General features: G+C 46.2%; 3 protein-coding genes across 16 annotated transcripts in view; 1 reads left to right on the top strand and 2 right to left on the bottom strand.

Moving 5' to 3' along the window:
• Positions 1 to 1504, bottom strand: part of LOC311587016 (uncharacterized protein C16orf96 homolog) — a 28399-nt gene extending 26895 nt beyond the window's left edge. For 4 of the 5 annotated variants that reach the window (XM_084763410.1, XM_084763411.1, XM_084763409.1 and 1 more), the window contains exon 1: positions 948 to 1504. In XM_084763410.1, the coding sequence (XP_084619536.1) occupies positions 948 to 1349 (402 nt within the window). In that variant the 5' untranslated portion in view covers positions 1350 to 1504. The remainder of the gene's footprint in view (positions 1 to 947) is intronic. The other variant, XM_084763413.1, reaches the window with a different exon arrangement.
• Positions 1505 to 18540: 17036 nt separating this feature from the next.
• Positions 18541 to 39503, top strand: CDIP1 (cell death inducing p53 target 1). 8 transcript variants are annotated; one of them, XM_084763426.1, is made up of 6 exons: positions 18541 to 18702; positions 36084 to 36148; positions 36653 to 36748; positions 36999 to 37154; positions 37795 to 38068; positions 38169 to 39503. In XM_084763426.1, the coding sequence occupies exons 3-6, from the start codon at positions 36664 to 36666 to the stop codon at positions 38278 to 38280; spliced, it is 627 nt and encodes a 208-aa protein (XP_084619552.1). In that variant the 5' UTR covers positions 18541 to 18702; positions 36084 to 36148; positions 36653 to 36663; the 3' UTR covers positions 38281 to 39503. The 8 variants fall into 8 exon arrangements, with proteins under 8 accessions (XP_084619552.1, XP_084619547.1, XP_084619550.1 ...); XM_084763421.1 differs by having other exon boundaries at positions 36650 to 36748; XM_084763424.1 differs by lacking the exon at positions 18541 to 18702 and adding an exon at positions 18850 to 19049.
• Positions 39504 to 40617: 1114 nt separating this feature from the next.
• On the bottom strand, positions 40618 to 67740 carry HMOX2 (heme oxygenase 2). Of its 3 annotated transcripts, XM_084763417.1 has the most exons (7): positions 67628 to 67740; positions 62050 to 62127; positions 44784 to 44905; positions 42713 to 42830; positions 41674 to 42165; positions 40975 to 41101; positions 40618 to 40887 (listed from the first exon to the last, which is right to left on the bottom strand). In XM_084763417.1, exons 3-7 carry the CDS (start codon positions 44867 to 44869, stop codon positions 40760 to 40762), a joined length of 951 nt encoding a protein of 316 aa, XP_084619543.1. In that variant the 5' UTR covers positions 44870 to 44905; positions 62050 to 62127; positions 67628 to 67740; the 3' UTR covers positions 40618 to 40759. The 3 variants fall into 3 exon arrangements, with proteins under 3 accessions (XP_084619543.1, XP_084619544.1, XP_084619545.1); XM_084763418.1 differs by lacking the exon at positions 62050 to 62127 and having other exon boundaries at positions 67628 to 67734; XM_084763419.1 differs by lacking the exons at positions 62050 to 62127; positions 67628 to 67740 and adding an exon at positions 54954 to 55090.
• Positions 67741 to 69964: the final 2224 nt, after the last annotated feature.

Here is a 69964-nt window from a genome sequence, read left to right as displayed (position 1 = left end):
ATCCATACCCAGGAGTGGGACTTCTGAGCCACAAACGTGGTGACCATCTCACTTCTTGAGGACCCATTCCTTGCCACAGTGGGTGAGTGTTCCAGTTTTTACATCCTGTCACCAATCCTCCTCTACTGGAGACGGAACCTAGGACCACGTTTGCTAGGAGAGTGAGAGTCTTTTTATTTATTTATTTGTTTGTTTGTTTGTTTATTTGTTTATTTATTTATTGAGACAGGGTTTCTCTGTGTAGGCTTGGCTGTCCTGGACTCACTTTGTAGACCAGATCTGCCTGCCTCTGCCTCCCAGAGTGCTGGGATTATAGGCGTGTGCCACCATGCTCAGCCAGTGAGAGTCTCTAGATTCAGCTTCCCAAATGCTGGAAAATACAGGTGTGTGCCACCATGCCTGCATGTTTTCCTTTCATTTTTGTTTGTTTTATTTAATTGGGGGGGGTGAGTTCTGAGACAGGGTTTATCTGTGTGGTCTTTTATATGGGTTCAAGGAATCTGGATTCGTGCCCACGTTCATACTGCAGGCACTTTGCCCACTGAGCCATTTCCCCAGTCCACATTAGCCAATTTAAATAAACAATTCAGCATACTGGCTCCATGGATGAAGGTCCACACCCATCACTTTGATGGAGTTTCAAACATCTTCGCCACTCCAAAAGGAAAGCCCAAGTTACCTTGCCCTGTGCCCCTCCCATGTCTCCCGGGAACTGCCAGTCTGCCTTCTGGGCATGTGCTTTTGCCTGTTCTGGGTATTTTGCAACGACAGAATACTATATCATGTTGCCTGTTGTGTCTGGCTTCTTTCCTCAGGACACACAGCTTGGAACCTGGCTTCTGTCTGACAAAGCTTTGTCTACTCTCTCTCAGTAAGTGGGAAGAGAAGGGACACGGTGTCTAGGAGGAGAGGTGGGGTCTAGAGAGCTTCTCCAGGAGGGGGTTTACCTTTGCTATGGCTTCCTCGTTGCCCTCAACCCTCTTCTGGAGCCTGATCATGTTCCACATTTCCTCGGCGGGCCGGTTGGCCCCATGGCTGGCCTCTAGCAGCTGTGAGGTCGAAGGCATCGTGCTCTCTATCTTGTTGATGCGTTCTACCACATGGTCGAAGATGTTGCCGAGCCTCTTCATAGGGTTGACGATGGGCTGGGCATCTCCTTCTCTGGGCACATGCATCACCTGTGAAGTTTGAAGGAAGTCCTCTTCCCCTGAGAGGACTTTCTTCAGCTCGGAGATTTGGATGTGGTCCAGGATGCCCTGGAGCAGGAGATGAAGGGCCTTGAAATTCACCACCCCACACCGTGGGATAGCTATGTCGACCAGCTCCGTGTACGTGACCGAGAAGCTCATTCTGCCAGGGCTGGGCCGATGTGGCGAGGTTTCTGGGAGTCCTTAAGGACAAGTATTGGCCTTCAGTTATTTGAACTGCTACACCAAAAGGCCCTGAGAGGCTCAGGGCAGCAAGTTACAACGGTCAGCAAGGAATGGCCTCTGTCCTCGTCAGAGCTCAGATCAGAGTTTCTGGTTGCTAGGACGCTAGAGAACATAGTTGAGTGGGCATGCTTCCGAGAGCCCAGTGTGGGGTGGGTGCTCACAGGTGAGCCTCAGCTAGAGTAGCTGCTCAATTAATATTTGATAAATGCCTCAGCAGTGAATGGCAGCCTTTCATTCAAGCCCTCTGATTACATAAGGCTTATGACTCTTAAGTGGCACATAGAGAGATGATGGAGAGGCAGCTCACTCTTTGGAAATCTCTGGAATCGGACAGAATACAGTTTTCTTGGAGTCAGAAAGTTCCAGGTTTTAAGAAAAGAGGATGAGAAAAGAGCCTCAAGATTTAAACTGCTTTCTGGATGTGGTCAAAGGCACCTCTACCGCACCCCACCAGTGCCACACCCAGGCACTTATTCCTGAAGAGAGAGAAGTCAAGGAGGTAAGCAGGTCAAGGTATGCTCTAGTGTTCAAGTGTTGTATGTCCCAGTAGCCCAAGTGCTAATGCCTCTTGAGTGTTGGGATTATATGCATGTTACATGGTGGGGTTCATTGCCTCCCAAACCCCCAGGGAGATGACACACATCTTTAATTCCAGTACTCAAGAAGATCTCTGAGTTCAATGCCAGCCTGGTCTCTAGAATGAGTAAGTACCAAGTACACAAAGAAACTCTGCCTCAAACAACAAAAAAAACAAACAACAGAAAAAAATGGGCTTCATATATCCTTTTTGGGGGGAGGGTTTGGTTTTTTCAAGACAGGGCTTCTCTGTATAGGCTTGACTGTCCTGGACTCCCTTTGTAAACCAGGCTGGCCTTGAACTCACAGCGATCCACCTGCCTCTGCTTCCCGAGTGCTGGGATTAAAGGCGTGCGCCACCACACCCTGATCTTCATATATTTTTCTAAGATGTGTATTAGGGTTCTCCAGAGAGAAAACAGACAACAGAATGCAACGATGGAGACACATGAGGGGTTTACAAGCACGGCCTTTTGTGGTTATGGAGATTAAGTCTATGGGAAACTGCCTACAAGCTAGAGACCTCAGATGCCGTAGTGTGACTGAGGCCAAGTCCCAAAGACTTCATAACTAAGGAAGCCCATGTTCTTTGGACTCAGTCCAAGGTCAAAGGTCTTCTGAGACCTTGGATAGAGAAAGCATAGATATAAATCTCAGTGTCCAAAAGCAGGGAGGAAGAATGTAGCCAAGCTCTTAGACACAAATGAACAATTTGTCCCACCTTTTAAAAAACTTTCGTGTGTGTGTGTGTGTGTGTGTGTGTGTGTGTGTGTGTGTGTCCAGGAAATGGCTTACTTTTTGATTGTGGTTATCTGACTGGTCAGCAAAGCCCCCAGAATCTGCCCATCTCTGCCCCCTGGTGCTGGAGTTAGACTTATGCCAACACACCTAACTTTCTGTAATGGATGCTAGGGGTCTGAACTCAGATCCACACTGGTGCACAGCAAACACCTTGCCCACTGAGCTAGTCCTCAAACCTCACTATCACACACCTTCTACTGAATGCCTCTACTGTCCCTGCTATGCTATGAGATGTAAACATTCAAGTGCTGCCATGACACTGGGTTACACGAGGCCCTTGACTTCCTTTGACACAAATGGCTCACACAAGGGGAAAGGCTTCTGTTTGGCTAGCTCCTCCATCACTCACACCAGCTATGCTCAGACTTGCCTATCTCATATTTGGGGTTCTCTTCCCACCAGCCCTGGGAAATATTTAAACAACCCAACACATCTTTCTGTGGGAAGCTGGGGGTACATTATGCCCTAGTCTCCACAAAGCCTGCTTCCCACATGCCTGCTGGTTCCCTTTGCAACTTAGTACACCTACATGTCCTCACATGGGCTACGAGTAACGTGGCTAATAAACTGTCAGCCATCCTCATCCCATGTCATCAGTATTGGATTTTTGGCCATTTAGCGCTATGGAGAGTGGGTGTTCATCCCCTGACAGGGGACAAAAAGAGGTGACCAAACAGCCACAGGCTAGGTTCTGCCTTGATGCAATGAGACGGTACACCTAAATTTGCCAGCTACAGGTGGTTCCAATTGATGCTGGTGGAGAGGACTGAGTTTGGTACCTAGAGATGTTCCTCTGGCCCAAGCCACCTGTTACAATGGAAATTTAAGGGAGCATTCTCCAACTGGGCAAGGGAAGGCAATGGGGCTTGCAACTGGTTTGTAACGTAGTGGGAAAGGTATGCCTGGGGCCATATAAATTAGGAGGTGTTTACACCGTGGCTCTTTGTCTCTTTTTTGGAATTCTCAGCATCTGAACCATTTCTGTATATGGTGATATCTTATTTTCATTTTATTTTGTGTGCATTCCTGCTTTGCCTGCATGTTTATCTGTGTGAGGGTGTCAGATATTGGAGTTACAGACAGTTGTAAGCTGTCATGTGTGTGCTGGGAACTGAACCCAGGCCCCCTGGAAGAGCAGTCAGTGCACTTAACTGTTAAGCTATCTCTCCAGCCCCTCTGGTGATATCTTAATTTTAAGACTCTGTGTGCTTTGTCCTTACACAGCTCCAAGGATGGACTTGAAATAGGGGCAGCCAAGGAATGTAAAAAAAAAAAGACAAACACAAACAGACACAGAAATGCTGGTCCAGGTGGTCTGCGCTCTCAGATGGAGGGTCTCGGCACTCTGGAAGCTCTGGGTGTTTATTATAGGGAGCTGAACAGAAAGATGGGGTGACAGCACACAGCTGAACCAGGTGGCAAGGTGACTGCACACAGATCAAGAGGTGGGTTTATGCTGTTCAGCTGACTCAGTGAAGCAGGGTTAGCTAATCCTTAGCCAGTTTCTGGAGAGGAGCATAATATACCAAAGGCCATAAATACCCTTGGAGAGAAAGTTATAATGGCTGTTTCCACACATGTGGGCCAGAAGAGAAGGCTCTGCCGTCCCTCTGGGTCCTGATACCGCTTTGTCCATGTCCACAGCACAGCATTCGCTCAGGGCTTCCTCCATGCTCCACACCCCGCCCCCCTTTCTTATTTCTTAGATGTTCAGGATGGGTCTGCATGCTCAGCCCAGGGGCAGTTCAATGCTCAACACCAGACTACAAGGCTAAGAAGGAAGATTTTAACAGTCACTATGCCATCAGAAAGAAAAGTAACGCTTTAACAAGTTTAACGATTGGAGCCTTGAAGCTTGACAAAGTTTGTCAAGGATCCTTTCCACAATATTTGCAGGAGAAACCAATCTGATGACAAACCTTTTGCGTTTCCAGGATGTACCCACATAAATGGTCATACCGAAGGCTCCAGCTACCCAGAAGATGGGTTCCAATTAATTCCCAATTATTCTGTTGAAATTGCAGGGCTATAGCACCCAGAATAAGCAAACCGAGCTAATTGGGAGAAGTTATTCCCCCCCTAAACAGAAGGACTCATTAACATAAATAGGTGTGGAAGGACACGACCAAGCCACGAGACCAAAAAGCATCCCTCCAGTAGGTTTCTCACCTGACTGTCTTACATTCAAGGATACAGTTACCAGACATGCCTTTTCTCTTCATCTGACTGTTCCCAGTGTGTGCAGAGTGTGAGGAGGATGCTGCAGCCACCAAGGTCACCGTCCCCTGGGCGGTTGCCACCCCCCAGCTCCTTGGCAAAACCACACATGCAGCACTTGGAGACCAGGCTCAGGTGGATCACACTGCAGCTTGAGGCCCACACACCTGCCTGAGGCTGCATACATCTGCTCTCTGAGCACTGCTCCCTGCCCCCATGAAAGCAGTTAAACTGAAAGCAAAAAACCCAACCAACCAACCAACCAACAAACAAATAAAAACAGTAACATGCTCAGGTCCCAAGCTGTGTATCTACCCCTTAATCCTTCTCATATTTTTAAATTTAGTTTTAGTTTCAAGTAGCCAAATTCACCACTCCCTTCCCTTGAAACCAAGGGCTTGCCCTTGAATTCACCACAGCCCAAGAATTCACTTGAGTTTCCCCCCCACGCCCTCCGCCACCAAGAAATCTCGTCGTTCAACATATGAACATTCAACTCCCTCTTGATGGATTTTTCTTTCCTCAAAACTCTCTTTCAAAATATTAACGTATAATTGCCTGTCTCTAGTTTCTACCTGTCCAACAGTTTACAGTGGATGCTTACCACTGTGCACACACTTCCTTCATTTGTTCCTATGTCTTAACTTTTGTTTGTTCCTTCTTTTACTTGTATGGGCTCTCTGAGGAGGGCTCCGACTTTCTCACCACGATGAACTGTACCTTCCAATGTGAGCCAAACCAACCCAAAGCCCTTTACATTGAAAATAGATTCTTTTCTCATACAATAAATTCTGATTACAGTTTCCCCTCCCTCCACTGCTCCCAGTTGCTTCCCCCTTTCCCTCCCCTCCATATCCACTTCTTTTCTGTCTTTCATTAGAAAAGAAGTTTAAGAGATAAGAATCAGGCCAGGTGGTGGTGGTGCACTCCTTTAATCCCAGAACTTGGGAGGCAGAGGCAGGTGGATCGTGTGAGTTCGAGGCCAGCCTGGTCTACAAAGCGAGTCCAGGACAGCCAAGGCTACACAGAGAAACCCTGTCTCGAAAAACTAAAAAAAATAAAAATAAAAATAAATAATAAATTTTAAAAAAAAATCAAGGGCTGGAGAGATGGTTCAGTGGTTAAGAACACCGCCTGCTCTTTCAAAGGTCCTGAGTTCAATTCCCAGCAACCACATGGTGGCTCACAACCATCTATAATGTAATCTGGTGCCCTCCTCTGGCCTGCAGGTGTACATCCAGGCAGAACACTGTATACATAATAAATAAATAACAAAGTAACCTTGAATTTGCATCAATATATCAAATTTTATACCAATATGTCAAAATAACCCTATTTAAATATATCAATATCTTTAAGTTGAAGAGTAGATACAATAACCTATCTTTTGTCTTATAGAAGATATTTCTATATTGTACAAAGGGGGTGTGGTGGCAGCATGGCCTGGTGCTTTGTATTTGGTTGCTAATTTTTTTCTCCCCTGAGGTCGGCTTGCTGTCTATAATGAACAGACTCTCATGTACCCCAAAATGATGTTTATAATCCTTGCCTCCAAGTTATCCCTGTTTGGTTGGTAGACCAGGCTGGCCTCAAATTCATTAAAGGCATGAGCCACCACTGCCCAGCTTGTTGGAGGTTTTCAAGCCAAAGATGCATAAACACATTTGTTGGGTGGAGAAGGCAGAGAGTTTGGGGACAGCTGGGTTTACAAAGAATGAGTGAGTTCTAGGACTTTGAGGGCTACACAGAGAAACCCCCCTATATGCCCCTCACCACATATATGTTACACACACACACATACTGTGGTTTGCTGGCCAGCCAGACTAACCACTTTGGTGAGCTAGGAGAAAAGGTTCACTGTGGTTCGGCCCACGGCCATAGCTTCAGTGCTGTGGGCTTGCAGTGAGGGCGGAACACCACAGGGGGGGTGTAGCAGGGGAGCTGCCCACCTTATGGTGGCCAGGAACAGAGACCAGTAACGGGCCCAGGAACAAGATACAGCCTTCAAAACACCCAGATGACTTAATTCCTCACAGGCCTTACCTACTAGAGTTTCTATGGCCTCCCAATAGTGCCATCAGCTGATAACCAACCCTTACATAAGGCCCCTGGGGGGCTGGAGAGATGGCTCACGGGCTAAGAGCACGTCCAGCTTGTCTTAGTTAGGGTTGCTATTGCTATGATGAAACACAATGCCAAAACCAATGTGAAGAGAGAAGGTTTATTTGGCTTACACTTTCATATCACTGTCTATCAGGACAGTGACTCAAACAGGGAGGGATCTGGAGGCGGGAGCTGGTACAAGCCCTTGGAGGAAAGCTGCTTACTGGCTCGCATCTCATTACTTGCTCAGCCTGTCTTCTTATAGGAGACAGGACCACCAGTCCTGAGTGTTAACACCTACTTTGAGCTGGGCCCTTCCACATCAATCACCAGTTAAGAAAATGTCCTGCAGACTTGCGTACAGTCTAATCGTATTTATGAAGGCATTTTCTCAATTGAGATTCTCTCCTCTCAGATGATTCTAGCTTGTGACAAATTGACACAAAAAACTAGCCTAGATATTTAAACGATAACTTCAAAGTGTCACTGACCATTTAGGGAAATGCTACTGATTAACTGAGTTCTATTTATTAAAGTATATATAATATGGAGATAATATGGAAAGTAAATGTTGACAAGGCTGTGGAGGAAATGGAATCCACATGCTCTTCTAGTGAGAATCAAAAGGCTGCATCCACCCAGCCCCTGCTTTAACTCATTGTGTGGAACATACAAAGAAAAAAGTCAAAGAGGAGGCAGGGACTGCTTGGGAAGTAGAAAGAGTGCTATAGTCTAATAAATAGCCACACAAACCACTCGGGCCCCAATCCCAGAGAGCGACTGATGATTTATAGGCTGCATACCCCAAGACTCATCATGGCCAGGGACACAGAATGGACTTGGGAGCCAAACTGTGAGGCCTGGCCTCAAACACTTTAAAATATTTACTGAAATATTTAAGTAAATGTAAATATTTACATTTAAAATAAGATATTTCAGTCTCTATAAAATATCCAGTCTCTTACAACCTAATAAAGGCTTTCTAAAAATCCAGTCTCACCAGGCAATGGTGGCACACTCCTTAGTCCCAGTACTCGAGAGGCAGAAGCAGGTGAGTTCAAGGCCAGCCTGGTCTACAGAGTGAGTTCCAGGACAGTCATGACTACACAGAGAAACCCTGTCTCGAAAAATCACAAATAAATAAATAGTCTCTGTAAAACTCCAAACTCTCTTTATGAAGTTTGAAGTCTCTCAACTGTAGGCTCCTATAAAGTAAATACTTTCGTACTCCAAGAGGGAAAAACCAGGGCACAGTAATGATCTGAACAAAGCAAAAGCAGCTTCATCAGTGTAAATGACTCAGTATCCAATGTCTAGGACTTTCTCACAATCTTCTGGGCTCTTCCAAAGGGCTTGGGTCCCTTCTCTGGCTCCGCCCCTGCAGCACAGGCAGCTTGTCTCCAGGCTTAGGCTGGTTTCCACTTCAGGCTGCTGCTGTCCTTGGCAGTCGTCCCATGGTCCTGGCATCTCCAAAATGCTGAGCTCTCCTGCTACCACTGGGCTGCACTTTCACCAATAGCCTCTCCTGGGCTCTCTTAGGGTGCCAGTCTCAACTTGTTTTCATAATCCCTTCGATTCTGGGGCTTCAGCTGCTACCGAGGCTACACCTTTACCAGTGACCTCTCTGGGCTTATTACAGTGCCGAATCTCCTCAGCTGCTCCTCATGACCCCTTCATGTCTTTAAAACCAAGTACCGGCCGGGCGTGGTGGCGCACGTCTTTAATCCTAGCACTCGGAACGCAGAGGCAGGCGGATTGCTGTGAGTTTGAGGCCAGCCTGGTCTACAAAGCGAGTCTAGGACAGTCAAGGCTACACAGAGAGACCCTGTCTCAAAAAACCAAAACAAACAAACAAACAAACAAGTACCACCTTGGGAGGCTCTTTCAGAAACCCAAGTGTTGCTGCCAGAATTAGCATAACCTAGGTCACCTCTGGAACATAGCTTCTGTGTGCTGGTCGTGAGGAAACACTTCGTAGACCTCACCTCGGTGATGCTGGCCTCTTCTTAATCACTGCTAATTTTTTAGCTCCAGCTAAGCAGATTCAATTGCCCCGGTAAAGGTTTCACATCAGTGGTGCTGGTCTCTTGTTAATTATTTTGATTCTTCAGCTCCAGCTAACCAGAACCACACTCTTAATTCAAAATATCAAGTGGCCAGGAGACTCTTTGTCTCCTTTGGCACGTCACCAGCCAGGAGTCCCTCGTCTGCATAGCTCTCAGCATTACCCTCTAAGTTCTCACAACAGCTCACCAAGCTTTCAGCAGTGAGTGCTTTTCTAGCCTGATGTTCCAAACATCCTTCCACACGTGGTCAGGTCTGTCTTAGCAAGAACCCCCTCTGCTCTTGCAGAGAATCTGGGCTTGGTTCCCAGCACCCACATAGTGGCAAACAGCTATCTGTTACTCTGGCTCCAGAGGAGCCACTGCATTTTACTGGCTTCCATGGGTATGACATGCATGTGGTGCACAGATGTATAGGCAGTCAGAACATCCTTATACATACAAATAAGTCTCTTTTTTTTAATATCGGTTTTTTTTTTTCTGAGATTGAGTTTCTCTGTGTAGCACTGGCTGTTCTGGAACTCATTCTGTAGACCAGGCTGGTCTCTAACTCACAGAGATCTGCCTGTCTTCCGAGTGCTGGGATCAAAGCTGTGTGCCACCATCCACAACTAACTATAAAAATAAATCTTTTTGTTTTGTTTTTCGAAACAGGGTTTCTCTGTGTAGCCTTGGCTTGGCTGTCTTGGACTTGCTTTGTAGACCAGGCTGGCCTTGAACTTACAGCAATCTACCTGCCTCTGCCTCCCAAGTGCTGGGATTACAAGTGTGTGCCACCACATCTGGCTTAAAAATAAATCTTAAAACAAACAAAAATCCATATGGCCTCTGGGCCATATCAGACATTTTATGTGAAAGACTTCTTTAAGCATTGCACTTTCAAGCTTTATCAGTGCTATAGCCTGTACCAGACTTCATTTCTTTTTATGGATGAATATATTCCATATGTGACTAGCCCATGCTTTACTAATTTATCATTTGTATTGTGTTAAAGAAAACAGCTAGCAGCAGTTGCCTGTAAAACAGATTTTATTCAGGAACTATTGTAAGAGGGGAACAATGAAACAGGTTCAGTTCTGAATTCAACAAGGAAAAACAAGGATTTATATCCAATGTGTGTGTGTGTGGGGTTGTTGGTTGACAGAACATTACAGAGAGGGCAGGGCAATTCTAGGGTAAGAAAGATTCTTGCTGAAGGCAGACAGGGTGACCTAAGATAAGCTTGGGGGAGAGGATGAGGGTTCTATTAGACACTGAGGATGGAAATTTACCTGGCTAGAAGATTCCTGCTTAAACAGGATTGCTTCAAGAGAGCTGTAGATGTCCAAAAGTCAAGGTCAAGTTGGAAGAGGATCCAGAGACGACGGACCAAGTTTGCCAAAGAGTCTGTCAGTTTATTCTATTATATGTAGGCATTCACCCCACGAACATCGTGCACATGACTCTTTGTGGGACTCAGGGTTCTTGAGCGTGTGGTTAGTCTTTTTGTTTGCTGGTTTGTTTGTCTGAGACAGCGTCTCATTGTGCAATGGAGGCTGGCCAAGAATGTATGCATATGACCAACTCTCAGAGACTGCTCTGCTTCTGCCTCCTGAGTGTTGGGCTTACAAACATGCCCCACACCCTACTGTGGTAATCTTTTAAGGAACATTTGCCTTTCCATTTGCACAGGCACTACAAAAATCTTTTGTTGTTGTTGTTGTTGTTTTTCAAGATAGGGTTTTTCTGTGTAGCCCTGGCTGTCCTAGACTCACTTTGTAGACCAGGCTGGCCTCGAACTCACAGCAATCCCCCAGCCTCTGCCTCCTGAGTGCTGGGAATAAAGGTGTGCACCACCACACTCGGCTCAAATCTCTTATTTTAAAAGTGTGTGTGTGTGTGTGTTTTCAGGACAGGGTTTCTTTGTGTAGCCCTGGCTGTTTTGGAACTCACTCTTTAGACCAGTCTGGTCTCAAACTTAAAGATTCCCCTGCCCCTCCCAAGTGCTGGGGTAAAGGTACGTGGCATCACCACCCAGCTATTCCTTCATTCTTTTTTTTTTGTTTTTTGTTTTTTCCGAGATAGTCAGTACTCTTAACCTCTGAGCCATCTCTCCAGCCTGACTCTGTGTCTTGCACCCTAGTTACTAGCCCAATTAAGCCAGTTATGCTCACAATGGTCCTAAGAAGTTAGTATTATGTAAACAATGCTTCACAATGGTCTAATGATCTAAGACTTGAACCCCATTCACAGTACTACATTGTAGCCCAGGCTAGCTTACAGTTCTATCTGGTTTTCTGACAGGGTCTCTCATACGCCTGCATCTTGCCAAGTAGGCTGGGCTGGTGGGCCAGAGAGCCATCTCTACCTCCTCATTGCTGGGATTATAAGCATGGGCCACCACACCAGACTTTTTCTGGGGACTGAACTCAAACTCAGATGCTTGTAAGGCAATACTTTACTAATGGAGCTATCCTCCTAGCTGTTTTAGTGTGTGTGTTCATGTGTTTGTATGAACATGTGTGTGAATGTATGTGAAGGCCAGAGGTCAATATTCAGTGTCATTCCTCAGAAGCTATCCACATGGCTTTTTGAGACAGGGTCTATCATTGGTCAGGGGCTTGCAGGTTAGGCAAGGCTGGGGCCAACAAGTCCCAGGGATCCTCCTATACTTGGGATTAAAAGTACATAGCACCTCATCCCATTGGTATTTGTATGAGTTCTCATGCTTGTACAAGAAGCACTTTACTGACTAAATTATTTCCCCAGTGCCTTATTTGTTTTTGTTTTTGTTTTCTGAGACAGAGTTTCTCTGTGTAGCCTTGGCTGTCCTGGACTTGCTTTGTAGACCAGGCTGGCCTGCTTCTGCCTCCTTAGTGCTGGGATTAAAGGCATGTGCCACCAGTGCCCGGCCTTTATTTGTTTTAATTTATTTATGTATACAGTGCTCTGCCTGCATGTACACCTGCACGCCAGAAGAGGGCGCCAAATCACATTATAGACGGTTGTGAGCCACCATATAGTTTCTGGGAATTGAACTCAGGACCTCTGGAAGAGCAGTCAGTGCTCTTAACCTCTGAGCCATCTTTCCAGGCCCCCTTTATTTGTATTTTTTTTAAAGATTTATTTATTTTATTTATTGCATATGAGTACTTTATCTGCAGAAGAGGGTATCAGATTACATTATAGATGGTTGTGAGCCACCATATGGTTGCTGGGAATTGAACTCAGGACCTCTGGAAGAGCAGGTGGCGCTCTTAACCACTGAGCCATCTCTCCAGCCCCCCTTTATTTGTATTTTTAAGACAGGGTTTGACAACAGGAGCTGGTGGATCTTTATGAGTTTGAGGCCAGCCTGTTCTACAGAGTGAGTTTCAGGACTGCCAGGGTTATGCAGAGAACCCTGTCTCAAAAAAAAAACCAAAGCAATAATAGAAAAACAAAAAGAAAAAAAGACAGGGTTTTGGCATGTAGCACAGGCTAGCCTCAAACTCATGGCAATGCTGCCTTAGCCTCCTGAGGCCTAGGATTATAAACACCATCGTATGTATCTCAAAGTCCTTAGTCACTCCCCACCCCCACCCCCGCCCAATTCCAAAGTCTTTATTTTAGAAAAGATGACCCATCCACTCAGTGGGGTGAAGAGCTGTGTCCAGGGACCAGTCAGTAATGCTGAGAAGGCCCCTCATTGGCCCACCTCTACTCACACACCCAGTCATGGGCACGAGACTTGTAGTCAACCAGTTCTCCGGGCTTGAACCACTGACTGATTTCTTTCTCAGTACTTCCCACTGAATCGCTGCCCTGAATGACGCTCCTGCCAACTTGGATGCAGAAATCCCCCGAATGGTGCCTGGCTTAGAATCAGCTGGATTGGTCTCTCCTACCATCACTTGGCCTGTTTTCACCACATTGAGCTCCTCCCAGACCATGGCTGCCACAGGCCCTGAGTTCACGTACTTCACCAGCCCCGGGAAGAAGGGACAGTCCTTCAGGTCAATGGAGTGCTGCTTCAGGGTGCTCTTCAGAAGCCCGAAGGAGCTTCATGGCCCCCAGGCAGAGCCCTTCTGCTCCAAGGGCTTGATGACAATGAAGGTATGCTCATGGTTGGCAATGGTCTGAAAGCCTATGGGTCAGCTGGGGTCAGTGAGAGCAGTGGGAGAAAAGACACTTTTTTAAAAAATGTATTTGATTTTATTTTATGTGCATTGTTGTAAGAGTGTCAGATCCCTTGGAACTAGAGTTACAGACAGTTGGTGAGCTGCCATGTGGATGCTGAGAATTGAACCCTGGGTTCTTTGGGAGAGCAGCCAGTGCTCTTAACCACTGAGCCATCTCTCCAGCCCCCCTTTGTCATTTCCCCAAGGTACTGTACCTGCCTTCCCAGCTGGACAGGGTGTACTTTGAGAACAGAGATTGGCCTTACTCCATTTTGTGTATTTCCAGCGCTGATCTAGATCAATGCTATCCAATACTGCAGCCACAAACCACATGTGGTAGCTCTTGAAATGTAGCTGGTCTAAATTTAGATGTGTTCTAAGAATAAAATAGTGTAGATTTCAAAGGCACTGTGAAGAAAAGTAAAATGTTTCATTGATATTTTTATATTGATTAAATATTGAGCCAGTTGTGGTGGTACACACCTTTAATCCCAGGACTCCGGAGGCAGAGGCAGGCAGATTGCTTTGAGTTTGAGGCCAGCCTGGTCTACAAAGTGAGTCTAGGACAGCCAAGGATACACAGAGAAACCCTGTCTCTAAAAACCAAAAATAAATAAAAATAGTATACGGTATTATTAAAATTTATCTCTTTATACTCCTTATTATTATTTTCCCTTTCTCCTTGACTCACTTTGTAGACTAGGCTGGCCTTGAACTCAAAGCAATCTGCCTCTAGCTCCCTGAATGCTGGAATTAAAGGTGTGAACCACGGCACTCAGCAGCTGCTCCCAATTCTTTTAATTAAGAAGTGTGTGTGTGTGTGTGTGTGTGTGTGTGTGTGTGTGTGTGTGTGTCTAGTGCTAGGGATGGAGCCCAGGGCCTATCCATAACAGGCAAGTGTTCTTTCCATCCCTAGCCCTAAGTTTCTGGGGACAGGACATGGCTATGTCTTAGGCTGACCTAGAATTAAGATATTTCTGCCTGAGCCTCTGTAAAGCATGCACCACTGCACCCAGCTATTTTTTGTTTGTTTGTCTGAGATAGGGTTTCTCTGTATAGCCTTAGCGGTCTTAAACTATAGACTAGGCTGACCTCCTACCCAGGTGTCCACCTGCCTCTGCTTCCAGATTTCTGGAATCAAAGGTTTGTGCTTAGGCCCAGGTGGTGCACCCAACTTTTTGTTTGTTTGTTTTGTTTTCTGTTCTTGAGACAAGGTTTCTCTGTGTAGCCCTGGCTGTCCTAGACTCACTTTGTAGACCAGGCTGCCCTCTCAGAGGTACACCTGCCTTTGCCTCCCAAATGCTAGGTTTAAAGGTATGTGCCACAACTGCCCAGCTATACCCAGCTTTTTACTGCATGGCACATTGGAAAAATTGTGTGTTTTTTAAAAAATTATTTAATTTTAATTTATGTGCATTGGTGTGAGGGTGTCAGATCTTGGAATTACAGACAGTTGTGAGCTGACATGTGGATGCTGGGAATTGAACCAGGGTCCTTTAGAAAGAGCAGACGGTGCTCCTAACCACTGAGCCATCTCTCTAGCCCAAAATTGTGTTATTTTTAAGGTATTTTTTTAAAAAAGATTTATTTATTTATTGTGTATACAATGTTCTGCCTGATGGCCAGAAGAGGACACCAGATCACATTATAGATGGTTGTGAGCCACCATGTGGTTGCTGGGAATTGAACTCAGGACCTTTGAAAAAGCAGTCAGTGCTCTTAACCTCAGAGCCATCTCTCCAGCCCTATTTTTAAGGTTGTAAATATTTACTGTGTGTGGAGGCAGGAGAGCCATATGCTCAAAAGAACAACTAGGTGGTCATCTCTCTCTCTCTGCCATGAGGGTCCTGACGACTGAAGTCAGGTTCTCAGGATTGGAAGCAAGTATTTGATAATCCATCTCCCTGAACTGCTGTTTTTATTATTGTTAACTGTATGTAGGGTGTGTGCATGTGAGTCCAGGGACCTGTGGAGGAAGAGGTGTAAATCTCCTGGATCTGGAATTACAAGCTTCACTATAACCCACCTGACTTGAACTTGGGTCCTCTATAGCTGCTGAGCCTTCCCTCTCTCCCCTCTAAAGCAAACGTTAGCAAAGGATGGTTAGTAGAAAATTTTAAATTACATTATGTGCTCGTTTTCCAGCATCCTGAATGCCACTCTTGGTCTAAATCACTTTTTACACCTTAGTCAGAATGGGCCCATGGAGTATCAGCCAAATTATATATGGTCACATAGCATTATTTAAGGTAGCTATATTCTATGAAGTTGCTACAAATAATTAGTGAATGCTGAACTACTGCTTCTAGGAGAAATAATAGGTTTAGTTCCTAGGAGCCTCTGGCTACAACATCCTTTTCTTTGTCAACTAGTCAGTATACAACCTTATTTTTTGAGTGTTTGTTTAAAGACACCTAACTTAAAGTATATTATTGATTCTGTTTAATTAAAGCCAAGCCTATACAAAACTCACCTAAAACATTTTCTCAGGCACTGTGGCAATGCAATATTCTGGAAATCTCTCTTTTTAAAAATATTTATTTATTTATTATTATGTATACAGTACTCTGCCTGCATGTACACCTGCAGGCCAGAAGAGGGCATCAGATCACATTATAGATAGTTGTGAGCCACCATGTGGTTGTTAAGAGTTGAACTCACGACCTCTGGAAGAGTTGTCAGCGCTCTTAACCTCTTAATCTCTCCAGGCCCTGAAAATATCTCTTACATGCTAGGGTCCAGAACTTTTGCTGGACCTCATAGCCAAAGTTAATTAAGACTTAAGACTGCAATCCTACTGTGAACTCACACAGTAGGATAATCATTCTTTAGGAGAACAATGTAACAAGCACCCTTACTTGCTTTAGGTTTCCCAAATAATCAACATTACAACCTAAACTAATATATAGCTATGATATTAGATTATGTACACTTCCACGCCTCCTACCCAGATAATTCATGTGTATCATTTGCTGAAAGCACCTTCCTAAAATCTACCATAAAGTTTGAAAGCATCATCTAAGATACTGGTTGGGAAACAATGTTTGCTGTCTGGGTCAGTTGGAGCCAGTGTCTTAATCTCTTGTAAAACTGTCAAAGAGCTCTGTAAAGTATCCCATTTCCCCCCATGTGATGTATTCTGTGCTAAATAAGCAGGGGGAAGCCCTTTGTTAGGCACAGACACACACAGCTCATACAACAGACATGGAGACAGACAGAAACAGACTTAGGGACTCAGACACACCGACACAGGTACAGGCATTCACAAGGCAGCCTTCAGGCAGGCACAGATTCAGACTCACACTACAGAGGATGGAAGACAAAGAAGCACAGAGTCCAGGACTAAAACCTGAACTTGTTCTTGCCTAAATGACTCCAAGGGAACATGCTTTTATTTCTTTCCTTAATGAGACACTGATACTTTACTGATGATTCCAAGCTAATCAGTAGTGGGTTTAATTTGCACAGAGGACATCGAATCTTTTTTTTTTTTTAATTTATTTAAAGAAACACTAGACAGCACTTCAACCCTACCCTTAGGGTCATATTAAACAACAAAACCACTAACACTATACACACAGTGAAATATTCTGTAACAGGCTGCTCTTCAGCTAAAAATGCATGGGATCCCTATGTCCATGAATAAATGAGAAAGCACAAGTATTGATTTTGGAATAGAAATATATGTTACTGAGCAGGTGAAATTTGCAATACAAAACCTATGAATAATAAAGCTTAGTGGTAATTCTAATGCTTAAAACTCCTCAAAATGAGCAAGGCCCAGTGGTGCATGCCTGCCATCCCAGCACGCAGGGAGGCAGAGGCAGGAGGATCTCTGTGAGTTCCAGACCAGCCTGGTCTACAAAGCCAAGTCCAGGACAGCCTGGGCTACAAAGAGAAACCCTGTCCTCAGCAACAAAACAAAACAAAACAAAACAAAACCACATCAAAACGTGACGGCTCCCTGCCTGTGATCCCAGCACATGGCAGGCTGAGGTCGGAGGAAGGTCATGGATCTGAATGCAAGCCCATCCTTGGTGGAGGGAGACCCGGCCTCAAACATACAAAAGAAAGGTCGGTGAGCTGCTTTACAGTAACTTGACAGCCAAAACCCTCATGCTGGAAGAAGATCTGACTCCTGAAAGTTGTCCTTTGACCTCCACAAATGCCCACTATACACAAATACAAAAGGAAAAAAAGGGGAGAGCTCGCCAAGGGCTTTAGTTTTCACGTTTAATAAATCCAAATTTCCAGGTGGGCGTGGTGGTGCACGTCTTTAATTCCCAGCACTCTGGAGGCAGAGGCAGGTGGATCGCTATGAGTTCAAGACCAGCCTGGTCCACAAAGCGATTTCAGGACAGCCAAGGCTACACAGAGAAACCCTGTCTCAAGAAGAAGAAAAAAAAAAAATCCAAATTCCCTCAATGACCTTGGTGACTTGGATCCAGCCTACCTTCCATAGTTCTCACCTTGCGGGCCACAGTACCTTTCAGTTCTTGCTCATCTAAGCTAGTCAGCTAGTCCCTTTCTCCTTCACACCTCCTCCCACCATCGTGCTATATATATATGATACAAGGCACCAGATATTATGTTACACAGTGTTTATTAAATGAGCATAGGGGGGAAAAGGAAAGGGGGATGGGGTACCCCAGAGAGAGACAGAGGTAGAGACAGGAAGAGTAAAAAAGAAGAGAAAGTAGAGAGTAGAGAGAGGGGGATAGAGAGACGGAGAGAGAGGGGTCACACGGATAGCTTGTCCTTTTATATGGCCCTGGGCAGGGCCACGCCCCCGTGGCAGGTAAGCAATGACATCATAGGTAGGCGGACCGAAGCAGAATCCTAACACCTACCTTCTCTGCCCAGAGGCAACGCTCTGTAATTCTGTTGGGACATCCTGTTGCTTTCTTTGGTGGCTTATTTGTGTATGGTCTGTCATAATGGAAGCTGTGAGGGCAGGGGCAACTTCCTGCTGTGTGGTTCTTGGCTTCATGCACTGCCCGGGGGGGGGGGGGGGACCCTAAAGCAATAGTGGTGCCTCTCCTACCCGTGTGCAGCGCGGTTGGCTAGGCGGAGGAACACAAGCACCGCCACGCTCTTTTTAGCCAGCCTTTTCTCCTCCCCCAGCTGAAAGGCCTGGGTACTCCCACGTGCTCGTCCCACACCCACAACGCGCCTCCACTGACGTCACCAAAGCTAGTTACGTATGACGCGAAGCTCCGCCCTTCGCCGCGAGGCCAGGAGCTTAGCCTTTCTCCCAAGCCTACCCGTTTCCTCTCGACAGGGCGCGACAGCCAAGAGCTGAAGCAGTGGTTCCCGCAGTTGCGCCCGGCCCGGGTCCCCACCGACGGCGAGTCACTTCTGAGACTTCCGGTGGGCCCCCCCTCCCGCACTCGGGGGCGGGAGGCGGGGGGAACGGGTGGAGGGACGGGGCAGGGGGCGGGGGAGGGTGGGAGGTTTGGCTTCGAAACTCTCGGTCCGCGTGACTTAGCGCGGGGAGCCCCGCCCTCACCCCGCCGCCGCGCGGTGGCTGCCGGGAGCGGTAGGCCTCCGCCGCAGGGAATGCTGCGGGTGCCCCAAAGGACTACAAGTTCCAGGCGCCTCGGGTGCGGGGGCGGTGTGCGCTGCAAGCTCGCTGGTTGAGGGGCTCCTCGGAGCACCGGGCGGGAGTCTAGCTGTTTTGTGTTCCTCTGGCTGGCCTCGGGCTCTAGGATTCCGAGGTAAACGGGCTAGGGTGGCGTGGTGGAGTCCATTCCCTCTGAAATGCTGCGCAGTATCGGGGCGGACAGTTGGTTTCTATGTGGGGCTGTGATGGACGGCATTTCAGGGCCGCGAGCGACTGGGCCTGCACACTTGGGGTTATCGGCCGGAGAAGGGCCAGCCCACTCTAGTGATTTCACGCCTTCCTGTATTTCTGTAAGGGAAGACTGTGTGTGCCATTTCTCCTCGGGATATGGTGGGTAAAGGGACGACGGGCGGGGTGGGGGGCCGGGGAGGATCCTTGTGCCAAGCTGCCTCAGAGACCCGTGGGTGACCTTGGCGGTCCTGGAGGAGCCCGTCTCGCCTTCCTTCCCCCGCCGGTTTGCAGGTCTGGACGTGGCTCTACGTGGCGCTCCGGCAGGACGTTAGGAAGGCAGTGGGCTGGCGATGCCCCAAGCCACCCAAGACCTTGGAGGAGGTGGGTCCTCTGAGGCCTCTCAACAGGTGTCAAGGAAGATGGGGTGATCAGAGTAGGATCCTCCGCATCAGAAAGACCTGAACTTTCCCCCTAACCCCCCCTCCCCATCTGATTGTATAGTTATGGGGTGAGGCCCAGAAATCTGCACTTAGTAAGCTCTTAAGAAATTCTCATGCACACTTGGGACTGAGAATCTGTCTCAGGAGTGAGGATCAGGGGCTTTGGGGAGAAGGCATTTAGTAGCTTTTATATCAGTTTTGTATTGTACTCCAAACAGGGCATTGTCCGGACAAATAGGACTGCTCTCCCTGGTACTTTGCTCCTTGTTGGTGCCGACCCGAGTTGGGTGGGAAGAGGCGGGCATGTTTGCTCTTCTCGCCCTCTGCTCGCAATAAGAAAGATATTTTCAGTCATTCACTGTTTTGAAGACTTCCTCTACCCCGACATTTAATTAGGAAACATTCAAAGCATACAGAAGATGTTGAATTTCGCAGTGCACACCAATGCACTACCAACTAGAACGTACAATTAATATCGTCTTTTATTGTGTACCCATCCAGCAGTCTGTTTTCGTGCATGCCAAAGTACACTGCAGATAGCAGTATATTTCCATTCCTAGTAAAGCTTGCATATTATTAACTAGACTTAGAAATCTTGTGGCTATCTGAAAATCAGTCTGCTTCCCAAAGGGTTTTGGAGTGTTTCTATAGGATGTGTTTTTAGAACCAGCAAAGACCTTTACATGGACTCTGAGAGGAATCAGAAGAAATAGGGAACGTGTAGAGAAAACTTAAAGGAACAAAGCTGTTTTGAGAGAGGGAAAATGGAATGTGTCCCAGAGGCCCGGTTGTCCCAGCAGACTATGCTGGCAATAATTAAAGTAAGTTGTCTGCTTGTTCAGGCCTTGGCCTTGTTCTCTTGGCTCCATTGTGTGTTCCAAACTTGCCCAGCTTGAACCTGGTGGTGTGGTGGATGTTTTCTAAGCCCTAGAACACAGCTGAAGTGTACTGGTAACCTCAAAGCACTGATGAATTATCGCTACAGCATTTGTACTTGGCTCCATAGCTATGAATACCAGACTGTATACACACAGCCAGTTCGTTTAAAAAGAAGAGATGGGCTCTGTGAAAATTTTCTGCTTTCAGAAACACTACCCAAAAGGTAAAGAGCATACAGGTTGGGAGATAGTGGCAGTAAAATTTTTCTCATTTATGTTTAGGTGTCTGTCTTGTAAGTGAAGCTGTTCCAGTGAGGAGTCAGGATGTAGGGAGTTCTTCAGAGGACTAGATCTTCACTGGGTTGAGGAGGGCAGTGGCTGGAAGTGTAGCTGGGAGGTGTCCTGTGGGAGAACTTAGAAGTAGATTGTACAAGATAAAAATGGACCCATTTCTAGTAGCCCACAAAAAGGCTCCATCTCCACCCAGGATTCTCCCCGCACTGTCTTATAGGAGAGGCTGCACGGTACTATACCACTGCAGAGGGGGACAGCCAGTCGGCCTCAGGCCCTGCCTTAGGGCCTTCAACCCTTCCAGAACCACCCCCACACACAGTCCTGAGCCTGTGGCCCTTTGGGCCTATGTGATGCCTCTTATTGCTGTTTTGATTGTTTGTTTGTTTGGTGGTTGGTTTTTCAAGACAAGGTTTCTGTGTAGCCTTGGCTGTCCTGGAACTCTTTCTGTAGACACCAGGCTGGCCTTGAACTCACAAAGATCGGCCTGTCTCTGCCTCCTGGGTTCTGGAATTAAAGGCACCACCCAGCTCTTTTTGTTTTGTTTTGTTTTTTGGTTTTTTGAGACAGGGTCTCTCTGTGTAGTCTTAGCTGTCCTGGACTAACTTTGTAGACCAGGCTGGCCTTGAACTCACAGCAATCCGCCTGCCTCTGCCTTCCGAGAGCTGGGATTAAAGGCGTGCGCCACCACTGCCCGGCACCGCCCAGCTCTTAAATACAAGGTGTCAGAGGGGTTCAGCCAAACCTCCGAATGTGCCTGAAAAGCCACATATTCAATACATGTTAATGTAGTCTGAACTCAGGTCCAGTTGCATGCTGTGTCTGAGGTTTTCCTTCTAGAAGAAGCAGAAGCTGACGCCAGTAGTGAGGTGCAAGGGTTGTTTGTGTGGTGCTTGAGAAGAATTCTAATCTCTTACTACTTGGTGAGTAGTTGTTATGGCTCAGTGACATTAAGTACAACAGCCTTACAAATTGGGGGAGTGGGATGAGATTTTAGTACTATGTCCTTGTGTGTTTATTGTTGCTCCTTGGCTAATTCTTACCTGTCATCTTCTAGGACAGTGGTTCTCCATATGTGGGCTGTGACCCTTTGGGTGTTGAATGATCCTTTCACAGGGTCATGCAAGACCATTGGAAACACAGATATTTACATTATGATTTGTAGCTTGTCTTTGCTACTTTGTGGGTTCTTCCTTACCCCCTATCACTAGGTAGGAGAGAAAGAAGGATAAAAGGGAGAAAGAGATAGAGATCTCTTAATCTAATTTCTTCTTGTTTTTTTTCTTTGCTTGTAGCTGGTCTTTGCTACTTTGTGGGTTTTTCTTTTTCCCACCTTTTATCCCCCTGGTTTCACTGCCTGTCACTAGGTAGGAGAGAAAGAAAAGATGGGGTAGGGGAGATAGAGATTTTTTTCCTTTTAAGATTTTATTTATTGGGGCCTGGAGAGATGGCTCTGTGGTTTAGAGCACTGACTGCTCTTCTGTAGGTCCCGAGTTCAATTCCCGGCAGCCACATGGTGGCTCACAACCATCTGTAATACAATGCCCTCTTCTGGTGTGCATAAAGACAGTGTACTCATAGACATAAAATAAATAAATCTTTAAAAAATATATTTTATTTATTGTATATAAGTGCTCTATCTGCATGTATACCTGCAGGCCAGAAGAGGGCACCAGATCTCATTATAGATGGTTGTGGTTGGCTGGGAATTGAACTCAGGACCTCTGGAAGAGCAGGTGGTGCTCTTACCTGCTGTGCCATCTCTCCAGCCCCCGAGATAGAGATTCTTTTTTTTTTTTTTGAGATAGAGATTCTTGAATCTGATTTCTTCTTAGAGCATGGCTGGTAACAAACCACAACCACGAACCACCAACCCCACTTCTTGGGGCCCTAACACTTATAGACCACAACTGCAGAACCTATCTGCAGCTGGCAGAACCATGTCTCTGCAAGAGCACAAAGAAAATCATAGTCAGCTGCTGCAGACAGTCTGAAGCAGCCCCATGCCCCCACACCTGAGATTAAACTGAAAACAGTTTCTTAAAACATTTGTGTTTTTAAAGAAACCATAATTCCAGAGTTCTTTAAAAATGTCATTACAGTGATTTATAACTAGCAAAATTACAGTTATGAAGTAGCAACAAAAATAATTTTACGGTTGGGGGTCACCACAACACACAAGGTACAGTACTAAAGGTCTGTAGCATTAGGACGATTGAGACACTAGTCTGGGAGGTAGCCTAGGTATAGATAGCCCTTCTCATGAGGAAGCAGCAAGGGTTTCCAAATAGTGACACAAAGCAGGCCTTCACATCTACAACAGCGGGTTGTAGGGAAGGAGGGCCACAGAAGGGGCAGCTCTCCTGGCCCCTCTGTGATGCTTCCTCCTTGGAAGGAAGCTGATTATGACTCAAGAAGTGGCATTCTTTCTTGTTTTGAATTTTGGCTGTAAATAAAGGAAGGCCCTTTCATAAAAAGACAGTGAAGTCTACCTCAGCTGTGGCTACTGTGGCTCTGGGGCTGAGGGTAGTGGGCATCTGGGATAGAAACAGCATGGGGGCGTCTACGGAGGTTAATCTCAAAGCTCATGGACTTATGTATTCAGCAGGTATGTACAGATGGTTCAGAAACACGCAAGGTGCCATGGGCAGGGCTAGAGTGCCTTGATGTAGTTTTGGGACATAGGGCTGAACCTGAACCTAGACCATTTCTCTCAAACCTTGACCATCAGGTGAGAGAGATTGTTGTTGGGTTTTTAAACCACAGAAGTACTGGTCAGGGTTTAAAGGAAATGTTTTAAGTTATCAGAGTTGGAGAAATGGCTCTACAGTTAAGAACACTGGCTGCTCTTCCAGAGAACCCACATTCAGTTGCCAGCACCTGTGGTGCCTCCAGGTCCATGGGATCCTAACCCTCTTCTTCCTCCTCAGGCACTGGATGAGTACAGTGTACAGACATGAAATGCACGCAAGATCCCATACACATAAAATAAATTTTTTAAAAATGGCAATTGACAAGATGCTTTAGACTTTAATCCCTAGGACACATGTAACAGAAAGAACTAACTCCCTTAGGTTGTCCTCTGACATCCACAGGCATGCCGTGGCACACGAGCCCACACATACACACAGATTAATTGTAATTTTGAAAAAGAAAAATGTTTGGAACCCCTTTCACCCATTTAGTTTGGTGACTGGGATGTGGCAAACAGAAATAAGCCTTCTGGATGGGGAAATCGTGTCCAGGAATGGTAGCCAAGCTGTAATACACATTTTGTAAGCTGTAGCGAGACTGTCCCTCAAGTACCAGTGTGGGCTCTTGAGCATAATGTTTGAACCTCTGCTGGGAGTGACTAATGTTCCTGAGGCAGGAACTCCCTACCTCCATCCTGTAGGTCCCTAGCCCACTGACCTCTCCTGGTGGTTAGAGCCACTTGGCTGTTCTTGTATGATCTGTAAATTCTTCTGAGGGGTTCCCAGGCCCCCAGGTGGGTCTGTAGGTTTGTGAGTACTGGGTCTCTGAATTGAATCATTACTCTTAGGCGTGCAGTGAATTGTCTGAATTAAGGAGTCAAGGGTCTTAACTCTTGGTTAAGTCATTTAGAAAAGGAAACTTGGCTGATGACAGATACTGAATAAAACTGGCCCAGTGTTCAGACCTGAAGAATCCTGCCCTCTGAGGGAAGAACACTGCAATGATCACCTCTCGGATCTCAGATTTCCTGGGTGTTCTGTATCTCTTAAGGCTGGGCTCTTAGTTTTTTGGTCCTTGGTGTAGTCAAGCTCAGCTTCCACATGTGCATGTTTGGCCTGGAGGTTAGCCCTGCTATGACCATTTATCTGTGGCTTCAAACTGGCCAAAAAGCAACCGAACCTAGCACTGCCGGAGGTATTCAAGTACTCAGTATTTATTGATTGAATAAAATCAGATTCTGCCTGAATTTTAGTCGTGTTGTATTCTTTTGAGCTTCAGTTCTGAAGGCACAGGAGCATGGTGTGCGCCTTCTTTCCTTGAAATACAGTTTTGAATGGAGTGTTGACTCCTCAGGTATACAGTCATTGGATTAGTTCTCAAGTCAGCTAGTAGAGCAAAGACAAACTGCCCTGTAAAGTCCTTGACTAGCCTGTGTGGAGACATGTTCTTTTGTTTCCTATTTTCTTTCCAGCTCTGTTTTCACAGGAAAAAACAGGGTCTGGCGGGGAGCCTCCACCACCTTTTTCTTCTGGGTACCGTGAAACCCACGTAGTGCAGAGGATGGATTTCACTGGTGGAGCACTTTGTTGGGAGCATGAGAGCCCTCTCACTCAAATGTTTGGTGCTGTGTTCTTGTTTTTGAGACAGGGTCTTATACAGCCCAGGTTGTCCCCAGACATTCTGTGTAGCTGAGTCTGTCCTTGAACTTCTGATCTTCTGCCTCCGCCTTCCAAATACTGAGATTATGCACTTGTGCCACCATGCTGGGCAACCAATGTACTTTGAACATTTTGGAGAGTGACAGGAGAGGGCTGCAGCAGGTGTTTTGAGTGTTGTCAGGACGCTGAATCCTGTGTCCGCTCTAGCAGCAGAGTAGCTGCCTCCCTCCTCAGCCCACCCCCACCTTTTCTCTCCGCAACAGTCTCCAGGAAGTCACATGACTCCTGCCCTTGGGTGCATAATAAGTGCTTGATGCCCAATTGAATGTTAGCGGAGACTTCAGATTTAGTTATCTCTGCTTTTCTGGCCAGAAACGTGAGGTATCTGAGTCAGAAATCTACACATGCCAATGACAACTCCAAACATAACATACATTCCCCTTTTCCAAAAGAGAAAATCCAGAGTTCTCCCATGTCAACTTCAAGTAATAGTAATCTGGTTCAACTTCTGTATACTGTGTTACAGAATGCATATAAAGTCCTGGCTGTCTTCTACTCCTTTGATTCCCACTTTTCTCTGGTGCCTTTGCCAACATCTGCATGGATCCGCAGGGCAGGCTGTTGATAAAATTCTACTGTGAAGCCGGCCGTGGTGGCATACTTCTTTAATCTCAGCACTTGGGAGGTATAAGCACGCTGGTTTCTGTGAGTTCAAGGCCAGCCTGGTCTACAAAGTGAGTCCAGGACAGAGCCGAGGACACAGAAATTTTGTCTTGAAAACAAAAGATTGCACTGTGACCCTGAACTAGGCACGTTCTCTCAAGTTTTGGGGTTACTTATTACAGCCTACTTTTTTTTTTTTTTTTTAAGACACCATCTTACTGTATAGCCTTGTTCGCTGGCCTGGGAAAGTAGACCAGGGTGGCCTTGAACTTACAGAATTTAATCCCTAGTACTGGTATTAAAGTGTATGTCAACACACAGGGTTCTGTTTCTTTTAAATTCCTCTTGAAAAAGCAGTTGATAGCAACATTAAAGGGTTGTTGAGGTCTAACCTAGGTCTGCTGTGTTTTGTAGTATTTCTTTTACTATTTGTTGTTACTTCTATAGAGTGCCCAGGACTATCAGTGGACACATCTCTGCAGCTTACCATCTTCCCCCAAGCAGAACGTTCCCTAGAGTAATAGAAGGAGTGACCTATTGTATGAGATCAGTATCATAAAGATGATGTCACCTCATCACTGTGGGAGGACGTTTGGAGGGGAGCACATGGCATGTATGGTAACTGAGCTTTGTGAAAGAAAGGAACCCAGAGGTTGTTTATTTCCCAGTGGCACAAAACCATCTGTTACTCCTCTTTCAGAGGATTTGTTGCCCACCTCTGGCCTTTACAGGCACCTGAACACATGTGGTGTGCACTAACACACAAATATATAAAAAATAAAAATCTTAAAAGCAAAACGTTTACACCTGGTGGTTATGATTGTGGTGACTACGTGGTTTGACTTTGTCTATTTTGTGTCAGCTCACTGCAGGCAGATGCCAGGACTTTTTTTCCCCCAAGGTTCCATTTTGGTGGCTTAAGAGATGGGTCTTCAGGCTTGTGGTATTTCTAAAATTAGCTTTCAGTCACCGTGGCCTGCTTGGAGCAGGTGCTGACAACTTGTTTATCTCTGGTTGTGCCTGCAGCTGTAGCTCTTTCCCACCCTTTGCTCTTCATTTCCTCTTCTGTGTGTACTTCCACCACGTTCTGTGCCAGCAACAGAATGTACAGAAACAGCTCAGAGAGCAGGGCAAGGGCACAGGGCCATGGGGAAGCCTGGGCTGTGTTACTGGCTCAGCACCGACCATCATCTGCCTCGGGCCCGGTAACCTCATCACTCTCTAGTGTATCGTGTGTCCCTTGGGGATTTGCTTGCCTGCCCTCCTCCATCAAGTGACTTTCTGGCTCTCCATGTAAGACCTAGCCAACTTGACAGTTTGCCCAAAGCCCCGGGCTATGATCCAGAAGAGAGATGGGAGTCGTTGTACTAGACCTACGAAGACCTAGGAAGCTGCTTGTAACGCCTGAGAGGGAGAGTTATCAGAAGCCCCTGTTTCCCCAGAACTCAGTCATATTCTGAGGCACTGTTCTTGATTGAGAAAAAACATCATTTTAACAGTTTTGAGCATTTTGAAGAAGGAATCACTCAAGGAGCTGGTGCTCATCATAAAAAAAAAAAAACTAGAAACTACACATAAATAAAAGGCTTCTACATTTGTATCTATATACAAACAAACTTCCCAAGATCTCACGACCCAGAGATCACCACTGAAGAAGGATTACGCTGTTCTTAATTGCTTGTACCCAGTTCCTTGTGTATACCATTTTTTATATTGGTTAAAAGTAGATAGGTGTTGGGCTGCAGATATGGCTCAGCAGTTAAGAGCACTGGCTGCTCTTTCAGAGGCCCTGAGTTCAATTCCCAGCAACCACATGGTGGCTCACAGGCATCTATAATGGGATCTGATGTCCTCTTACATCATGCAGGCATACATGCAGATAGAGCACTATGTACATAAATTGCATAAGTAAATCTTTTAAAACCAGATAGGTGTCATTTTCAGGTGTAAATGCAGTTAACTGTACTGTAATTGTGTCCTATGGCCAAGCCGACAGGAAGGAGAAAGGGTCTATGGTCTAGCCTGAGCTGACTTCTCTCAGTGCCTCCCTGTGGCTCAGACACCAAGGTCAGGTTTGGCCAGAGCTCAGTCAGATGGTTGTGAGGACTGTAATTAGGGCTGGAGTGTCTCAGTTAATCCACTGATGTCATACCAGAAGGAAGAACGCAGGAAGGATGGCTTTGGGTGCAGCTAGCAGTCTGCGCCACCTGCTTCATGAGGCTGTCATTCTTTACAGTCTGTCACTATTATTTTCATTGTGACATAATCATATCCTTGATTACAATAGGAGTGGATGGTGTTTCTTTGCATGGTGGTTCAATTAAAAGCGTCTTCTGAAATAACTGCTACCTGTCACCTCCATGAAGCCTGTTCGGCCCAGGATACAGAGTTGAGTTCCACCTCACAAGAATGTCATTTTCCAGAGCAAGTCAGAAGAGACTACAGAGTTTGTCTAGGGCCTCAGCCATTATCATGATGCTAGAATGCCAGGAAGACCTGTGCCATTGATAGTCATGAAAGGAAGGGGCTCTGCTCCCACTGCCACTTGGGGTTTTGTTTCTTCCTTTTTTTTTTTTTTTTTTTTGTTATTGTTGATGACATTTTTGAGATAGGGTCTCACTATGTAGCTTTGTTTTTTCAGTACAAGAAGTTGAGCCTATGGCCTCATGGATGTCAAGTAAATGCTCTACCACTGAGCTGTGTACATCCCAGTCCTACTAGTGCCTTCCAATCAGAAGGTTGAGTGGTGTGGTGCTGAGATCTCAGAAGCTTGAGCCTCAGATGGTCTGGAACTGTCTTCCCTGACTTGCTGTGTCTCGGTAGCTGAGGTTTGGAACTTAGCAGCAGTCCCTGGAGACCTCAAGGCTGCTGTCCTCTCCAGCCAGCACGGCCACCTAGTCACTGTTTAAACGTCTTCCTCTCTTTGCCTGCTGGACTTTGCTTTACTGGACTCTGTCGCCTCCAAGCCTTCCTTCTGAGCTTTGAACAGATGCTTGTGCCTTTTGTTTTGTTTTTGTTTTTAATGGGACCACGGAGTAGTTGTTGGAATGAGTGCTGACTCAACTGTGACGGTAGCTCAGGCGGCTGGTTGTTCCAAGAGGGAGCACTGGTCATCTGGAGCTCACCTCACCTGGCCTTTCTTACATGGTCGCCACAGAAGCCGATTGCTGACGCCGACCCTTCCGGGGTTTGGGAAATTAGGGTAGGACAGCTGTGTGGTGTTGTCCAGGAGCCATTCTGACCTGACACAGTAAGGGTCCTAGTGCCCCCTGCTTGTAATGACTCACCACATTGCATAGCATCCTGCCCTGTCACTGGCCAGGTGCCAGAGACCTGCTCCCAGAGACAGAGGAGTCTGTCTGAGAGGCCAGCTAGTGTCTTAGTCCAGGGCCACAGGGGACCACCTCTGTGATCAGGCAGTGGAAGTCAGCTGATCCTGGGAATGCAGTGCTGCAGCAGCTGTACCCTACTCTCATGCCACTGGATCCAGGGTTGAATGCCTTCCCAGGGGTGTTGCTGACTTGAGGAGCTCCAGGCAAGTCCAACAGGAGAGCAGTCTAGAGGATTTCTCACAAAGGTTGTGTGTGATCTCTGCTGTTTGGGGAACGGATGCCATGGGGCTGAGCTGTTCAGACTGGGATCTGGCTGGAATGTCTCTGAATGAGGTCATTACAGATGACCCCTGGCACCATCATCAGGGATCAGATACCTCCAGGAGAGAGGCATTGGTCTCTGTGGAGTAATAAAGTAACAGGTTCTTTTGTTTGTTGTTTTTGAGACAGGGCTTCTCTATGTAGCCCTGGATGTCCTGGAGCTCACTTTGTGGTACAGGCTGGGCTGGAACTCACAGAGATCCGTCTGCCTCTGCCTCCCGAGTTGTTGGGATTCAAGGCGTGCACCAGCAGTGGGGTGGGGGGCTTGTGCAGCAGGTTCCACCCCCTGCCCTCCAGCAGAGGACGTTTGCATGCCCTCTAGTAACCTTTCTTTTACCCTGAGAGGAAGGCAGATGAGTAACTAAGACTCTGGTGTTGCAGCCAGAAAATGGTGGAACTGGATTTAGGAAGGTTGGTGCAGAGTCCTTGTCCCAACTGTTTGCTTAATTTAAAGAGCTTGAACAGCAGCAGGTGTCTCCCTGGAGTGCAGTCCAGATAGAACAACAAGAAGCTCTGATTTCCCTAGAGAAACCTCAGATTCCAGGTCTCTTTGGCAGTGGAGACTTGACCCTGCCTCTAGGCACTTAGTGTTGCAGTGGGGGGGGGGGGGGTCCTGCCAGCACAGTAGTGGTGAATTCTGCAGCCTGGGAGAGGTTTTCCTGACGTCTCCGGCTGAGGTCAGACTACCTTATTAGTAGAGCAAAGACTACGGTAGTGCTTACCTTGACTTTGCATTGTACTGCCATTTGCATGAATGGCTGAGTTGGATCAAGGTGAGGCACTGACCTGCACCTCTCTTTACCACTGCACACAGTACCCACAAACATAAAGAAAGGTTAAAAAAAACTTTATTTTTTATTTTTAAAGATAGATTTGGGGTTTGGTTTGGTTTTTCAAGACAGGTTTCTCTGTGTAGCCCTGACTGTCCGGGCACTCAATCAGTAGACCAGGCTGGCCTCGAACTCAGAGATGTGCTTCCCCCAGTGCTGGCATTAAAGGTGTCTGGTGCCACCACCTAGCTAAAGATAGATTTTTATTAGTCAGAAGTTAGTGCCTATCCAGTGAGACGGCTCTGTGGGTAAAGATGTTTAACATGCAAACCTAATGACCTGAGTTCTATTCCAGAGCCCACAGAAAGGTGGACTGAGACAACTGACTCTAGAGAGTTGTCCTTGGACCTCCATACACGTACACTGAACTAAAAACAATAGCAACAAGAATATACCAAAATGAGTATAGCAAAACCTTTTCCATTAGCTTTACACAAAGAAAATGGTTATTAAAACTAAACATAACTAATAAAAAGTTTTACAGTAACAAAAAAACTACAGAAGTTGCTTGAATTTACGTGTTGTCCTGTGTAGGGGGCTGCTATCTCTGCAGCATTTGAATTTTAGTATAGGGCCTGTCAAAGCACACACAACTTTATTAATTCTTAGTGTGTTAGTACATAGCTTTTGAATACTGTGTGAGGCGTGCAAGAGAACCTCAAGATTGATAGCCATATCAAGACTGATGGCTATCTAGAAGTAAAGCATATCCACAGTTGTAGTTATTGAAGTTTTGGTTCAAACAAGCTGCTTTTTCCCCCTTCATGACCAGAGAAACTTGACTAGGGGCTGGAGGGATGGCTCAGCAGTTAAAAGAGCACTTGCTGCTCAGTTGTGAGGACTAGAGTTCAGATCCCAACACCCACCTCAAGTGGCTCACAGATGCTAACTACAACTCAGGAGACTGACACTCTCTTCTGGGCTCCAAAGGCATATATAAACATATAAACACACAGAAGCAAACAGATAAACAGACATAAACACACATTGTTGTTGTTGTTGTTGTTGTTTTTAAAGATTTATTTATTATGTACACAGTATGTATCCGATCACATTATAGATGGTTGTGAGCCACCATGTGGTTGCTGGGAATTGAACTCAGGACCTCTGGAAGAGCAGTCAGTGCTCTTAATCACTGAGCCATCTCTCCAGCCCGTTGTTGTTGTTGTTGTTGTTTGTTTGTTTTTTTTTTTTTTTTTTTTTTTTGGTTTTTTGAGACAAGGTTTCTCTGTGTAGCCTTGGCTGTCCTAGACTCGCTTTGTAGACCAGGCTGGCCTCGAACTCACAGCGATCCGCCTGCCTCTGCCTCCCGAGTGCTGGGATTAAAGGCGTGCGCCACCACGCCCGGCCTCCGTTGTTGTTTTTTAATGAAGTTGCTGGGGGTATTTGTGGCAAAGTACATGTAAAGCATGTGAGGTCCTAGGTTCCCTCTCCAGTGCGCTCCACCTCCTCCAGAGAATTACCAGCACAAACAAACTAACTGGTGATTCAGACATTCAACAGAATATGAACAAAGTAAGTCTTTGTCTCTATATGTTGCTAGTGACTTTTTTGCATTTGTTTTTGTGTGTGAGGGTGTGTGTTTGCCACAGCGCTTGCATGGAGTGGGTAGACAACTTTGTGTAATTGGTTCTTCACCCTTTATGGATTCCAAGGATCAAACTCAGGTTTCTAGACTTGCAGACTATATACCTTCACCTGTCGAGCCATCTTCGTGGCCCACTGGTTTGGATAAAAAAATTAGGAGTGTTGATGGGGGGTGGGGAGGGTGTGTGTGTCATATATGTATGTGCTGATGTCATATATGTGCTGGTGCCTATGGAGTTCAGAAGAGGATGTTGGAGTCCCTAGAACTGGATGGTTGTGAGCTACCATGTGGATGTTGAGACTTGAACCTGGGTCCTCTGTGAGAGCAACTAGCCCTCTTAACTTCTGATCCAGCTCTAACCTCAGATGTGGATTTTTTGAGACTTTGTCTCACTCTGTAGCTCATTTTGCTTCAAGCCTACAGTAGTCTTCCTGCCTCAGCCTCCAAAATGCTGAGCCAACGTTCCAAGCTAAATTCATAATTGATTTGTCACCACTGTTAAAATTTGATCTATTGGTGAGCATGAATTAGAATTTTGGAAACCTAATCTGCCACTGTCAGCTTGATATTTATTTATTTATTTATTTTTTATTTTTGGCAGTGATTGAACTTCGAACTTTGCATATGTAAGGAAATTGCTCTCTGTCTGAGCTACATCCTTAACTTTGCACTAATTTTTGTTTTTATTTTTCAAGACAGACTTTTCTGTGTAGTTCTAGGTGTCCTGGAACTAGCTTTGTAGACCAGCCTGGGCTCAAACTCAGAGGTCCACCTACCTGCCTCTGCCTCCTGAGTGCTGGGATTAAAGGTATGTGTCACCAACTGCCTGGCCCTACTAGTTTTTAAAAAAAAATTTTTTTAAGTATTTAAGATATTTCTAATATGGTATTGAGAGATAATCTGTGTGAAGTCCTTGATAATCAGATGTAAAGAAGTCCAAAGAACAAACATTTGGAGAACCATTGGCTTGGTAGACCTGGAAAAAAGACATAAGTTTGCCCTCACACCCTACAGCTGTGGCTGTGGCCGGGAGATAAGCACTCTGCTGCCACCCCCTCCAAAGGGCAGGCAGGCTGCCAGGTTCAGCCTTGGCCTTAGAGCAGTTGCTCTGCATCATGAATAGCAGAGAGCCCAACAGAATGCTAGGGGCAGTTCTCAGGCCCTGAGGCCTTGTGATTGGAACTCCTCTGGGAAGCAAGAGACCCAGGGGAAAGCAACTGAACTAACTACACCAGGAGGAGTCCAGCCCCATCTCTTTCTCTCTTTCCATCCTGAGTGTCTTAGTTTGTTGCTGTGATAAACACAACCAAAAGCAGCTTGGAGAGGGAGGGCTTTGTTTTAGTTTACAGCTGACAGTTTATCACCACCAATGGAAGCCAGGACATGTTTTCAAGAGAAACCTAAACAAGGAAATGAACAAACAAAAAATCCCACTCCTTACTGGCCTGCTGTCAGACTCACAGCTACCTTTCTTATATAGCCCAGGCCCACCTGCTGATGGTCATTACTGCCCACAGTATGACCTTGGCCATTCCTATATCAATTAGCAATCAAGAAAATGCCCCACAGACATGCCAAGGGCCTGTCTGACAGAAGCTATTCTTCAGCTGAGGCTCTTGCTTCCCAAGTGTGCCAGGCTGACAAGGTTAGCCATCATGCCAGGCAATGCTGTCCTTCAGGGGGCCTATTTTAGATTGTATTCTTTTCAGAGTACAGCTGTGTGCTACCTAACAGTGGCTTTTGGTGAAGGATGGATTGTATATATGACAGGGTCCTGTAAGATTCTTTTCTTTTTTCTTCTTTCTTTCTTGAGACAGGGTTTCTCTCTGTGTAGCCCTGGCAGTCCTGGAACTTGCTTTGTAGACCAGGCTGGCCTCAAACTCACCAGAGATCCACCTGCCTTTGTGTCCCAAGTGCTGCTGGGATTAAAGGCGTGCGCCACCACTGCCCGGCTAGGATTATTTCATAGCCATCTTAGTTTCTATGATACATGAAATTGCCTAACAATTTATAAGAATGATTTCCCACTATTCATTATTTTTGGTGTTTTTAATATGTTGACAGAGCTGTCCAGCAATCACCATGATGTAACTGCAGAACACTGAACCCCTCAGCAGGACCTGCTCCCCCTTGGAATGTAGTAGGGATTGGGTCCTGTGTGGGTCTGGGGGAGGCAGTTCTCATACAGGGAGGTGAGGAGTCTGACATGCCAAGGCCCTGGACTTGAGGCCAAGTTTGTCTGACTCCAGATCTCTTTGCTGTCTAGTCTGTTTGCCTGATAGAAGGCCAACCCTCTCTCCTCTAAGGGAAAGGAAAAATGGAGTTTTGGTACTTTGCTGACTGTAAGCGTTTTTTCCCTTGAAGCTGAGTCATACTCCTCATGGACTGGAGGGGGAAAGGGGAGGGAAGTAAAGCAGTTTTGCTTGATTTCATGGCTCCATAGTAAGTTTCAGTAGGCATCTTAGAATGTCAGTTGCATCCTTGTTCCTGTGAAAACCCCCATCTGGAAGTTCTTCAGAGAAGCAAGAGCTCAGTCTGGTGGGTGAGTGTGGCTAGTGGTATGCAACCCTGGTAGAGCACCATACAAAACGAAAGGAAGCCAGGCAGGACTGTGCTGCTAGGATGCCCAGCTGGTTTCCATCCCATGATGCCTATTGGGAACAAGCAGCCCCCAAAGCAGCTGAATGAAGCGCATGTGGCATTTCCGACTCCGACATTATCTGTAGGTTGGGGCTGTGAGATGTGAGGGTGGCTTTGCAGAATAGTGGCCCTATAACCTGGAACAGTGGGTGGGGCTAGAACTCAGCTATGGGCCTGCCTGTGGAAAGGGCGGAAGCTGCAGTGGGGTGCAGGCAGAGTCCTGTACTCACGTTGCATGAATTTGCAGAGGGGAATGGGGGATGTTAGGTTGTATTGATGATGGAGTTTCTCAAATTGTCATATTAAAATTTGTTTTAAGGCTTGCTAGGGTTTTACTGCTGTGAAGAGACACCATGACCATGGCAACTCTTATAAAGGAAACCATTTAAGTGGGGACTTGCTTACAGTTTCAGGGGTTTAGTCCATTATCATCATGGCAGGAGGCATGGCGGCATGCAGGCAGACACGGTGCTGGAGGAGGAGCTGAGAGTTCTACATCTTGATTCGCAGGCAGCAAGGGACTGTCCCATTGTGTGTGGCTTGAGCATATATGAGACCTCAAAGCCTGCTTCCACAGTGACACACTTCCTCCCACAAGGCCAATGCCGCCTAATAGTGCCATGCCTTATGGGCCAAGCATTCAAACAAAAGGCTATGGGGTCATCCCTGTTCAAACCAGCACAAAATTGAACCCAAAGCTTGGATCTGATCCTTCTGCCCCTACCCCTAATTGGCTAAATGTGGGAAGCAGGGTGTCCAGGTGTAGGCATATAATCCTAGCACGTGGGAGGCTAAGGCAGGAGGATGGAGAGTTGGAGGCCAGTCTGCACCACACAGTGGGTGAAGTTGGAGAGTAAAAGGACAGAAATCCCAGGATCCTTCACCTTTGGCAGATTGGAACCTCTGTCTGTGTTTGGACTTACTATAAGGACTCTAGGCTTTGCTAATATGTCATTTTTACTGAACATACTATAATACTGGAGATTTTCTATTTGTTACTGCTTTTTTTTTTTTAAGATTTATTTTATTATCCATATAGTATCCTGCCCACATGTGTGCCTGCCTACCACAAGAGGACACCAGATCTCATTACAGGTGGCTGTAATCTACCATGTGGTTGCTGGGTATAGAACTCAGGACCTTGGGAAGAGCAGATGGTGTTCTTAACCTCTAAGCCGTCTCTCTAGCCCCATGTTACTGCTTTTCAATTAGCAAAAGGAAGTCCCTACTTCAAAATGCTGCTAATGATTAGTCTTTTATGTTAAACAGAGGAAAGGCAAGATCTTAGTGTATCTGCTTGTCCACCAGTGCCTTGCAGCAAGTTCTCAGGACATTTGATGAAAGGAATAAAGCAAAGTGTTTTCTTTGACTCTTTCTTTCCTTTTTATACCTTCCAAGAAGGGGACAAGCCAGTGCCACACACCAACCAACAGCTGACTACTTTTGCTTCCCTTCAGGCATGGGAATTGGGTCTGCACGGATTGATGGAGATGGTGAGCACAGAGGACTCAGCAGCCATGTCTCCTGGGCAGTGGCGTGCTTAAGATGTGACTAAGCATGGGGAGTAGCTCACCTGGAAGCCGGTGATTAAAGGTGTTGCTTTCTCTCTTTCCCTGAATTAGCCTCCTAGATCGTCTCAGTGAGCAACTGAATTACCTGTTTCCATTCTCTGCACCAGAAATCTGAGGTAAGAAATCCAGACCCCTTTTCAAACCATGCTAAGCAGCGCGTGGTAGAAGTCCACCCATCTATGGCTCAGTTAAGAGTTGGAAGACTAGGTACCAAGCTTCCCTGGGTAGTGGCCAGGGTTAGGCTCCCAGAAAGGATTTCTGGGCCTTGTCGTCGAGTTTTGTCCTTATCCTCCAGCTTCCGAAGAAATACAGGTGGCCATGGAGCAGTATAAAGGATGGTAGATCTGGTGGGTTGTTGCTGGCAGAGGTAGATCCCAAGTGTCAGAGGGAGCTCAGTGGTCACTGATGTTGCCAAGGGGACTGGATCCAGCCAGCAACCCTGATCCTCCACATACTTAGATTGCTTTTGAGGACCGGAGAAGGTGGCAGACCTCAGGTAACTGAGTTTGAGACAGAGAAAACACTTCTGGGTTGGGGGCATCTGAAGATGATCACAACCTAGTGTGTTGACCTTCCATGGGAGCAAGGAGCTGAATTTGTTTTTCCTCCTCGTCCAGTAGCAGCAGCAAAGATGTCTAATGAGCCACCCCCGCCTTATCCAGGAGGCCCTACAGCCCCACTGTTGGAAGAAAAAAGTGGAGCCCCACCAACCCCAGGTAGGGAGTTAAATTACCCTTGGTAGAGGTTTGGGTAAGATCCCTAGATGGAGTTGTTGGGCCAGTACCTTATGTCATTGGCTCGTTTTAAGGGTCTTCCGTGGCCTCTGCCTTCTGGGGTCCCTGTCACAGTTCTCTCTCCATTCCAAGTGCAGTTAAAGCTTTTCAAATCCTGCTTCAGGGTCCCCCTGTGCCCAACCTGTGTGTGGAGATTAGCTGAGCCACCTTCTTTCTGGCCCTCTCTGTCCAGGCCGTACCTCCCCAGCTGTGATGCAGCCGCCACCAGGCATGCCACTGCCCTCTGCTGACATTGCCCCCCCACCCTATGAGCCACCTGGTCATCCAATGCCTCAGCCTGGCTTTGTGCCCCCTCACATGAATGCAGATGGCACCTACATGCCTGCAGGTGAGTTGAGAACTGAAGGAAGCATTGAGCAGCTGCCACCTCAAATTTACTGGGGAAAGTCATCAGTCATTTCATATTAAATGAAAATAGTTGCAAGGAGAACTTGCCATCCACTGAGGGAAAGTTACACTGGTTCATGCTAAGGACTGGTGTGGTGGGGCTTTTCCCGTTAAGGACATAAACCCCCAATGGAACAAAGCCCTTTGTTCACCTGTAGCTGTCTGGTGCTACAGTCAAGTCTGTGGTTCCTACAGTATCTGGGGTGGGGTGGGGTTGGGTTGGGTTGTCTTTAGTATATCAGACATTTGACACACAAAAGCAGCTTTGTATGTAGGACAGAAATGATACTTTTCGTATTGCTGAAGCTCTCATCTTTGTAGGCATGGAAGGGAACAGTCCTGGCATGCCAGAGGCTCCCAGCTCTCTGTCAACATGTTTTGGTCTCAGTATGGTAGGGATCAAATGGGTCATCACGTTTGAGTCAAGGCCTCAGCTGTAAGGCCTATTCCTGCTGACCTCTGGCCCTCTCAAGGAAGGTGGCAGGAAGTTGTAACTTGTGCTCTGAGTGCAGGAATCCTATTCTGTATTCTCACAGCCAGTCAGCCAGCCAGTGAGTGACCTCTCTTGTGTGTTGTTCCAGGTTTCTACCCTCCTCCAGGCCCTCATCCCCCAATGGGCTATTACCCACCAGGGCCCTACCCACCAGGGCCCTACCCTGGCTCTGGGGGCCACACGGCTACAGTCTTGGTCCCATCAGGAGCAGCCACCACGGTGACAGTGCTGCAGGGAGAGATCTTTGAAGGTGCGCCTGTGCAGACAGTGTGCCCCCACTGCCAGCAGGCCATCACCACCAAGATCTCCTACGAGATTGGCCTGATGAACTTTGTGCTGGGCTTCTTCTGCTGCTTCATGGGGTAGGTGTGGGGCACAGATTTGAGTGGTGATGCTGCTGGGGCTCTGTATGCTGCCTGACTCTTCTCCTCAGGCCTCAGCCTATCTCTGTCTTCAATTCAGGTGTGATCTTGGCTGCTGCTTGATCCCCTGCCTCATCAATGACTTCAAGGATGTGACGCACACGTGTCCCAGCTGCAAAGCCTACATCTATACATACAAGCGCTTGTGCTAACGGAGCCAGACTTGGACTCCCCCACCAATCAGTCTGGCCCCATGTGCTTTGCTCCCCATGCTCAGTGGTCACTACTCCCCACCCCCACTTAGGGTTGGACGTTTTGCCACTGTACCCTGGAAATCCTGTCCTCTCCTTGCCCTTCCCTGAGCATCCGACTCTTCCAGCAAAAACTCCGTTGGATTTGAGGCCAAGAGCCAGTGGGTGGCATGGGGGTGGCACTGATCTTGTGTGTTGCTTGGGCATTTACAATCCAGAAGACGAGCTGAAGAGGGTCCCTTACTGGGGTCCTCATTCTTCCTTTTCTATATAAGGTCCAGGCTGGTCCTTACTCTTCTGGGGACCAAGAGCACTGAGAAAACATCAACAGGTCCCAGACGAGGCCCTATAGTGAGGGCTGTGTCTGGACCAACAGTTGTTCCTGACCTGCTGGAATGAGGTCAGGGCATCATCTAGGGTTAAGTGGACCCAAGCAAGAAAGGGTCTTAAGGCCTGGGTTTATGTGGGGTGTGCTGTCTGGGGTACCAGGGTCGGGTAAGAAAGAAATGACTGCCAACCCTGGACCTCAGAACTCTCAGGTATGGAAACCCAGGGCTTCTACCCACTGTCCAGGAGGTCCCCAAGAGCTGCCTGGTATAAGGCAAAAAGGCAGCTGGGTTAGTTAAAGCCCTGGTAGCCAAGAACTTGCCCCCCGTTCTTACCCAGCTTCCTTGACTCAGCCAGTGTGCAGATCTCCTTTCTGGCAAAACCTCTGTGAACCCCTTAATTTTCTGGGGCCAGAAGGAATGAATGCCCATGAGCCTGTCCTGCCTACTTTTGTGTCTGTGCATTATATGGGTGCAACTTCTGCCTGGTGGTTTGCTGATCGAAGATCAGAAGAACCTCCTTGTAGGTTCATTTGTTTCAAGTAAGCACCAGCCTTTTTGCTATAGTTGACTTGCTTTCATATTGGAGCATTTCAGTAGGAACAGGTGGCACTGGGCTGGGAACCAGGAAGGAGTTACAAATGGTGGAGATGTCCTGGGGACATTTGAGTCATGCCCAGGGTATAAGCCCAAACTTGTCCATTTCCTGAATGGTCTGTGAATATGCCCATGTGGACGCTGTATCCTGCTGCTGTCCCTCCCCTGGTCTCTCACTACCACTGCATGGCCTCCTATCACTGTGAGCTGTGGCCTGGTCCCAGTTTGTAGTTTCATTAAATTGGCCCTTTTACTCCCCTGCCCTGGGCCTCTGCTGTCTTGCCTGGCTTCCTTCTTTCCTGAGGGACAGGGTGGGACTACAGGTATTCTACTGGAATGCAGGAGCCTGGATCTTCTGGAAAATAACACATTTAAGACCCAAATTACACCAAACCAGAATTATACAGACCTGCCCTAGGACCCAGGCCTCCTGGGCCAGGGCATTGGTTTCCACTATTTACATAATTAGGTGTCCAGTCAGCAGAACCTGAGAACTAGAGCCCTGTCCTAGCTCAGTGACCTCCTAACATGTAGCTGTTGCTCTTTAGTCTTTAAACAAGACTGGACTAAGACCTTAGTCTAAACAAACACTGGAGTCTGGGTACTCAGACCTTGGTAAAAGCAATCATCTGAACTGTGAAGGTGGTGGGCTCAAGTCTTTAAATTCCCTGCTGTTTTATCTTTTTTTTTTTCACACAAGACTTATAGGAATAGATTCCTACTAATAAAATATTTTAGACCATGAATTGTTTAAATATAAGTATGTGCTTTTAAAGTAAGAAACCTCAAGGAATTTGAGTTAGAAAAAAAAATCACAGGTCCAAACATATATTAAGGATCTTTATGATGTTCAGCATGAATACATGGGAAAAGAAGGTGCTGAGAATTGGTCAGAGATGGTAGGTGGGGGCTGTCATCAAAAGTCAATTTGTATGCAACATGCCACTGTTTCTAAAAGACTCTACCCTGTCCAAGGAAGGAGGGAAGTGTGTAGCATCTGTTTTTAGAGCACTGTCAAGTATACCAATTAGCTCAGGCTAACAGACTTCTTAGGGAAATCGTGGTTGAGCAGGATAAGCTTTTGAGGGCTTTGAAGAATGGCTTCCATCCCAAAAGACTCCCTGAGGCTTAGAGAAGTGAACCATCATCAGCTGGCATGGCCCTTTCCCACAAAGTCTGGGTGTGTGGGCAGCGAGCTCCCAGCAAGGCAATTACTACTCCAAGTACTGGTAAGAGTGAAGAGAATATGCCCAGGCTTCCTAAGTGGCACAAGTCCGGAAGCACTGCCAGATCAGAGGTCCAAGGCTGCCTTGCAGTGACAGCCTGTGTCTGGTGTGCACCTGGCTGGCAAGAGAAGATGCTGCTAGGCAGAGGCTCTGGTGTCTGGCTTTTATTGGTTGCTTGTTTTCTCAAACCCAGCATTAGAAAAGTCACCTGAGGTGGTAGTTTTTGTCAGAGGTGGAGATGGGGTTGGAACAGGTCACTTGGGGTAAGATGCAAACAATAGGACAGGTCCTTCACATGTAGTACCAGGCAAAGAGTCCAGCAGCCAGGGCCACAGTGGCAGCTAGAATGAGCTGAAGGCTAGGCTTCCTCAGTACGGCCATGGCTGTCCGGAAGGGGCAGCCGCTGCCTTCCAGGGTACCTGCATGCAGCACAACAGGAGAAAGGGCATCAGTGGAAGGCAATGATACACCCATTCCAGAAATGTCATTCAGGACCCGTAACTTACCTTTGTCTGGCTGAGCAGCATAAAAGGGGCATTTACGTACATCTCCCTTCCCATCATGTATGGGGAGCCCATCCTCCAGGGTTTCTCTGGCCAGCATGGAGCCAACCTGGTCCAGTTCACTGAATATCTGAGGAGCAGAAATCATCAGGAGCCATTCCTGAACTAGGCAAACTCAGAATTTGTATCCTACACACCACCCAGAGAAGCTAGATTGGGACCGCAAACCAGCTGAACATGGAGCCAGAAAAGTGAGCTGTGCCCTGCACATCTTAGTGGAGCTCGGGTGACTGCTGCTGACAACTCTACTTGAGTATCCACAGCTGTCCTGACCCTGAGGGCTGGGAACAGAAATGGCTTCTGCATCATCAGCCCTACCTAAGACTTATAAAACCTACTACTCAGCAAATTAGTCTTTACTACAAATGAAACTACCCATTCCTCAATGGTAGGGAGGGAGATAGCTCTATTTTCAGACCTATCAAATGCTATGGGCTTTGGGCCTGCAGGGAGCCACACACTGCCCACATTCCCTGATGGCTGATTCCCTCACCTTTCTCTAGAGCATGTAGGAACTCATCTGTTATGCTACCAACAGCCTCAGAAACCTCTGGCTTTGACTCTGCTGCTAAAGGGAACAAACTCATGTATCCATGGTTACCACCCCATGGACCAGGCTCCATGGTCAGTGCCCAGTAGTACCTGCATATTGTATTCAAAAGCTTTGTTGGCTTCCTCCACAATCCTCTCTTTGGTCTTCAAATTCAGGTCCAGGGCGTTCATTCTGGCCCGGTAGAACTGCTTGAACTGCTGGGCATTGTCCACATGCTCAAACAGGTAGAACTGGGTCCCTTCCCCAGTGCTGGGGAGTTTCAGTGCCCGCTGGGCCACCTTCTTGAGCACCTGGCCTCCCGAAAGGTCCCCCATGTAACGAGTATAAGCATGGGCCACCAGAAGCTCTGGCTCATTCTTCCCCACATAGTGAATCCGGTCTACATACTTCTGGGCAGCCTCGGAGCACTTCACCTGCTCCTCCCAGTTTTCACCAAAGAAATACTCCATGTCCTTGACCAGTGCTTCCCTCCGGTGTAGCTCCAAGGGGAAATACAAGGGGGCGAAGGCTGGGTGGTCTTTGTTGCGGTCCATTTCCTCCTCAAGGGCCGAGTATGTGAAGTAAAGTGCAGTAGTGGCCAGCTGTGAGTGCGATAGAAGATTGTGGGGGAGAGCTATAAGCCAACTGTGACTCTTCTTTTGTTTTTCAAGACAGGGTTTCTCTGTGTAGCCTTCGCTGTCCTGGACTAACTTTGTAATCCAGGCTGGCCTTGAATTCACAAGATCAGCCTGCCTCTGCCTCCCGAGTGTGGGGATTAAAGGTACGTGCTGCTGCTGCTGCTGCTACTGCTGCCACCACTACATACCACCCAACAACCCTTTTTTAATATAATGAACTAATACACTGAGGAAACTTCTGTAATAAAACAACAGTGAATATTTGCAAACATTTTTTGCTACTCCATTTAGGCTCACACAGCCATGGCTTAACACCAAGAAAAATACAGGGCTGGGCATGGTGGTGCATACCTTTCGTCCCCACACTAGGGAAGCTAAGGCTGGAGGATCCAGGGTTAGCGCCTCCTGGCCTATACAGCCTGACTCACTCCCTCAGAGTGGCTGCAGGGCAACTTCCTCAGCCAACTAAAGCCACCCCACCACCCACCCCAATATGACCAAGGGCACAAACCTTAAATAGTTCCTTCTTAATGTTTCCTTTCAAGAAGTCTTTGACAAACTGGGTATTTTCTGCCCGGTCATGTGCTTCCTTGGTCCCTTCCTTTAAGAGCTCAGAAAGGTCTGCCATTCTGTGGAGAGGAGTTTTGTGTGTGAGACAGCAATGCTTTCCAGTTCTCCAGAAAGAACTGAAAGGCAAAGGCAAAGGCCAGTCTAGACCCCAGATACAGACTACAACCAGGAGCTCCTCAGACAGTACTTCAGGCCATCAGGAGCAGGTGAGCCTTGTCAGTGAGCACAGCGCAAGCAGATGTGACAATCTGCCCCAGACCTCAGAGGACATGAAGATTACTGTCTCAAGACTGCCCGGATCCACGGTGTATGTTAGTAAGCACCCAAATGAATGGTGCTTTGCTCTGTGGCCATCTACTGGCTGAAGAACAAAACTTAATCCAGCCTAGAAAGAGCTGCCTTCCTCTAGGGATGTTACAAGGATGGATGGGCCTAGGTGTGGGAAGATGATAGTTGAGAGACGGAGACCAAGATCTTAGTTTTTTCTTTTTTCTTTTCGTTATTTGAGACAGGGTTTCTCTGTGTAGCCCTAGCTCTGTAGACCAGGCTGGCCTTGTACTTAGGGATCCACCTGCCTCTGCCTCTTGGTTTTGTATTTAACAGAACCAGATAGTTAAACCAATAAGTGGATAAGGTAGAAAAGTATCATCATAAAGACAATGGAACCAGCCAGACATGGTTGTGCACACCTTTAATCCCAGCACTTGGGAGGCAGAGGCAGGCAGACTGATGTGAGTTCGAGGCCAGGCTGGTCTACAAAGCGAGTCCAGGATAGTCAGGCTACACAGAGAAACCCTGTCTTGGAGGGAAAAAAAAAAGAAAAAAGAAAAAAAAAAAAAAAGACAAAGGAATCCAGAAAGTGTTCCTGTGTATCCATAAACACAGTCTGTTAGAATGAGAAAAATTTGCTTCTCCTGTGGTCTAGCGTCTACAGTTTGTTTGGTTTTTTTTAAGAGTTTTTTAAAAAATTTATTATTTATACAGAACTCTGCCCCCATGTGTGCCTGCATGCCAGAAGAGGGCACCAGATCTCATTAAAGGTGGTTGTGAGCCACCATGTGGTTGCTGGGAATTGAACTCAGGACCTTTGGAAGAACAGCCAGTGCTCTTAACCTCTGAGCCTTCTCTCCAGCCCAACGTCTACAGTTTTTATTGTTTTAAGAGATTAATTTGTAGTGCCCTGAGCGTGGTGGTGCACTCCTTTAATCCCAGCACTCAGGAGGCAGAGGCAGGCAGATTGCTGTGAGTTCGAGGCCAGCCTGGTCTATAAAGCAAGTCCAGGACAGCCAAGACTACACAGAGAAACCCTGTCTTGAAAAACCAAAAAAAAGAAAAAGAAAAAGAAAAGAGATTAAATTGTGTCACCCCACATGCTGAGAATTGGTTTATTAGCAATTATTTTAAGATATAAGAAATAACTTAGCTGATGATAGGACTCTAATGAGGGGCTAGGAACAATGCAGAGTGGGGCCCAGTAATTTGAGTCTCAGAGAGATTAGCAAGTCAAGGCCTGTCCTAGAGTAAAGCTCAGATTCCACATTTGCTAAGATGACATTGTAAAAGGAACCAGCTTTGCCTCTCATTATTCTTTATTAGCCCAGGTAGGGTTGTTTTTTTGTTTTTGAGATGCGGTTTCTCTTTGTAGCCCTGGCTGTCCTGGAACTTCCTCTGTAGACCAGGCTGGGCTCCAACTCAAAAATCTGCCTGTCTCTGCCATACCTTGCACCACTTGGTTTTTAAGAGGAGAAAGAGAAAAATAAGTATCATAAAACCCACCTCAGCACTCCCAGCAGGATCTGGCCTGTCTCCTTGGATAACAGAATAGAGAAAGAGAGGGGAACAGCCTAGATTAGATGGGCACTGCAGTGCCAACCAAACATGCCAGGGACCAAACAGCTCAGGGCTGCTGACCATTCCCTAGTACCACTAGAGACTGAGCAGGCATGCTGGCACAGAGGGCAGGACAGGCGCTAGGCCCTCCTGGTGAGAAGCAGCCAGTTGCTATCACTCACTTTGCATGGTTTTCCTTTTCTGGAGTCATGGAGTTCTTCTTCTCTGATTCATCTACCCCCTCCGAGGTCTCCAACTCTGAAGGCATTGTTGCTGAGTAGGTCCTGCTGCCCTCACTCTGGTCCTGTAGATACAAGGAACTGGTGACTAGCTGAGGAGACATCTCTGCACCTCAAGATGATTTTTCACAACAAAGCTCTGCCATTGCTGGGAGCATCTCAGAAGGTGGACAGTAAGTTACAATAATGCTGGTTTGCTCTCAGGCAATACAGCCTGGTATTCAGAAGTAAATGGCATGCTCTCTGAGTTATTGTCAGCACTTAGGAAGGATGGATCTAGGGGTGTGAAGCAAGAAAGCAAATGAGGCAGAAATGAGGTCTGGGTAAAAGGGACACAAAATTTCTCATCTTTTGTCTTTTGTTTTTTTCTGCATGTTTGGAAGAAAGCAACAGTAAAAAAAAAAAAGATAAAATCTGCAGGAGCTGTTAGCTTATTAAGTGATGCATGGCTTCCATTTTAACACAGTTCTGCGTGGGCTGCCAGGTGAAATAAATAAGAGCAGAGTGTTGGCAAGAATTTAGTTAAGCCAGGCTGTACCTAACAGCTCCTCTGTAGAACAGAACAGTTCAACAAGCCTGAGACACCTTCAAGTGAGTCAACTACAAGCAAACTGTCCGCAGCTAGTCTGTACTAGCATGGAATAATAAGCTAGACAATGACTCTCTTGGCCTACATCAAGGCTGAGCTTGGGAGATATTCTATAATATGACAATTTCATCCTCCATCCCTACAGACTTTTACTCTAGCAATTAGAGTACATAAAGGGGAAGCCCACTTGGAGACCCTTCTAGATGAACAGTGTGGCACAACAGCAACAACTAACAGTCATTCATAAAGACAAATATTCCAACTCTGGAGCCATATCTGGCCAATCTGAGCCAAGGAAAAAGAAATTTAATTTTTTACTTCAATCAGTACTTATTTACTGAGCATTTTCTACGAGAGAATTAGGTGTAAGAACAGCCCTTGAGCCGGGCGCGGTGGCGCACGCCTTTAATCCCAGCACTAGGGAGGCAGAGGCAGGCGGATCACTGTGAGTTCGAGGCCAGCCTGGTCTACAAAGCGAGTCCAGGACAGCCAAAGCTACACAGAGAAACCCTGTCTCAAAAAACCAAAAAAAAAAAAAAAAAAAAAAAGAACAGCCCTTGAAGTAGGAGCATACGAGGCTCAGGCTAAAGCACTTGCCTAGCCGGTGTGAGACCCTGGGTTTCCATGTCCAGCACTGTAGAAAAGGCTCTTGGAAATCTAGCAGTGATGGTAAACACGTTTAATCCCAGCACTCCGGAGGCAGAGGCAGGCAGATCGTTCTGAGTTTGAGACCAGCCTGGTCTACAAAGCGAGTCCAGGACAGCCAAGGCTACACAGAGAGATCCTGTCTCGAAAAACCAGAAAAAAGGAGAAGAAAAAAAAAAACAAAACACAAGGAAAAGGAAAGAAAAAGGCCCTTGGAAAGGGAGAACCCTACAGGTTCATATTAGAGTTTTGTGGTGGTGGTGGTGTGCTCAACACAGTCCTCTTTTTTTTTTTTTAATGGCTTTTAAACCTTAGTGTGTATGAGTGTTTTACCTGCATGCATGCACGTATGTATGTATGTATGTGCATGCCTGATGCCCAGAGAACTCAGAAGAGGGTGTTGAATCCCATCCTTTGGAGGAATTACAGATGGGAGGACCCCAGGTCCTCTGTAAGAGCAGTAAGTTTTTAACCTTCAGTTTTTATCTTAAACATACCCTGAACCTCCTAAGCTTTTTGGAAATAGCTCTGTAAGCCCAAACTGAACTCAAGCTTGTGATAATCCTACTGCCTCAGCCTCCTGAGTGCTACATTACAGATATGTGCCAACATGCCAGATCTTCTACTTACATTTTGACTGAAGTTTGTGTAAATAAAGGGAGAATAAAGGCCGACTTCTAGGGTCCAGAGAGATTGAGAGGGTCTCAGGTGGGGACCAAGGAGTCACCATGAGGAGTGATGAACAAGGAGGTGCCAGAGTGAGACTGAGAAGCTAGTAAGGAACCATGTGCCTGGGAAGTAGGCCAGGCCAGCATAGTCAGGTTAGAACAGCTCAATATCTGACCAGATATAGTGCCCGAAACTTTAAACAAATATAATAAGTTGGCAAACTCTTTTTTTCCTTGCCCCTACTGGTGTATGCAGTGGACTGCCTGGGGATGGTCAAGTATGCCCTCATGATGGCCAGGCCAGGAAGCATCTCGAACCACATCTTCACACCATGACTAACTCCCAGCCCAGGCAATTTTCAGTCTTAATCCTCCAGCTTTGCCTCAGCCTTCTAGCATTTATTTTTAACTTTAAAATACGAATAACCTGCTGTCTACCACTTTAATAGTTTTCTAAGCTCCAAGTTCAGTTTACTTATTCCCTTTGAAGAATACCGAGTCCTCAGGGTGTCTGGAAGCGCCCTTCCTGAGAAGGCTCAGTTAGCACACAACCAACCCTGGGTACTGTGGAGGGAGACAGCCTGTGCCCATTCTTGTTGCCTAGTCACCCTTCCTCAAGGGAATAACCATGTTAGGCTGACGCTAAGACCTTGCCCCAGTGGAAATAATTACCTTCAACCTCTGAAAAGCTGCATTTCCAAATCCTCTGTTGACCTGTACACACTTTAAAAATTGCTCATAGTGTGGGGGTAGTGCATGCCTTTAATCCCAGCACTTAGGAGGCAGAGGCAGGCAGATCTCTGTGAGTTTGAGGCCAGCCTGGTCCACAAAGTGAGCCCAGGACAGCCAGGGCTACACAGAGAAACCCTGTCTTAGGGGGAAAATTGCTCATAGCAATCTGTACCGTAATAATAAAAAGTCATAATATAAAGTAAAAAATAAATCACACAGCCTAAAACCCAAGGGCAGTGAGCTGTTCAAAGGACAGTAAACAATGGAATGCTAGCTCAGCTCTGGCAAGCTGGATAATCTGTGATATGAACAGAATAGTTCATATTTTTTAAAAAGCCGAACCACTGACTACAACTGGGTATGACAGAACAAGACAGGGCTGTGAGTATGGCTCAGAGGTGGAATGCTGGCCCAGCATGGATTACATCAGTATGTACCTACATTAAACAATGATAGGGATGAAATTTGGAAAACTCTTCAGTCATGGTTTTTGCTGGACAACTTAGCCATCTGTAGGATGATCCTATTAGAAAGAAAAAAAGGGAGAGAGACGCAGGGAAGGAAAGGGTAAAGAGGAAACCCAGAGATAGGACTTGGATGGTATAAGGAAACTGGAAAGTAAGATCTGCCCTGAACTAGTCAACAGGAAGTCAGTCCTTGGCCCTTCTGCTATCACAAGTCCCAGAAAGGTCACTTCTGTGTGCCTCTCTTTTCTAAGAACGGACTGCTACGCTGTAACTTTCGTACTGCCAGCTATTTTCCCAATCAGCTACTGGTTTCTATTTTTCCACCTGATTTGAGTGAAGCAGCACTTCCTGTCTTGTCATAGAGACTTCCAGCAAAAGGGTCCTGCAGATCCACCAGCCGACCTACAACCAACTGAAAGCTGCTGCTCCTGTTAAATCACTGTGAAGGCACCAAAACTTCCTGAAACAGCCGATGCTATTCAAAGAAACTCTCCTTCATGGAGACTGGCTCCAGAAATTTTCACAAGGCCAGGTAATTGAGAGCACTGCTGCCACACAGAAGTGTGACCTATGGACTATTGACCAGATGGGTTCATTTCCCATCTGATGAGCTAAAGATAAGAAAGACTTCTTGTATTCATTCTGAGGAAAGGAGCAACAGAGCTACAAAGAGAAAGCCCGTCCAGAAAAGAAAAGAGTTAACTAAATACCAAGGCCAGTTTTGCATTCTGTGTAGCAAATGGATATACAGAGATGTGATCTGTTTCCCAGGTGAGCCAGCAGCTGATGTTGGAGGGACATGCTGAGTGGGTCTGCCAGGATACTGCAGCTACTTCTGGACTCCTACTTACTGCTGAACGTTACTAGAACGCAGCTTATCTTCAAGAGTGGACAGTAAAGCTTGACCCTGCACAAAGGGCTTGATCTTTAGGAATAAAGATATTGAGGTTTCAGAGATGAAGTCTTTATACTCAGTGGCTCCTGGCAGTGTATGGCTTAATTTCCTGAAAGCTGAGTTTCCTCAACACAAAAGAGGCCAAGAAGAATTGATTTACCTTCTCAAATATGCTGTGAGGACTAAAATGAGAAGCTATACATAAAAATATTGTATGAAATATAATGCTTCCTCAAATGCTGATCTCTTACTGAGAAAGTTGTTGGTAAGAATGAACAACTGGCCGGGCGTGGTGGTGTACGCCTTCCCAGCACTGGGGAGGCAGAGGCAGGTGGATCGCTGTGAATTCGAGGCCAGCCTGGTCTACAAAGCGAGTCCAGGACAGCCAAGGCTACACAGAGAGACCCTGTCTCGAAAAACCAAAAAAACCAACCAACCAAAGAATGAACAACTGAAGCCAGGTGTGGTGGTGGACACCTTTAACCCCAGCACTAACGAGGCAGAGCCGGCAGCTCTCTACAAGCTCTATGACAGTCTGCTCTGCAAAGAATCCTGGACAGCCAAGGTAACAGAGAAACCTTGTCTCAGGGGGAAAACAAAAACAAAAACAAACAACAACAACTGGGAAAGTCCTGGGTTTCAACCCCAACTTAGTTTAGTACACTGGACACAGTAACACAAGCTGGCACTTAGGAGGTGAAGGCAGGAGAATCAGGGATTCAAGGTCATGCTTGGATACACATGAGTTCAAGGCCAGCCTGGGACCCTGTCTCAAGCAACAACAACCCCCCCCCCCCAAAAAAAAAACAACAACAACAACTAAGAAAGAGCAACTGGAAGATTGTGAAACAATCAGGAAAGAATTAATGAAAAAAATCTAGCTAATTCATATGATTCTGGACAAGTCACACCAGAAAACTCAGCCGTTCTGTGGCAATGTGAGGAAATGGTAATACCTGTTCTTTTCCAGGTAAGACATGTGACCAAGGTAGGAAAGAATGCCCACACTCCATTGTGTGGACTGGCTCAGCTTGATATTAGCTGTGCTAGATGCTGGGGACAACAGACAGCTAAATCACTCTTACCTGACATTTGATAACAGGGCCTCTCAACACCCTAAGCAAACCACATTATCTAAGATAAACAGTTTCTGAGTTTATACAAGAAATGGCCCAAGGGCTCTGAACTCTGGCACTGCCATTACTCAGGAAATCTTTTTCTTCATTTAATTTATGGAGATTCAATCCCACAGTTCACTTAATAGACGACCATTAACTTTTTGATAAAGAGCAAGACCAGACAAGAAATCCTGTTAAAGTAAGGACCCAGTGACAAAAATTAAGTCTGATTTATTAAATACACCCTTGCAAATCTAGCTAAATAGCAAGAAAGCTAAATGCAGAGGCAAAACATTTTCCTAGTATTCTTGAGGTCCTATATTCTGCCCCCAGTACTGGGGGGAAATCGGGGTGTAGTGGTACATCCTTGTAATCTTTTTTGTCTGGCTGTTTGAGACAGGGTTTCTCTGTGTAGTCTTGGCTGTTCTGGAACTCACTCTGTAGACCAGATGGGCCTTGAACACACAAAAATCCGCCTGCCTCTGCTTCCCAAGTGCTGGGATTAAAGGTGAGCACCACCTTGCCAGGCTTGTATCCTTGTTATCTTAATAGTGGGGGAAGGGGGAAATGAGGCAGCTCCAGACAGCCTAAGCGAGACCTGACTAACAAAAACCTAATCTAAAAACACCAGCCTTTTATAAACCTCAGTAAGTGGCATCAGCTCAGGATGTCTAAGGTTCCTTCCACCTTCCTCATTTTTTAATTGAGGAAAGTAGGTGTCCTCATCTCTAGCATGTCCAACTGCAAGAGCTGTCAAATCAGACAGCAAGGATGAAAGACTATTGAGGTAATCTGGAGTGCCGGTTGTTAGGTTTCAAACCTGGGACAAGCGGCTGAGGTGCATATCAGCAGACCTGGCAGCCAGGGTCTCCCAGCACTCTCCTGCTCCAACCTGTTACAGGGTCCTCCCAGAGAGCTCAGCGGGTTGGTCTACTCTTCCCATTTAGCAATCCGATCCCTTTTTTTAACCTGTGGCCTCCAGGCTGCTAGACCTGGTTCCCCTCTCCTCCCCTCCTCCCTTATCCTCACATGGCCTAGCTCAGTCTGGTCATGTCCACTCTGGACTCTCCCGGATATCCCTGTCTCTCTAACTACACTCTCCCATATACCTCCCCTATACCTAGGAGCAGTCATGCTCCGTTCCTTTCCTCTTTCTTATTTTTCCCCTTGGTTTTTCAAGACAGGGTTTCTCTTATAGTCTTGGCTGTCCTGGACTCACTCTGTAGACCAGGCGGGCCTTGAACTCACAGCGATCTCCCTGCCTCTGCCTCCTGAGTGCTGGGATTAAGGCAGGTGCCAACTCTTTCTTTTTTAATCATTTGGTGCTGAAACCTGGGACCAGTCTTGTTTCCTTTTCTTTCATTCACTGGTAAGCAGCCTTCCTATTTGCCCAGCATGTGTAAGGCATTAAATTCACTTTTTACAGCACAGAGCAGGAAGAAAGAGAATCAGAGAGAGCACGAGAGCAAGGGGGAGAGAGAGGGGCGGGCGGGGAGAAAGAGAGTGCACACCAGCGAGCACAAGAGCTTTCCTACAATAAATGAAGTAACAGCAGACTCACCCCTGCTCCCTGACTACCATGTAATGTTATCTGTGGACCAAGAAGGCAACAATTCTAGTATCACAAGAAGAATGAAAGATAAGCTCTGACTGAATTCTGAAATGATTTCACAAGGATTTAAAAAAAAAAATGTGTAGGGGTGTTTTGCCTTTATGTATGGCAATGTACCATATGTGTCCCTGGTACCTCAAGAGGCCAGAAGAAGGTGTCATATCCCCTGAGACTGGAATTACAGATAATTGTGAGCTGCCATGTGGGTGATGGGAATTGAATTCAGGTCCTCTGGTAGAGCAGGCAGTGCTCTAAATCCCTGAGAGCTATTGCTCTATCTACCTTTTTTTAAAAAAGCGTTTTTAAAAGACAATGTGTAGGATACAATGCTAGAGGAAATAAAAACAAAAGAAGCAAACAAAAACCATAGGTCAACACTAGATAATCATTAAGAAAAAGCTCTGACCAAAATAAATTAATTAAAAAATAAAATGCTGGGAATCCCAGCACTCCAGATGTAGAGGCAAATGGATCTCTGATTTTGAGTAGAGGACAGAGCCTGGGGGTGCCCAGGGGGAAAAAAAAGCTCTGACAATTTTGAGCAATCTTAAAACCATGTACCCTGTGGATAAATAACAACTCATTTTCTCACTCAGGCAAAAAGACTATCATTAGTAGTGTTGCACCTTCCATAAAAACAAGAGCTGTGAGCTGGGTGGTGGTGGTGGCAGCGGCGCACGCCTTTAATCCCAGCACTTGGGAGGCAGAGGCAGGCGGATGGATCGCTGTGAGTTGGAGGCCAGCCTGGTCTACAGAGCAAGTCCAGGATCGTCAAGGTTACACAGAGAAATCCTGTCTCAAAAAAACAAAAACAAAAACAAGCCAAACAAGAGATGTAAATTATAGGATCAAAATACACTGTATCCATGTATGAAGTTTCCAAAAAAACCAAAAGATACTTTTTAAAAAGAACTGAGAATTAAAAAGGCTCTAGCTAGCTCAAGCATGGCAAACATGGCTCTGGCAGGCTTGTCCTCCCACATCCCCTCTGACTTGCTAAAAACCATTAGACTGCACTCCTAAAGCCAGCCACCAAGGTCCATTCCCTTATTTGGCCGCTTCCTCCTCCTCAGCTGACTACCAAGGTCCAGCTATCAAAGTATTGAAGCCCAGCAACCAAAGCCCGCTTTGGCTCACCTAATTAAGTACCTCATCCTAACATGGGTTTCCCCTTTTACCATTATAAACTGATATTTGCTTATGGGCCACATCTGTCTCCTCTCTATCCAGGGTAGTCCTATGTCATCCTTCCAGGACAAATACTTCTGCCCCATGCCCTTTGTTCTGTTACCTCTCCCTCATCCTCTATTTCCTGTCTGTCTTATTCCCTGTCCTCTGTCCCTGTGGGGCAAATAAGTCTCTGTGCTGAGAACCTGGTCTTGTGGTGGTGTGAGCTGGTAACGGTCCCTACAAGGATCACATTTGAGGTTGGAGGGAAAGAGTGTAACTAAGATGGCTCCAAATTGTCATTTTGCAAACCCAGGTCCCAGGCACTTTCCTCTCTAGTAACACAGAAAAGCCTTAGAAACTCTTCCTGCAGGGCAAAAGGTGAAGGACAGAGGACTAGGCCACAAGCACGACAGATTTGGATACTTCACCAGTCTAAATCACTTTTGAGCAGTGTTCCACTGACCGTAAAGAAACTAAAATCAGGGCTGGAGAGATGGCTTACCAACCAGTGAAGAACCCTGGCTGCTCCTCCAGAGGTTCAATTCCCACCACCCACCTGGCAACTCACAACTGTCTGTAACTCCAGTTCCGGAGGGCATGGCACCCTTTCACAGACACATATGCAGGCAAAAATATCAATGCACATAAAAATAAAGAAAGCTTCAGAAAGAGGGGCGGGGGAATCTGGCTGGGCTATAGCTCAGCTGGTATAGTGTATGGTCAGCACAAAGACCTGGGTTTAATCCACTGTACGGCATAAACAGAGCATGTTGGTGCATCACTGTAATCCTAGCATTGCAGAGGTGGAGGAAGGAATATCAAAACCTCAGGGTCATTCTTGGCTACAAAGTGAATGTGAGGCCAGCTCTGGAACTAAACCTGAGTCATTCAGAATGCAAGAGATTCTTCCTGTGTCCCCAACTAATAGTCACTGGTTCATGCATGTGAGAGAGTGCTATTACCACACACTACAGGCTGCATGGAAACTGAGGTACAGGAGCCTGTACCACACTGCATTTACTCCTACAAGAAGGCACTAAACCATAGCTTGCTGTTTCAGGATGAAAACTATGACCCTATTGTAGGCATAAGGTTATTGTGTAGTTTAAATTCTCATGTCCTGTCCAAACGTGTATAGACTCTACTCCTCAACTGTCCTCCTGATATGTCAATAAAGCAGCTTACAGCCAATCGATAACAGGAGAGAGAATAGGGCTGAACTTCCTGCCAGCCAGGGGAGAAGGAGTTAGGGGAGGAAGCAGGGGATTCAGCCAGGGGAAGAGGTCCAAGGAAGATCAGAAGGAAGGAGCTGGAACTGAGGAGAGCTACAAAGTACAACTATCATTGGGATGTTTGCTCGGGGGTAAGACAAAGTAACAGAGAGCTAAAGCTTAATTCTAAACAAATATAAAAGAGTCTCAATTATTTGTGTGATAGTCGGGTTAAGAAATGAGCTGAGGGGCCAGGAGTGGTAGCGCACGCCTTTAATCCCAGAACTCGGGAGGCAGAGGCAGGCGGATCGCTGTGAGTTCAAGGCCAGCCTGGTCTACAAAGTGAGTCCAGGACAGCCAAGGCTACACAGAGAGACCCTGCCTCAAAAAACCAAAAAAAAAAAAAAAAAAAAAGACCTGAGAAACAGTTTATAAAAATAACTTCAACACCCTACGATTTTTGAAACAACTGCTTCAGCTCCCATTTAAAAAGCTGGGAGTGGGGCTGGAGTGATGGCTCAGAGGTTAAGAGCACTGACTGCTCTTCTGAAGGCCCTGAGTTCAATTCCCAGCAACCACATGGTAGCTCACAACTATCTACACTGAGATCTGACACCTGCCTCTGGCATGCAGGCAGAACACTGTGTAATTAGTAAGTAAATGAATATTAAAAAGAAAAAATAAAAAGCTGGGAGCTGAGGAAACAGCTTAGTGGGTAAAAGCAATGGGGACCTGCATTCAGAGTCATACGACCTACATAAAAACAGTGGCACATCTATAGCCTCGGTTCTGAGAGTGAGGAGAAAGGCAGGTCCCTGGAGCTCACTGACCAGCCAGCCTAGCCAAATCAACTAGCAACAGGCTCAGTGAGAGAACTGTTTCAACGGCTAAGGTAAAGAATGACTGAGAAAGCTATCTGATGTTGACCTCTGGCTGCCACATGCACATACTCACACACACACCAACAAGACTGGCAGCTGCTACTTCTTGTCCCTCATTTACTTACCTTGGTTCATTCAGGTTACATAATCCAAGACGACTGTTCCTTGGTTGTGCCAATAATTTTAAGAGGGCAACCCAAGGTGGTCCCAAAGGGGGAGGTGGCACACCCCAACACTCCTTGCCTGGAGAGAAGTAGCCAGACCTATCAGCCCTTGCTGGACAATAAAGTCAGAGGCTCGGAGGGCATTCCTACACTAAAGAGGTCACAATAGGGTCTCCACATCTCTATAGCACTAGTTGCTATAGCAATTGAGAGAAACAAGATCTATTTACAGACTCTATGAGGTGGTGGCCCACGTCTTTAATCACAGCAGCTGAGAGACAAAGTAGAAGAAGAAAAGAAAAAAGAATCGAGGCCGGGCGTGGTGGCGCACGCCTTTAATCCCAGCACTCGGGAGGCAGAGGCAGGTGGATCTCTGTGAGTTCGAGGCCAGCGTGGTCTACAAAGTGAGTCCAGGACAGCCAAGGCTACACAGAGAAACCCTGTCTCGAAAAACCAAAAAAAAAAAGAAAGAAAGAAAGAAAAAAGAAAGAAAAAAAAGAAAAAAGAATCTCTGTATACTGATTATTTAAAAAGATAAGCAGTCCTATGTACTTAAGAAAATGTATGCTGGCGGGGCTGGAGAGTGGTTAAGAACAATTGCTCCCCTTGCAGAGGACCCAGGTTCAATTCCTGCACCCTCATAGTAGTTTACAACCATCTTTAACTCGAGTTGAGGTGGGTCCAATACCCTATTGTGACCCCTGTGGATACCAGGAATGTAAGTAGTGCATATGCATACATACAGGCAAGGCAAAACACATATAAAATTAATAAATAAATCTATTTAAAATTTGTTAAAAGGAAAATGCATACTGTTTGGAAATGGTAGGATAAGAAGGGTAGGGGGGAAAAGTCTCTGTAAGATCAGCAACTCTACAGGATAAGATGCTTCCTCAGGACAGCCAGGAATTATTCAAAGATTTCCTAACAGTCACATTCCTAAAACAAGATCAAATAACTCCAATGGCTGGTTTCTGCTTTATACAGCTGTGTATCTGTGATAGTAGAGAATAAAGCACAGCTGATGAATCAAGAGTAAAAGGGTGACTTTCTTAGTACAGCCTTTACTTGAGGGACTGTCAGAAGAACTGAACTTCCATCATATGCTTTTTCCCTACCTAATAAGCAAGGCACCAGAAATCTCAGGCAGTGGGGGTCTCAACTGTGTTCTCTTATAAACACTGATTTCCATATGGACAACTATGTTCTATAGGAATAGGCATACACAGCAGTATATGCTTTATTTATTTATTTATTTATTTATTTATTTATTAACAATAAAAAGCCTCTCGGGCTGGAGAGACGGCTCCACAATTAAGAGCACATACTGTTCTTAGTGAGGAACTGAATTCAGATTCAAACATCCACATTGGGTGACTCACCACTACTGGTAACTCTAACTCCCAGGAATCTGACACCCTCTTCTCAATTCTGTAGGCACTGTACAAACACACTCAGACATATATATACATAATTTTAAAATGCTGGGTGTGGTGGCATATGCCTTTAATCCCAGCACTTGGGAGGCAGAGGCAGGCGGACTGCTGTGAGTTCCAGGCCAGCCTGGTCTACAAAGCGACTCCAAGATAGCCAAGGCTACACAGAGAAACCCTGTCTCAAAAAACGAAGAAAAAAAAAAGCTGGGTGTGGTGGCACATGCCTTTAATGCCAGCACTTGGTGGCAGAGGCAGGTGAATTGCTGTGAGTTCTCAAGGCTAGCCTGGTCTACACAGTGAATCTAGGACAACTGTACAGAGAGAGGAAAAAAAAAAAGAACACCGGTGTTGTTCTTTTCGGAGTTGTTATCAGGTTCATCTTGCCCAATTGGCAGAATTATACTTTTCCTGATGAGAAGTCGAGGAACTTAATGGCAGGCCAGGACTTCATGATGGTTGCAGCCCTGAGCTGCCCCTTGAGCTAACCTTGAGCATGCTCTTTGGTTTATGGGTTGGCCTAATGGCTGGTTTTAAGTCAGCAACTCTAAACTTCAATTATGGCACAAAACTTTCCAACAGTTTCTAACAAACCTAACAAACCGACCATCCAGGAGGTAGTGTTCCTGTAACTAAATTCTACTTTGTGTAATTTAATCTTTCCTAAGCAAGTTTATTCACAAATCCTTTATAGCATCAATTTTACTACTTCACGTTTCTCGTCCATCATTATATGTGATAATGCATACACATAATCAAGAGTTTGTTGAATAAATGATTTTCAGAATTAAGAGGTAGTTTCAAAATGGAGGCTGCTCAAATAGCTGATGGCAAAGGACAATGAACGGATAACAAGATGAAATCTAGAGGGGCTGAAGAGATAGCTCAGCAGCTAAGAGTGCTTGCTCTTCCAGAGAACCCAAGAAAGTTTCCCGCACTCACATAAGGCCTGTCTGTAACTCCAGCTCCAGTGAATCTAATACTCTTCTGGCCTCTATGGACAGGTATCACATATGTATATACAGACTTGCATACAAACAAATAAAATCTAATTACAGATATAAAGAAAATAGCTAGCTAGGGTGTAGCCTGCTAGTTTATGACAACATATCACTATGTAATCCAGACTGTCCTAGAACTTGCTAATCTCCTACTTTAGCCACCCAAATGGGATTATAGGTATACATCACCATACGCTATGAAAGTAAGCATTTTAAAAAATTGTTTTCTTAAGCTGGGCATGGTGGCGCACACCTTTAATCCCAGCATGCGAGAGGCAGCGGCAAGCAGATCGCTGTGAGCTTGAAGCCAGCCTGGTTAACAAAATGAGTCCAGGACAGCCAGGGCTACAAAAAGAAACCTTGTCTTAGGGGGGGAAAAATTGTTTTCTTTTGGAGTGATTTGATTTTTTTTTTTTTTTTTTTTTTTGGTTTTTCAAGATGGGGTTTCTCTGTGTAGCCTTGGCTGTCCTGGACTCGCTTTGTAGACCAGGCTGGCCTCGAACTCACAGTGAGCCTCCTGCCTCTGCCTCCCAAGTGCTGGGATTAAAGGCCTCATGAATGCTGGAATTAAAAGCGTGCACCACCACGCCCGGCTAGAGTAAGCATTTTTTAAGCAGGAGGGTTCTTTTTTTGTTTTTTGTTTTTGTTTATTTTTTTGAGACAGGGTTTCTCTGTGTAGCCTTGGCTGTCCTGAACTCACTTTGTATACCAGGCTTCAAACTCAGAGCAATCCACTTGCCTCTGCCTCCCAAGTGCAGGGATTATTATGGGCATGCTCCACCACGCCCAGCCGGAGTAAGCATTTTTTTTTTTCAAAACTTTCTGAACAAGATTTGTTTATTTAGTATACAGTGTTCTGTCTGCATGTAACACCTGCAAGCCAGAAGAGGGCAGCAGATTTCATTGCAGATAGTTGTGAGCCATCATGTGGTTGCTGGGAATTGAACTCAGGACCTTTGGAAGAACAGGCAGTGCTCTTAACCTCTGAGCCATCTCTCCAGCCCAGAGTAAGCATTTTTTAAGCAGGAATTTTATAACAGAAACTTCTAATAGAGGTGAGATTGGCCTTGAGGGGGCATCAAACATGCGGTACTTTCTATTTATCATCTAAAGGGAAAAGACTGGGTTATATTGGTTTTAAATAGGTTCCCTCACTTCCCACAGATTAAGGGTACACTGAACACCCTTTGACCTTTGTGTTAAGGTCATGAAAAATCTGAGAATGCCAATCACCTCTGTTTTTTTGTTTTGCTTAGGCAGTGCTAGGGAGCAAAACCAGAGCCTCAGGGCATAGTAGGCAGGCATTCTGCCAACAAGTTAAATCCCTACCTCACCTTTTAAAGATAAATAAATATACAAATATATAGGATGGCTGTGTAAAATCCAGGGAGTACAATCCAGTAGTAGAATGCTTGCCTGGTGGAGTTACTCGGTGGGTCAGTGCTTGCATGAAGACTTGAGATTCCCCAGTACCCACATTAAACTGGGCATGGAGGCATGCAAGTGCAACTTTGGTGCTAGGGGAGGAGAGATGGAAAAATAGGAAGATTCCAGGCTCTTCGACAAGATAGCCTAGCCCAAACTGCAAGCTCTGGGTTCAGTGACACCCTGGCTGTCTCAAAAAAAAAAAAAAAAACAAGGTAGAAAGTAACCTAAAGAAGCTACCTTTGCAAGCCAAGCAGAGAAGCTTAAACTGAAACCAACTATGACAACATGATCACCTTGAACATAAAGATTCCAGAACAGTGGTGGCGCACGCCTTTAATCTCAGCACTCAGGAGGCAGAGGCAGGTGGATCTCTGTGAGTTCCAAGACAGGACTATACAGAGAAACCCTGCCTGGGGGAGGGGGTGGTCATACAGGAAAAAAAAGGAAGAAAAAAAAAAAAGAGACATGCTCTCACTATACAGCTCTGGCTGTCCTGAAACTCACTATGTAAAACAGGCTGGCCTTAAACTCACAGAGATCTGTCTCCCTCTGCCTCCCAAGTGTTGAGATTAGAGGTATGTGCCAGTACAGGAAGAAAAAAGAAAAAAAGAAGTGTTCCCAGTGACTCCTGGGGAGTTAAGAAACAGAGACAAAGGTAGGTGCAAATTTTAAAAAATTAGCTGGGTGGTGACACACACCTTTCATCCCAGCAAAGAGGCAGGTAGGTCTCTGCATTTAAGGACAACTTGGTCTACAGTGAGTTCCAGGACAGCTAGTATTCAGGGAAACACTGAGTCAAAAAACAAAATATAATATTAAGTTTAAAACATTTTTAGATTTTTAAAAAACTCAATGTATATTAATGTTTTTGTTTGTATGTATTTATATGTACCATGTGTGTGCCCGGTGACCTCAAAGGTCAGAAAAGGGTATCAGATCCTCTGGAACTAGAGCTGTAGATGGTTGTGAGCCACCACGTGGGCACTGGGAATTGAACGTGGGTCCTCTGCAAGAGCATTTCTTGCTCTTAAACACTGAGCCAATTCTACAGCCAACGGCAAATTTTTAACAATAATGGCAACAAATGCTTCTCAGCCTCTCTCAGACAGTCCTCGTTGTCTCGATCAGTTTATGAAAACAAGTTCTCAGCTGGGCGTGGTGGCGCACGCCTTTAATCCCAGCACTCGGAAGGCAGAGGCAGGCGGATCGCTGTGAGTTCGAGGCCAGCCTGGTCTACAAAGTGAGTCCAGGACAGCCAAGGCTACACAGAGAGACCCTGTCTCAAAAAACCAAAAAAAAAGAAAACAAGTCCTCGTGTCCTCTCAGTCATTCTGAGGGTATGCGCTTCACGGCAGCAAGGTCTTTTCTCATTTGTTCCTTCAAGAAAGAGCCAGCCACTAGAAGGTAAAGCCAAGACAACTGCACAACAAATTCACATCCTTGAACACTGTGCCAAGGCATTAGGTGTCACCACAAAGAAAAAAATCAATGACCACAATTTGCTGAAAAGTGAAAAGCAAAAGTCTGAGTCTGGATGTAGTTCAGTTGACAAAGTGCTTGCCCAATAGGTAAAAAGATTTCTGTCCATTTCTGAATATTAGGAGGAAGGCCATTTGCCATTTTTCATTGTGCTGAAAGTCAGGTGAAGACTCCAAGTCAAATCACATTTTCATATGAAGAAGTTTCCACTCTGTCTGCGAGCAGGCACAGGTCCCTGTAAAACTAACCTGAACCTTGTGTCCTAATCTTGGACACACGCCTTATGTAATTTTAGGACTTCCTCAACAACTTGAGTGCTCTTCTGCAGATTCCTCCTTTCTCTGGTCTCTGTCCCACTCACCTCTTCCTGTGAGCTGACCGCTGTGGGTCTGGTTCTAGCTCTCCACCTTTTCAATTTCTCAGCTCTTTAAACTTCCTGCCTCCTCAAAACACTGAGCATCAGAAGGATAATCCTAAACCTTCAGCAACCGTACTGTTCTGGGCTTCCCAAGATGACTGACAGTTCCTAGTAAGAACAGTACCAGGCTTTTGTTGTCCTTAGTACACGCTCACTTAGCACAGCTCAGAGACTCACACACTCCAAGTAGGCTCACACCCCTGCTCCTCTAGGCAGATGCGCTTAACACGTCGATTCCTTTAAAATCTGGGTACATACACCAGTGTGATACTGAGATTTTTAAAATACACACAGCTCCTAGAATCCTTATAGAGAATGACATAGTAAGAATGCTTGGTTCTAGCAGGGTATAGTGGCACAAGCCTTTATCCCAGCACTTGTAAGGCAGAAACAGGCAGGTCTCTGTGAGTTGGGAGGCTAGCCTGGTCTACACAGAGGCCCTGCTTCAAAAAACAAAAACAAAACCAACCAACCAACAAGAACAAAACTCACCCTGGCTCTGATACTTGATTTTTGACTAAAGTCTGTCACAGGGCTCCTAAATCCCTTGAGCTCCCAGAAAAGCATCTGTTATTCTAATGAAGTGCCTCTGCCTATGCTCATGGATAGCTTCAGAACTTTCTAGTGAAAATAACCATTGTATTAAAGTGGACACTTGCAGTCCTAATCCCAGACCTCTTCTGAAGAGAGAAGATGTGGTGAAAAGTTGAAGTGATATGACAACACTTAATGGTGTAACCTATCATGTATACAGAAAAACTCAAGACAGGACACACTAGCTACTAGAAAGAATAAGCTGAAATTTCAGAAGGACATGGGCACTCAAAGCCACTACCTAAATGTTATACATTTCATCCATCTAGTGGTTCACACATATCCTTCTCTGTTTGCATATGTATATAAGTGTATGTACATATAAGTGTATATGTCAGCTATTTTCTTCCTCAATTGAGTCTCCACCCTTTTTTTTTTTTTTTTTTTTTTTTTTTTTGGAGACAGGGTCTTTCACACAGCCTGGAACTCACAGATTTGGCCAGCAAACTCCAGCAATCTGCCTATGTCCACCTCTTCAGCACTGGGACTGCACGTGTGTGCTGCCACATGAGCAAGCAAGCGAACTCTTCCTTCCAAAGATCTGTATGTCTGCGTGTATGTACAAGCATGCAGGTAACTGTGGGGGACAGAATAGAACATCAGATCCCATGGAGGTGGAGCTACCAAGAGCTGTGAGCCACGAGCAGCAAGTTCTCTTAACTTCTGAGCCATCTCTCCAGCCCCTACACCACCTTTTTACATACCTGCTGGGGATCAGAAATCAGGCTGTCATGGCAAACACTTTACTCACTCAGCCATCCCCTCCTCAGTCCCATGTACACCTAGAAAAAATTAATTAATTAAAAGAAATTTTAGAGGGGCTATAGTGATAGCTCCAGTAGAACACAGCAGTCTTGCTAGAGAAGCCAGCAAATCAAGGATCTACAGAGAGGGATTATGCTATTTGGACAAGTGTTGCTACATACTATCAACAAATATCATGTTTATGGGCTCTGTCACTAGAAAGAAAGGCTAAAATGCTGTTCTGGATTTAAGCAGCTTTCCAATGAGGGCAATAGGAAGAGTTCAAAGATAAGGACGACAGGGTGCAGCATTCTACACATGCCACCTATGCACACAGACAGCTGTACCCAAGGCAGGTCCTAGGTCTGCAAGAACAGTTCTGATTCCAACTACACTACCCACCAATCCTTCAGGTCACATGCATGCTTAGATGAGATTTGGGGGGGAAAAAAACTAGTTAAGACTAGTTAAAACTAGATTAACATCATATGGTAGATAAAAAGTACTAATAAGTCAGCTGGGCATGGTGGTACACACCTGTAATCCCAGCATTTGGGAAGCAGAGGCAGGTGGATCGCTGTGAGTTCGAGGCCAGCCTGGTCTACAAAGGGGGTCCAGGACAGCCAAGGCTACACAGAGAAACCCAACCTCAAGTATAGAATTGACACATGCCTGTAACCCCCACATACAAAGTGCTCAGGAGCAGGGTCAACATGAATTCAAAGTGAGCCTGGACCTACACAGTGAATTCCTATCTGCCTTAAAAAACAAAAAGAGAAAAAAGTAGTTTGGGCTCTCAGGTAAACGTGGGAGTGAACACAAACTACAGTGCAACCAGTATCTCCTAAAACTAAAAATAATCTCAGGAAAAAGAGCAGAAGCTGGGAGTACTCAGGCAAGCTAGGGACAAGACAGCAGTCTCATTATGCTGCTCCTCCCTAGAGCCTTTTAAAGTTACTGTGAACTATGTCAATAATTAGGCTCATGATTCCCCTGGGAAGGAACAAATCCACTCGTGGGACAAAAATTAATTCCCCCCTACGCAGAAAGAAGATAACAAGACCTGCTTGGTCTCCTCACACCAACTGACAACACAGTTGCTGACGCCCAGTCATCCTTCCGTCCCTCTTCTGCTGATACTTTTACCATGCAGCCCATCAACTTATCCCTGTAACCGTCCAGCTCATTCCCTTCTCTGCTCAGCCTGTGCTTCATTCCAGAAGAGTAATCAAGAATCAAATCCTAGCTGGGCGTTGGTGGCGCACACCTTTAGTCCCAGCACTTGGGAGGCAAAGACAGACAGATCTCTGAGTGGGAGGCCAGCTTGGTCTACAGAATGAGTTCCAGGACAGCCAGGGCTACACAGAGAAACCCTGTCTCAAAAGCCAAACCCCTCCCCCAAAAAAGAATTAAATTCTTTTTTCTTTTTTAATTTTATTTTATGTGCACTGGTGTCTTGCCTGCATGTATGTGTGAGAATGTCCAATCTTGGAGTTTCAGACAGTTGTGAGCTGCCATGTGGGTGCTGGGAACTGAACGCCAGTCCTTTGGAAGAGCAGTCAGTACTCTTAATCACTGAGCCATCTCTCTAGACCAAGAGTCAAATTCTAAATCCCACCGACTCACAGCCCCAATCTCAGATTTACCAAACGGATGATTTTAGTAACCTCCACCTTAGATCAATAAGCAGCATTTAAAGGCTCCAAAGACTGGGAGACTCATCAAGCACTAATAACCCTTTCTGGAGACAAACACTAAAGCTTGGGCTAGGTATGGTAATGCAAACATTTAATCCAGCACTGGAGAGGCAGAGGAGGCAGAGCTCTGTGAGTTCAGGCTAACCAGGAATACAAACATACTGAGTGAGATCCTGTCTCAAGAAAAAAGAAAACATTTATCCCAATTCTCAAGTTTGAGGCCAATCTAATATATGAAGTTCCAGGCCAGCCATGTGAGACTGTCTTTAAAAAGGAGAGGAAGGGCCAGGTGGTGGTGGCCCACACCTTTAATCCCAGCACTCAGGAGGCAGAGCCAGGCAGATCTCTGTGAGTTCCAGGCCAGCCTGGTCTACAGAGTGATTCCAGGGGTACACAGCCAGGGGTACACAGAGAAACCCTGTCTCAAAAACAAAACAAACAAACAAACAAACAAACAAAAATCTCTTTCAGCCGGGCGGTGGTGGCTCATGCCTTTAATCCCAGCACTTGGGAGGCAGAGGCAGGTTGATCTCTGTGAGTTCGAGTCCACCTGGTCTGCAAAGCGAGTTCCAGGGCAGTCAAGGCTACACAGAGAAATCCTGTCTCAAAAAAACAACAAAACAAAAAACAAACTCTTTCTTGAGCAGCAAGATGGCTCATTTGGTAAAAGTGCAAGAACCACCTGAGCTTGATCCCTAGAACTCACTGTGGAAGGAGAACCAAGTTCCTCAAGCTGTGCTCTGACCTCCTCAAAGAGCACACATACCATCATGCACACACATAATTTTATTGCTGTTTCAAGACAGGATTTCTCTGGGTACCTGGGGCTGTCCTCAAACTCAGAGATCTGACTGCTTCTGCTTCCTGAATGCTGAGATTAAAGGTGTGCTCCACTATCCACCACACCTGGCTGCTCTAGCATTTTCAAGTAGACCATCTTGTATCCCAATTCCAGTTCAGATGCTACAAAGAAGTCTGAAAACAAATACCTGGCTATAATTTTTTAGAAGGCAAGAAAATCTCTCTCTATATATTGCCAAGAATTGATAATAGGAGGGATAGAGAGATGGTTCAGTAGTTAAGAGCACTGAGTGCTCTTCCAGAAGACCCAGGGGTTCAATTCCCAGCACCCACATGGCAGCTCACAACTGTCTGTACCTCCAGTTCCAGGGGATCAGACACTCTCACATAGACACACATTCAGGCAGAACACCAATGCATATAAAATAACAATATTTGTTAATGGTAATAGCATCATTTCTCCATCTACAAAAATGAAAAATTATTCAGTATATTAAAAACCTTAGCCGGGTGTGGTGGCGCACGCCTTTAATCCCAGGACTTGGGAGGCAGAGGCAGGCAGATCACTGTGAGTTCGAGGCCAGCCTGGTCTACAAAGCAAGTCCAGGACAGCCAAGGCTACACAGAGAAACCCTGTCCTGGTGGTGAGGAACAACAACAACAACAACAAAACTCATGTAGCTCAGGCTAGCCTAAAACTCACTATGTAGCTAAGGATGACCTGAACAACTCAAAATGCTGAAATTACAGCACCGTATCACCATATCTTGTACCAGCTTCAAAATTCCCATTAGTTGCTCCCCAAGCCTCCAAAAGAGGAATACATTTGAGTAACTTTTTAATTAACTATGACCAGTAAGATACAAAGAAAACCATTTGAGGGTTCTATTTTGTGTTGTTTCCAAGGAGTGACAAGCTCAATTACAAATTTTACTCTAAATTGTGCAGTTCTACTTTCTAAAAGATCTGCCTTCTGGAAGGGTGATATTCCAGTTTCTGATGTAAGACTGATGCAAAGCCCAGCTGTTCTGTAAAGAGTCAGCTATTAGAAATCAAGGTAGGCTAACTGTCCGAGTCTGCAAGTTTCAACACACTTGTGTAAAGTAAAGGCAATTAACATTTGACCTCTGCAGCTCCATGGTCTTATCGGTTCCAGAGTCCTCATATTCCTGACTCTGGTGACTCAACAGCATCTCAGCGGCTCTAAGCAAAGAAAAAAAGGAACTGGAGGAATCACAGGACTTCCTCTTCATGTCCCCAGTGAGCTCAGGCCATCCAGTGAGCATGCCACTCTACAATGCTCAGCTCCTCACACCCTAAACCAGTGGTTTGGCTGAGCCACTTTACTAGAAAATGTTTACCAATTTTATCAAGTGATCTTATACATGTCCTACTGGACTGGGAACTCCTAGCAAACAGTTTGTGTCTTGTGATGTTTAAAATTCTGAGTAAACACTTTTTCACTCCTCAAAGAAACTAAAAGCACTGATAAATGCTGTATCAGAACAGCTTGCCCCCAGCATGATGTACAAGCCTTTAACCCCAGAACTGGGGAGGCTCAAACAGCAGGATCTGTAAGCTGAGGCCTGTCTACACAGCCAGTTCACCGACAGCCAGGACTAAATAACTTTTATTTTGTTTTGTTTTTGTTTTTCGAGACAGGGCTTCTTTGTGAAGCGCTGGCTGTCCTGGACTTGCTTTGTAGACCAGGCTGGCTCATAATCCTCGTAGTTAGGAGACTGAGACAGAAGGATCTCAAATCCAGCGAGGGCAGACTATATAGCAAGATTTCCTTCTCAGAACACAAAACACTGGGTAGGGTTGAGGGTTCAGTGGTAAAATACGTGCTAATCATGTTGAATCTCCATCACTAAAAAAAAATCTTTCTATTAATTGTATGATATTTATAATAGCTATATGTTTATAACTATTACAAACATTAGCGCCACACCAGAAATACAAAAGCACAAAACCAGTAATAGATTTATTTCCTTCTACATGACAGGACTCTTTAAGGCCAGTATGACCACTTAAACAATAACCATTTCTAATCTCTAATCCATTTCTGGAAACGCACAGGATGTCCAGACAAGCCACCAGATTTTAAATCATCTGTGCCATTAGCTTGCCTGCAGGATGTTAGTTGATTTACTTCACTAATCTCAATAATCTCATTTTAAAGGTGAGAAAATGCTCAAGGACTTAAAAAGGGTTGAAAAGCAAGCAAATTGCTCCCTCAATTGAACACTACATGCTGTTTATGTCTTTCAATAACACTCCCTCTCGCTGAGTTCATGGCGCCGGCAACAGAACACAGTAAGGACAAAGAGCCACAGGCCACAACTGGTCCCTCAGAACCAATTTAAATGGCATGACACTGAGAGCCCTTGTGCAAACACTGTGTGCAAGGCGGTCCTGGGAGTTTATACAAGGCAATTAAGTCACCTGGAGCCCTGGGCTTTGGAGGTGACAGGTGACCTCCTGGTCCAGACCAACCGGCTCCATCTACGGCTGAATCCTAGTCTTGCACACTGCACCAGAGGTCACTCGTGAAATCCCCACAGGGATTCTAAGGGATCGTCCCACCCGCAGTGGTGAGGGTGGAGGTGAGTCACTGGGGGACGGACCAAGAAGGCCACCACGCCCCGGGGTCCTCCGGGACCACAGGTAGGCTCAACTGCTGGGCTGCACTAACTTCGACCCCGGAGTCACCTCCTCAAGAGCAGTCGGGACGCTGGGAGGGGCTGTGCCCACCGGAACACCAGAGGACGCTTGGGTATGGAGTCCAAAGGTCTTCTACAGCAGGACGTCCACGGTGTCGGGCTCGCCTGACGCTCAAGGCCCCGCTCGACGGCCCCTCTCCAACCCCCCGGTCTCCCGCCCGCTAACCTGAGCCCGCTTCCGGCCACCCCCCGCCCAGATGTCCCCTCGGGGCTGGCGGCGAGTCGCGGCGGGCCAGCAGAGCCTAGAGCTCTCGAAGAAGGCCTCTGCTGGGCAAGGACCCGGGGAGGGAAGACCAGGGACTGCGCGGGCCACTCACCCTCGGCCGCTCAGCAGGTCCGTCTATCTCCGCGTCAGCTACTCCCTCAGCACCGCCGCAGCCGAGCGGCGAGCGCGAGGACGGCGCGACGTGCCCACGCAGCGAGGGGCGGGGGGCTGGCAGGCCACGCCCCCAAACGCGCGGCAGCAAGTGGAGGGCACGTGGTACGCTGACCTTGCTTTCCAGCGCAGCTTTCCGGAATGGCAGTATTGACACGAGACAAAGTGTCAACAAAAGCCGACTGTTTTGTTGATGGAGAGTGATGGCTCGAGCCTAGAATTCCAGCCCGTGGCAGGAGCGGGTTGGAGAGTGAGGGTGGGGCGCTGAGGCAGGGGAATTGCAGTGAGTTCAAGGGCAACCTGAGCTACAGAGGGAGCGTTTGCCAAACAACAAAACACAACAGGATTGGGGATGCAACTCGTTGGGAAAGAGTTACTAGATTTTTTACTTTCTTTCTTTCTTTCTTTGGTTTTTCGAGACAAGGTTTCTCTGTGTAGCCTTGGCTGTCCTGGACTCTTTGTAGACCCAGCTGGCCTCTGACTCACATTGATCCACCTGCCTCTGCCTCCCCAGTGCTGGGTTTAAAGGTGTGCGTCACCACACCTGGCCAGCTGTTCAGCTCTTTATTAACCAATTAGAGGCGATAGAGATCAATTTTTACACAACATTGAGACAGGAGATACTTCATAATAATGCCAATGCCAATGTCTGGGCTACAACCAGATCTCTGGATACAAAAATCAGCATTTGAATACTCAGTGCACAAAACATTCTCCAACATCTCTCCCTTTTAGTCCAATAAAAGGCTCTTTTTCTTACATTGATAAACTATATAAATAAGAACAGTTATGAAAACTATCATGTAAGAACTACATTCACAGCCAGGCCTGTGCACGCCTGTAATCGGGAGGCAGAGGCAGGTGGATTGCTGTGAGTTTGAGGCCAGGCTGGTCTACAAAGCGAGTCCAGGACAGCTAAGGCTACACAGAGAAACCCTGTCTTTAAAAAAAAAAAAAAAAAAAAAGCAACCACATTCACACTCTCCAGCCCATTTGTATTTGGCAGCCCTGGAGAAAGCAGTCTATCTACCCTGTCATGGTGAGTTCAGAGTTTTGTACTTAAATCATGTTCTACCGATTTACATTTATCAACCTAAAAATAGCTTCTTAGACCTTGAAACATTTTCTTGAATCCTAAACAAGTCCTGCATAGTACCTGGTTCACATTAAACTCTATCATATACTGGGTCAGAAGGCCGAAGGTGCTGCCCCTATGTGGGCATCCCTGAGTACCATGGGTAACCCTGAGACAGCTGTTTCTGTCATTTCTATAGTTTTGGAAGCTGTTTGCTCTGTACTTTCTGTCTACTCAGGTAATATTTATCTTTCTCATGTCTCTGATGGAGTTGAAGATTAGATAGTTATAGTCTCACAATTAAGCTTAAGATGTTTAGGTTTTGTTTTGTTTTTGTTTTGGGTGGGCTTGTTTTTTGTTTTGGCGACCGCCTGCCTCTGCCTCCCCAGTGCTGGGATTACAGGAGTGCGCCATCATGCCCAGCTGACGTTGTTCTCTTACAAATCCTTCCTGCTATCTAGGGGTGACAGCATCTTTTGGGGGTGTCTAAGAAAATTGGAAAAATGGTCAAGTCCTAGGACAGCTAGCTGTATCATTTGTTGTCCAGTTTCTGGTGGGAAAGTGCAGGGCTTAATTGAAGTCCTGGCTAGAACACCCTTTGAGGCTGGATCATCTCAGCTAGCTGTTTAGAAGTTGTTCTGAGGTGGGCGGGGGTGGCGCACGCCTTTAATCCCAGCACTCGGGGAGGCAGAGGCAGGCAGATCGCTGTGAGTTCAAGGCCAGCCTGGTCTACAAAGTGAGACCAGGACAGCCAAGGCTACACAGAGAAACCCTGTCTTGAAAAACAAAAAAAAAAAAAGAAGAAGTTGTTCTGGATGAAGATTTTTTAAAATTATGGAATGATTTTTTAAATTTATTATAATTTATTCAGATTACATCCTGATTATTATCCTCTCACTTGTATCTTTTCGTTCCCCTTCCCTCTTTTACCCTATTCTCCTCCCCTAGGCCTCTGACAGAAGAGGACCTCCTCCCCCACCATCTGACCACAGCCTATCAGGTCTCATCTGAATAGCCTCCTTCCCCTTCCTCTGTGTGGCATCTGGCCTCCCCACCAAGGGGAAATGGTCAAATCGGAGGCATCAGAGTTCACGTCAGAGGCAGCCCCGGCTCTCCACACAACCGAGGAGAATGAGCTGTCCATTGGCTAGAGCTGAACAAGGGATCTAGGTTCACTGCATACATTGTCCTTGGTACAAGTTT

This window comes from Acomys minous (genome assembly GCF_964271855.1).
Source record: "Acomys minous genome assembly, chromosome: 16".
In the NCBI taxonomy this organism is placed as follows: domain Eukaryota; kingdom Metazoa; phylum Chordata; class Mammalia; order Rodentia; family Muridae; genus Acomys; species Acomys minous.
This window is presented reverse-complemented; position numbering and strand designations above follow the sequence as displayed.

Excerpts from the sequence above, each read along its gene's own strand:
- CDIP1 (XM_084763426.1), top strand. The coding sequence starts at position 36,664 with ATGTCTAATGAGCCACCCCCGCCTTATCCAGGAGGCCCTACAGCCCCA. Across the intron at positions 36,749-36,998 it reads TGGAGCCCCACCAACCCCAG|GCCGTACCTCCCCAGCTGTG; the intron begins GTAGGGAGTTAA and ends CTCTCTGTCCAG. Across the intron at positions 37,155-37,794 it reads TGGCACCTACATGCCTGCAG|GTTTCTACCCTCCTCCAGGC; the intron begins GTGAGTTGAGAA and ends GTGTTGTTCCAG.
- HMOX2 (XM_084763417.1), bottom strand. The coding sequence starts at position 44,869 with ATGCCTTCAGAGTTGGAGACCTCGGAGGGGGTAGATGAATCAGAGAAG. Across the intron at positions 42,166-42,712 it reads TTAAGAAGGAACTATTTAAG|CTGGCCACTACTGCACTTTA; the intron begins GTTTGTGCCCTT and ends TCGCACTCACAG. Across the intron at positions 41,102-41,673 it reads CTTTTGAATACAATATGCAG|ATATTCAGTGAACTGGACCA; the intron begins GTACTACTGGGC and ends TCTGCTCCTCAG.